General features: G+C 45.7%; 1 long non-coding RNA gene across 1 annotated transcript; it reads left to right on the forward strand.

Moving 5' to 3' along the window:
• The first annotated feature begins 25610 nt into the window (after positions 1-25610).
• Positions 25611-29191, forward strand: LOC146171498 (uncharacterized). Its single transcript, XR_014702862.1, has 3 exons — positions 25611-25655; positions 28155-28216; positions 28951-29191. It is a non-coding gene; the product is annotated as an uncharacterized LOC146171498 (long non-coding RNA).
• Positions 29192-72089: the final 42898 nt, after the last annotated feature.

Genomic DNA, 72089 nt, shown 5'->3' on the forward strand with positions numbered 1-72089 from the left:
GCTCTTTGCACTTTGTCTTCCTTTTCTCCTGCTGATCCTGTCGTCGTCCACACCGTAATGTCGTCGGCGTAGAGTGCGTGACGAATTCTAGGTATGCTTTGCAATTTCCTCGCTATCGGCACCATGGCCAGATTAAAGAGAAGGGGGAGATGATAGATCCCTGCGGGGTTGTTTTCCCGGCAGTTTCTCTTTCGTTGGTCCTGATACCGCCGACACTTATCGTTGCTGTCCGGATGCTGAGAAAGTCCCGGGCGTAATTGTACGTTCTCTCCCCGCACCCGGTTTCCGAATTGCTATCGATAATTGCTTTCTGGCTGATGTTGTCAAAGGCCCCTTTTAGGTCCACCGCGAGGAGGATACGTTCGTTTTTAGGCTGATATTACGTCCTGTGTTGACAGATGCTTCCTGAAGCCTATCATTGAGTTTGGCAGTAGTTTTTCGTCTTCCAGGTAATCGTGAGTCGGCTATTGATAATTTTTTCGAGCCATTTTCCTATGCAAGATGTAAGCGTGATAGGGTGTAAGTTGTCCAGGCCTAGCTTCTTCCAAGGTTTGGGAATAGTTATAATTTCCCCATATTTCCATCCTTTCGGTAAATATCCGCTAGACCAGATTTCTTTGAAGAACTTCGCTATTTCCTCCATTTTCTGCTCGCTAAGGTTTCTAATGACTGCGTTGGTAACTTGGTCTTTGCCCGGTGCAGTGTTTTTGACGAAGAATATAGCCGCCGCGTATACTTCCGTTACTGTAATGTCTGCGTCCAGCTTAAGGTTGGGTATTCCTGCGTATTTCTGATCGATGTTGACTGTTGCGTCTGGTTCCCCGATGTACCTATTCCAGATCTGATCCGTGATTTCAGAGTCTGTCGATTGGTTCAGGTGAAGCATTCTCTCTATTGCCTTGCCATTTTCATCCCTGCTTTGGCGTGAGTCAATTAGGTGTCTAATTAGTTTCCAGCTCTTAGCATTGCCTAGATTTCCGTTGAGTTCGCTGCAGATTTGGTTCCAGTTGTTGCTGGCCACCGTCTGCGTGTAGCTCTGAATTTTGTCGTTCAGCTTTGCGATCCGAATTTTGGGTTTTCTGTTATGTTTTTGGTTTTTCCATTGTTTGGTCAGCCCTCTTCTCGCGTCCCATAGGTTGAGTAGGTGTCGGTTTACTTCCAGTACGTAGTCGTGGGCTGAGATCGTTTTAGTGTGTTTTTATGTTTGGCTCTAAACTGATCTGTTCATTGGGTTAGGTTTTCTGCACTTTGTTCTTTGAGGTTTTTTCTGAACTCGTGTCAGTCCGTTACTTTAGATTTCCTTAGTGCATTTTCCAGCCTTCCTGCGTTCACCACTGTCTCGCATATGGTGTGGTCACTCCCGAAGTTGAGGTTCGTGTGTGTACACTCTGCTTCTATTTCTACGGTTACGTATGCGAGGTCTGGGCACGTATCTTTGTTTACGCTGTTGCCCTGTCGCGTCCGGGTGCCGCAGTCGGTTAGCAACTTCAGGTTGGCCCTTTCCGTTGCTTTTAGTAGGAGAGTTCCTTTCGCGGTATTTTGTCGGTATCCCCATGTCTGATGTGGCGCGTTGAAGTCACCCGCTATAACTAGCCTATTCTTTCCTGCAATTTTCCGAGTCTGTTCAATGATTGTTCCGAAGTCCGTTTTCCTATCCCTTGAAGGGCTGTATATATTGACTATAAATAGGCTTTTATCCTTTCTTTTTCAGGGAAGAACTTCTACTAATATGTGCTCTGTGTCTTGGGTTAACTTGTCGTGCTTGATCGCCGTGACTGTTTTTCTCGTGAGTGTGGCCACTCGTGTCTGGGTTCCCTTGACATGCGAGTCGTATCCTGGTATCTTTGGAGTAATTAAGGTTTCCTGTAGGAGTTTCACATGAGGCTTTTGGCTGCTGCCAAATATATGCAAGCTGAAGTCTTTCTTGTTCCTAAAACCTCTACAGTTCCACTGACAGATGCGGCACGTATCTTTCCTCCTGGTGGCTACGCTGTTTGCGGCGTGAGCCATGTTGGTCTTCAGTTTTCGTTGATCTGGCTTCGTTCTTATTGTTTGGTATGCTTTCTTGCGACCTTTCTCTTTTGGTTGCTGCGTTAGGTTGTAGCATTCGATCTTCTATCTTCGTCAAACGTTGCCCGAGGTTCCTCTTCCAAAGGTGACATAACCTGGGCCTTTCCTTTCCTGTAAATCACTTCATTGGCTCTAAGGTTCCGTGGACGCGAGGAAACGAAGACGCTTCCATCTGCTGTGCGATGTCAGTGCATGATAAAAATCATCAGGTAGTCGAAGTTGATACGGAGCCCTCCATTACGGCAAACATTTCACTATTTCTGCTCTCACTCCTATTTTCTTCCATTTCTTCACGGCGCAGTAAAGTTTCCACTGAAAAGGTATGACAGACAGAGCCTTTTTGTTTCTGTGAACCAATTAATAATGTTACTGGATCTATTTATTACCTAAATAAATTACATCAATCATTTTGTCCCTTGCACACATTTCATTGAAGCTCTATCTTATGGTCCATTTTTTTCCGATATACAGGTAGTTCCTCTTTTAAAGTGCCGCCAAGATCATGCCCAAGCGAAACCCGCCTCGGCTGTGTAGCTGGTTACAAGGGACAACGGCGGCGCCGTGAAACGCAGGAAAGGACACCAAAGAGCTGCGCTCCAAACTTCCGAGATAAGTGTGGAGTTCACACAGCCGAAATGCGAAAGCCTAAGCATTGCTGGAGCACTTGGTGTGTCACATTCGCTCTCGTTATCATTATAAACTAAATGTAGCATTATCACTGCTATTGTTAATATCATCGTTATTACTAACTGTAGAGTCATTATCATCGCTAGTACCATCCTTACGGTTGAAAAGGAGATTTATAACGTGCGTTTCACGATCTAGGGCGCAGCGCATTTGGTTAAAACAGTCGGCTGGGACTCCAAGAGATAGATGTTCAATTCCTGAGAGAGTCAGGATTTATTTATTTATTAAATTCCATATTTCCTTTTCATGAAGCTTGGTACGAAGCACAATGGCGACGCCGTGAAACGCAGGAACGAACGCAAAGGATTTTCGCACTAAAACTCGGCGTATTTTCAGAAATCAGCCGATAAGCGGGGAAATACATAATAATGCAGTTTTCCTATTCTAGTTCACTCGAATGGAGCTGCTGTCGTGTTTTTGCGAAGCAAAGTAAAATACCGTTTAGTGAGGCCGCCAGCGAGAAGGATGTTCAGTTATGAGCGAAATGAGATTTTCATAAAGGTACCTCTCTGTTACAAAATCTAATACCCGATTAGTTATAAATTAGGCCTGGATGCATCCGCTTGTACATCGGTTCAAAATGTCTATACCAAATATCTGAGGTGAAACCAGAGACCGAAGAGACAATCATTTTCATCAATGTGAACAATATTCATCCAAGTGTGCCTAGCGGAGAAGGCGTATACTAGTTTATACATGACTTAACTCTCTATTGACTGCTGCTATGCTGCTGTTCACAAAGGACATCGTGAGGTTACGGTGCCGCACAGGATTCATTACCGGGCCTGACCGTATCAAGCATTGCTTCTAAAATAGAGCCATGGTCTCTCTCATTGTCATTAGGAGGTCAATGCATGAAACAGTGTGAACGAAAGTTGTTGTCACCGTAGGAAGGAAAAAAATGAGCGGGCTTGCTACTGGCTTTATAGCTGAGCAGCCTCCGCTGCCTCGTGCCGACAGAGGAGAAAATAGAGGAGCAAGACTAGCTGTGGTTTAGCTTGGGGTTAAACTTACAGTTATGCCAGGGCTATCTGCATGGCTAGGCTTAGGTTTAGCTTGCAAGTCAAGACATTGCTTTTGCTCATAGTAATTTTCTCTACGGTTTCCGTTTTATTTATGTCATAGGGGACTCACTTTACAAAAGAGCACCCCTTGCCTGTCCTCTTTGACCATTGCCATTCCGGTGTAGAGGACTTCTAGTGGTATGACATCGTCTCTACAAGGAATTCTGGTACACACCGCCGTCACAACGCTCGAATGAACCTTCAGTCCTAACAACTCGCTGTTGTCGTTCGCCTGTACAAAATGCTGAGTTATTGTTGTTGTTGTTGTTGTTCTCCTCTAATGGGATGGCACATACCCATACAGGGGAATCGGCCAAGAATTGGGGTCCAGAGATATTAGATTTTGAGATGTATAACTACATCGGAAAAATAAAAACAAAAAAAAAAAAACAAAAAAAAAATCTTCCCCTTTTTCTTCTTCTTTTCCTTTTTGTGTCTTTTCTTTAGCTGTTTCTTCCTCTTCTTTTTCTTTTTTCTAACAGGACAGGCACGGATAGCCACGGTGAAATGGCGAGACTGTGGCCAATGTATCTCTCTCTACAAAAGAGGAATGAGTTAGAAAGAAGCGCGTCGCAACAGCCGTCGTGCGCCAACCAAGCAATGGCGGCTGCAATGACGGTATACAGTCAGTACAAATACCGGGGACAGGCTAGCCCTTTCCGCAAACTGCGGAGGCCTACCATTCCCAGCCCCTAGAGCCCGGACCAGCCACAAACCCACTCCTCTGGACGAAAGGAAGGCCGTACAAAAGTCGTTCTGATTTCGTGTGCATTTTTCCTTTCATCTAATAGCCAACCATCTAAGAAGAAAGTAACTCATCTTGTGGACGAAAAGGAAGCCGTACTCAAGTCTTTCTAATTTCTTATATGTTTGGCCATTTGAATAAAGGAAAGATGAAGTTTCGTTCAAGCTAATCTGCGCACACCTTAACTCTGCAGTGAGCAATGGGAGGAAGGTGGGGTGAAAGAGAAAAGAGATAGAGAGCTGTGTGGAAGGGTACATGAGAATATGTAATGTTTATGGTGCTCTAACACCGCATAGTACAAGGATGCCTTTGTCCTCCGCCGACATCGAACGCTGCAGCCGCAGACCAGTTCACACCCGGCTAATCCAGTAAATAGTGAAGTATCTTCGCCACTGAGCCACCAGAACAGGAACAGGCACGTCGATCTGACTACATGCATGTGGTGTCTGCCGGCACGCTGTTCCAAAGGTAGCCAGGCCGAAACGGGAAGTCAAACATTTTGGCTCGGCTCTGATGTCCGTGCCAGTGCATTCGAAATCATATGAGTTTAAAAGTTTATGGATGAATAAAAAAATAACGCATTTGAGAGGCGAGGAGTAAAATATTGGGGGGTGAAGGGAAAAAAAATACTGTAAATGTTACCGTCAGCCGCATTCTTGTATGACCTGATTTGTGAAGTCTTTGCAAGCGACCAGGAGCAGTGTGATTCTCCTTGCTCTTCAAAGCACCTGTCACGCCTCGCAAAGAAGTCGAGCATAACATAGAAGTCGGTTTAGCACAGGATTTACCAAAAACGAGGGTAAAAGAACTTAGGCATTTCGCCGTAAGAAAAATTATTTTGACAAGCATATTTGGGTGATAAATGCTTGAGCGGTTTTAACAAAGGGTAATAATAGCCATGCAAATCGTACTTCACGCCGTAATAAAAGGATAATATACCCTGTACCACTTTATTTGGTATTAGAACTGCACAACAAATAAGAAACGAAATATGGTGATAAATTATGCGTATACAAATATTTATTCCACAACTTCACAATATCTGAGGGCACAGATACTGACATATAATGGTTACACTGTGTGGTTTCAGTATATTGCATTTCGTAGGCGGTAATTGGTTATAATTTTATACTAGCCAGTTTTAACCTTAGTATTTGACAAAAATGCTGAACAACATTTCTTGCACTCTTGAGTAGTTTCATAAAACTTTCCATTGCAATTTCGGGTCGACGATGAAAAAAGCGTGCATTCCGACTTTCCGTTTACAGGAAAATAACGCTGAGACTTTCCAGAACCACGTTGATTGAAGCATGATGGTTTCTTGCATGATCCGCAGCAAGACTTGCAAGGTTCAGTTCGATGTAGCAGTGCTGGAAAATATGATGGAAAGCTGAGTTGCATCAGATCAAGTTTTCGAAATACAGTCTGCATTCAACTTGTTTTTTTAATACAGAGGTGTGTTCTAATTTTGAGTGTACCAGAAAATTATTTTGACTGTATAAAGGTCTCTCTTTTTGAAGGTCGTGGGGTCAAGTTGGGTCACCAATAGACTAAAAATCATGAACGCATAAACGAGAAGTTGCCCGGCTTCCTTGCTGGTCAGGATATATCATTTCATGTGCGTTTACTTTGTTATACATGATGGATTTTCAGACCAGCGTCATTTTATGTTTTATGCTGGGAAGGAATATGCAACCATTGTATGCGATAATGCTGGAAAATGACAAAAAACAACTAACCATTTAAAGAAGAAAAGACATGAGGCCACTGCCTGGACTACGGCTTCTAGATCTTGGGTTCTGTCTTTATGTAGCAGTTCGCGGTCGGAGGCTTCAAAATATTAACGTGTCTGAACCTTTTTGTTTCACATCTAATGCCCTGGTGTCGTTTCCTTCATGACGACCGCTGTTTTGCGCGTGAACACTTTACAATTTTTATCCGCATCATGTTGCTACCTGTCAGCATAAATGCCAAATAGTAGGCATTGCGCCATAATCTTTCATAGAAAGAGAATAATGAAGGTTATGCAGCCGTTCGAGTGGTAGTGCCATGCCAGGTGTTCCCTTTGGGCCATATGCCCCCAGCAAAACCGCTCCCACTGTCCTCGAACAGCCAACAAAAGTGGGACAAAGCGGTGGGGCCACTTTCTATTTCAGATAACATAATTTATAAACTAGCCGTAATAGCCTTGCTCTTATTTCCAGGCTTAATGTTGATTCGCGCAGACAATCGCAGTCACGTAGCTTTAGCATCACGAGGGTTTGTGAGTGCCAAAAGTATATTGTCAAAGGACTATTACCTTTCGACTAGAGAATGATGTAGCCAAAATATTCAGCGAATCGAATAGACAACGATTACGCAGGAGTTCATCACACAATATTGCGGAGCTGAGACGCGAAAGAATATGAAGCAGTAGAATGAAGAGCCATCGCCCAACTTCTGTGCAGAGACACTGGAGAATAAACCGCAGTTTATGGAATTCATTCGGAAGTGGATCGCCTCGCCGCCACCTGTAGTCTTCATTGTGAGAGTTGTCCGTACCACTTCTATGGCGAAGGCATCTGCTTGAATTTTTCCAGGCTTCAATCGTTTTATGTTCTATTTAAATGATTAAAATTTAAATATGGTAAATATTTTAAATCTTGTCATAAGCATAATGAATGATAAAACCGCGGTTACCATCCAAATAGCACGTCATAGAGTATTTGTTTATTTCAGAGCCTCCCTTGTGTTCGTATTTGTTCTTGCTTAGAGTTTACGAAAGGACGACAAACATATGCAAGGTACTCGTTATCTTTAATAAGAATTGAAGACAGATACAACAATGTTGTACTACTAAAAAAAAAAAGAAAGGAATTGGTATTTTAGAACGCATGTAGGCTCTTGAGCCGAAGGCAACAGGCCTAACTCTCTTTGCAGAACAATTCTTGGTTGATCCCTCTGTGTCTATGTACCTTTGGTTATGAGGCCAACAAGAACAGCATCCGACCTAGCCTTACTAGTTGCGTCAGTACAGACTTTAGCTGAGCGTGTTTACGGCTAGCGAAGTTGAGCGGATTGACGCATTCTGTTATGAAAACTAGGGTGTTATCAATGTTTTTGCTCCGTTAGAACAGGATGAAGATTGAATAAATTTCTCGCTGCTTGGTGTATCCACGACGGGGCCACTGCCACAGCTTGCGACGCAGTGCGGAGCGATGAAGACAGCGACCCCTCGGTAAGTACGGCGTAAGAACAGTACTTGGTGCGCGATGAAATAGTAGTGAATTCCTCAATTCCAATTACTTTATTTATTAATTGCATTTATTTAAACGAAGGCCGCTCTTCCTGACCGTTTGCGACCACATAAATAACTAAATCGTGCACGACACGGATATAAAATATTCCTATTACGCTTCCTTTAATTATTTTACATTTGCGTCCACCCTGTCTCTACCCAACTACAGAGCCCTTGCCACCGCGAGCCAAACTGACTCAAACAACTAATTGGCAGCGATGGTATGGTCCGCCTGATGCCCTGGCGCCGGAAGCGGTGAGTGTATCGCCTTCTTTGTTTTAAGGCGAAAGTCTATCTAGGCTCATGAAACGTATGCCCGCGCGTGATAGTAGTGCGCGAGATCTCTTATTCTGTAAGATTCCGCAAGATTAGTTCTTGTCTAGCGTTCCTGCGATCTGCCATCCAACATTCGAAGACGCATCAAGGAACGCTCCGCAACACAAGTGATAGTGTACCGCCCAAACTCGCACTTACCAGAGAAATTGTGACAGATACTGATAAAAAAATTTTATTCAAATCGACCAACAACCTTTTTCTTGTAGCTTTGCTCTTAGGTGTCTTGTCCTCGTTTCCTTATTTATTCGCACCAACTGGGCAGGCTCATGAGGGGTTTTATGGGGATTCCTTATAGAGGTTGCTGATAACTTCAATTTTCTCACTGTGCGCTTCCCCTCACAATATATGTATAGCCTGACTGACTGAAGACCTTTATTGCAGAGAGGAAACTTGAGGTGGTCGAGGCTGCCTGTCGCAATCACTAGGTGGGCTCCTCACAAGAGCCCACTGGCGGCAACCGCGGCTCGGGCTCGGTGGATCAGGGCCCTCTGGTTCGCTAGGTCGGAGCAGCCGAGCAGGGCGGGGTTGGATTTGGGGGTGGGGCTCGGGATTGATTGCCATGCCCATACTATGTGGAATATGTCCGAAGACTTCTCCGCACAGTGTGGGCATTTCCCTGTGCAGGTAGCATTAAAGTGCTTTAAACCTGCCGGGCACTGGGGTGTTTTGGTGTAAAGACGGAAGAGTGTGCATTCCTCCACCTTTGTAAGGTCCTACAAGGCTTGGGATAAATTGCATTGCCGAATTGGTAAAACTAGGAAATTTCTTGAAAAGTGAGGGCCGGAATGGGTTCGGGATCTGTATCGAAGGAATCTGAAGGCATTGACTAGAGAGTGAGTGCGCTGACGGCGGCGTCTGCCGTTTCATTGCCTTCGAGGCCAATGTGAGCTGGAGCCCATACAATTGTTCCATTCGCGGACGGCCCCCAGGTAGTCACTGTTTTGAAGGATCCGCTACGCACAGAGGAATGTAGCCCTGTTTAGTATTTCTGCCGGCCCCTCTCGAGTCGGTGACGATGACTCGCGGCCCCTGGTCTGCGGCGGCTAACGCGATGGAAACCTCTACCGTATGTGTTGTCTTGAGCTCGGAACGTTGGGACATTCACCACTACTTTTTGGTGGACGACTGGTGCCGTGTACCACCCTCCATACTGAGCACCAGAGGCGCCTACGTAGAATATTCCGCGTTTGTTTCCACAGTGACTGGCCAGTGCCTCCACCCGCGCAAGGCTCGCTCTCGCATTCTTCAAGATGACCTTAAACGCGTCATTTGCGACAAATGGTTAATGTCTTTAAGCACTAAAAAAACGTCATTACTATCTTTTCATCGGCGACAGCACTATCAAACCTCCAGGTATGTCATCTGTGGCTCCGAAATTTCATCCGTCCAATCATACAAATACCTTGGCATCACAATTTCTAACACACTTAATTGGTCTGCAAATGTAACGAACATTGCTAACAAAGCCAATCGCACTCTTGGGTACCTCCGTCGAAACTTGCGCCTCGCCCCTGCCTTGATTAAAGCACTGACGTACCTCACGTTCGTTAGATCTAAGCTAGAATATGCATGCTCAATCTGGGACCTTCATCAAACTAACCTTTGTAACATCCTCGAATCAGTTCAAAATCGCGCAGCAAGATTTATTTTTTCAAACTATTCTTATCACTCCAGCGTAACTGCTCTTATATCTAAGGCTCGCCTTTCTAATCTCAATTTGAGACGTTGCATTTTTAGGCTTTGCCTTTTTCATAAATTTTATCGTACACCACTTGATGTTTCAGTGATATTACCCGCTCATTGCTTCTCAAACCGCACCAGGCAACCCTAAGTTGTCTACCCTCCCCCAGCGCAGACTGCAGCTCATCTTCGCTCGTTATTCGTAAAAACTGCTCGAGACTGGAACAATCTGCCAGTCGACTTCGTGCACCACTCCAATCCATCTCAGTTCAAGGCAGCGATCGAATCTATTTTCAAATGAAATAGCAGCCCATCCCTTATATAATACCCCATTCCTGGGGCATTTGAGGTATTGATAATAAAAAAAAATAAAAAAGGCTCCTGCCAATGTCGTTGTCACGTGTCTGTTGGCCGGAAGAGCGCGTACGTGCACGGCGTATCTTCAGATTTCAGGAATGCGTACGCGCTCTTCCGTTTTGCTCTCGAGAATGCAGATGACCCAGGTTCTCACTGCGCCCTGTTTCCTACATCGTTGTATCAGCAGCTTTACCTGGGCTTTTTGGACTCCAGTGTTCTAAAGCGTGTTACGTACACACAGGGGTGCTTCCTGTCAAGATATTTCTACAGAGAAATACATACCCGAACCCAGTTCTAGTCAACCATATGTGGCCGGATAAACGAATGGACCTATGTTGAATATGTATGGAAAGGGGATCACTAGATCACATAATATGGCAATGTGCAAAGTCCCCAGGTAGGGCTAAAAATATAACTAAAGACACCTCGGACACCCTTCTGCCAAGCTCAGACCTAAAAGCCCAAAATTATTCCACTGGCCGAAGATGCCGCCGGCGTACAAGAACTACCGGCCTCCAACTAAAGCGACTGTCCCACTTTCCGGGTCTCACCCCCGTAGAGCGGGATAGTCACTCTGTTTTACGAATAAATGCTCTCCCTCTCTTCATGATGAGATGTTTGTGTCCTGGACGATGAATTTTCGCCTGTGTAACCTGCCTCAGATAAGTCATCATTGTTTTATTCTTTGCCGAGAAGCTATATTTTTAGGACATACTTGAATAAACTATTAACAAGGACATTGAAATAACACCATATATTATTAGATGTTTGGCTATGGACAAAATCTGTTCTGCCTTATGATCTATTTGTGTTCATGGGACTATTCCATTTTGGAAAAGCCGTATGATGGACAGAGATGCCGAGCCACCAAGATCGTCCAAACCCATGATTCAAGAGCAGTGTTCTTTGGTGAGGAGTGAATGTGCTGCACGCGAAGAACCTCCAAACTGGATGCCTCCCTGAATATCGATGTTTTGATAGTGCTGCATTGTCGAGTTAGGGACATGGCAGGCTCGTGTTAAGGAGACCGGTAACTTCAGACATGAACAGGTTTCATCAAGTGTTCTTTTTTTCAAGGAAGGTTATTCACGCAATGAAGAAAAAAATTCCGGTCATGGCGCTGATGGTTCAGGCGTTCAGTTGGGGATGCAAGAGATGGAGGTTAAATTCCCAGTGGAGACACGACTTTTATTTTCCTTATGACTTCATGACGTCATTTGACAGCTATAATGTGCCCGAACGCCGACAGTATGAGCCATTAAAGGCTTTCGCCATAAAATTTGCACCGCCATGTGGTTAGCAACGAGGTGCTTTACACGCACCGTGATCAAACCACGCGAGAATTGAGACCTCAACCTGTTCACGCCGCAGTGTGCTTTGCCTTACCGGTAAAGAACTGTCCCTCGCTCTGTTTTATTATTGCGCAAGCAATACTACGCCAGGTTTCATCCCGTCGCGTAAAACCGGCCGGTAGCCACGTTTGACTTTTATAGCGACCGCAGATGTGGCCCCTCGTCAAGCGGTCGGTTAAACCCGGTCGGTAGCAACGCCGCGCCGCAGAAAAAGAAGAAACATAAAGAGAAACTATGTCGGCTTTGCTTACGCAACCTACCGGGTTTAAATAAAGCTAAACCCCAGCTAAGCTTTATTGTGGTCCATTGTCGCGAGACTTGACAGCATGTTTCCAGCGCAGTGGCGCCCAATGTTGTTTCTTTTTATTGAATGCTTGTTCGTTTACCCGAAATAACCTGGTCCTTTCAAAATAAACTGGAAATGTCACTCGTCGTGTGTGATCATGGCTCGCGGACCCATTATCCAGAAGGCGAGGCCTTCGCAGTGGTAACAGTTCGCATCTATGCCAGTGCAAATTAACACGAACATTGTGTAAGCCTCATTAATACACTGGCATTGGTACATCGGCGCCTAGTCTTCCACAGAAAGTGGGTAACGCACACTTTTCAAGGGTATCTGTTGTAGTATTGAGCAGAAAAAAAAGTTTCCAAAATATGCCACCTTTTTCTAGCGCAATAAGATTTGGAGCACATTCCTATAGGTAAATCATCGTTAAGGGACATGTCAGGAATATCATGCTGTATGTGTACGCCGCGCTAGGCAATGAGTACGTCAATAAGCCTCTTGGATTCAGGAAAAATAGACATGGGCGCAGTAAAGATATTTGAAATTGTTGAATTCAAGTAACAAAAACAGTTCATTAGACGGTTCAGTTTGCAAGAACATAATGACGTTGATATCCCCTCCTTAAGACGTGTGAGCTTGTTATCATCAGCGTAGCATAAAATGTTTTCTTATATATTGGAAGAAGCCACCTTCGTTTCCATTTGGAGGACAATAAAGAACAAACAAGTTGTTTCCAAAACTCACCAACAGCGCTTCATAGCTCTTACAGGAAATACTAAAGACTGGTAATATACTAGTTGAAAAGGAACTCAGATCACTTCAGGCCTATATGCCTTTAGTCCGCCGAAGCTGTTCCAGCTTTGAACAAAAACTGTTGCTGTTGCATATTGTCAACAGTAACGATAACGGCTAATAGCAAAATCAGGCTGCGCTCAATACTTTTGTCTTGGCGACGCTATTTTTAGCCTTCAAATTGCTCTAACAAATGATTTCGCCCAGTTTCAGCGAAGGGCTTAATCAGTGCCAGCTGAACAGCCTCAGAGGACCGCGCTGGTAGTACGAAATTACCTAGGACTCCTCGTCCTTTACAAAATTTTGAACAAAAAAATTGTAGGGCGTGTTTTTGATCCTTAGAGTGCCGCTACCCTAATTCGCCTTTGTAGGTAACGTGAAATTTAGATTTTAGCATCGCGTTTACGTTTCAGTAGTTACATTAGCTTCCTTTTCTGATCCTCCTACCGTCGCTGTTCCTATTACAGATAAAGTCAGCGTGTTTGTTGATTATTTGAGGTTGTTATCTGCGATTTGCCTGAAATGCGTTTTATCTGTCCGCTTTATTGCGTTCATGACAGCCTGCTGACGAGAATCGGTATCCTTCCATATGCAATTTTGAAAAGGAAGTACAACTAACTCCGTGCTTCTTGCTACGAAGCGATGTTTTTTCTTTAGTGCGGAGTTTATACAGAGCGTTAAAGGTTTCCGCCTTGATAGGTGTATATTTATGAAGCCAGATTTGTCATCTGAACGATGCTGTAGGATTCTGCATTCGTCGAACGGCATGCCGCCCTCGATACGCCAAGAGGCACGCCATAGTGGCGAGGCTGGAGAAACGCGTTGACTATCTCACATAAAACATGATAAGTCTCTAGTTTGTATCATGATCCTGCGCTCGTAAATTGTAGAATTATTCACTACTGCACGGCGACATCCAATTACACGCACTAAAACGGCCAGCAAACTTTATGAATTAGAACGCTCACATCCGCGTCCAGGCGTCTGGAGGGAGACCCATTAAAAAACGCGGAATGTTTCTTCAACAAATCCTTAAACAACAAAGGTAAAACTTCTGCTTCCGTCTAATTCTCGCGTCCGTATGTTTTAAAAATCTTCTCACCGGAAAAAATGCATCCGCTCAATGTAACTGCGATGAGATTCATAATGTTGCTAGGGGAGCTGGGTTACCAGCTGTAAGAATATTATTTGGCTTGTTTCTGGTGCGCCACTCACGCCTTAAAGTGAAGCGAGCGTGCGTATTCCTCACAACAGGGCGTATTTATTGGCTTAAATTGTCTCGTGCACGTTTCTTGTTTAGTTTTATGATCTAGGGATTTGTAGAAAACAATTTATGTTCTGCTCTTTATGCAAGCGTAAAACAAATACTTACATAGGTGTCAAGTTGTCACAGGATATAAGGGAAATAAAAGTTAGCTGTAGTGCATTTCGACAAGCTGGAAGACGCTAGTTGTTTTCGCTCGTAATGGATAAGAATAATAACCCTTGGATAGTAGCCCTTCTGGGTTGAAGAACTGACTACCTTTGTTTATTCTTAACAATCAAGCGACATGGAAGGTGATACTTTGCCTTCTATGGGACATGTTGGAGAGCACTGCCATGATGCCAATGATCTATAGTGCAGTCACTTCCATATTTAACGGCTTTCCCGACTCGCAGAGTACGTGAAGCGTCGCGTTTCAATGACCGCCGGATTAAACTTCCTTCAATATTACAAATAAACTTTGCGCTGCGCTTATTCAGGCGTATAGTGTACGTTCGTTCGAAAAGCATGAGTGACAGAATATTTTCCTGTAACAAGGCCGTCTAAGTCAAAACTCAACACGGAAAAAACTGAAGAAAGTTAGTTACTAAGAGGCGATAATTTTACCACTTCACAACTAATCCTTACCATCGACCATATCGCTATAGGGAACAAGCGTGTAAGAAAGATGCAGCCACACGACTAAAGTGCTGTTTTTTGATTATTCATCCTATCTTCTGCACGAGCGAACTGCATCGCTCTAGTCTTCTTTATGGTCACTGCAAAGATAGCGCTATGGCTTATAGGAGTAATAAGTGTTGATTCTTGCTGGAATTTTAAAGGCCCACTGTCCACCCTCCGGTCGAAAATATTTTCTTCCCCGGTGACTGTGAGACTTCGCCCCTAGAACGCAAGGCCGCAAAATGTTTTTGAAAAGAGTAACTAATAACGCAGTTACAGCCACCGCAATCACCCGATTCTGTCATGCTTCTCTCCTTCCGTTCCCTCGCAAAGGTTTTTCACTCTCCTGCCCGAGGTCGTCTAGCCTCCGCAAGACAAATTCCCCTTCCTCCTCCGCGTTTGGCGGGAAGTGGGGCGTGGCACTCCGCGAGCGCGAAAAAAAAAAAAACGGCCGAGGGAGCGCGCGCCGCTGGATTCAGTCTGGCCGCGTGGCGAGGGAAAAGCGCGCAGCGAGCGGTAGACACCCATCCTTCTCCCGTCAGTCAGCGAGACGGACCAATGGACGTCGTTCGCGGTACGTACGTCATTATTGTGGCCCGTCGGGCCAGCGCAGGAAACGGGAAAGCTGGCTTCCCAAAGGAGAGAATGAGAGAGCTTTGAATTGTATTTTCGATGTTTTGCGGCGCGCGTGTCACTATAGCATTTTGCACAGACTATCTCCGGTACCTGATCGAAACACTGGGCTCCTTTGCTTAAAAGGGCCTTCCCTGGACAGTGGCCCTTTAAATATCGCTTTGATGGAAGCCTTTATTGCGTTAGAAATAGCGATCTTAGTCCCACAATAAGTAGATTTTGCATTTGAACCTAGTTAGACCCGTACATTAAAATAAAATGTACAGTCTTTGTTAAAAATATACGGCCAAAAGGGTTCACTGCTAAGCCTTGTACGAAGAAGCAATATTTGAATATATAGATAAGCTAGAGAAGACTGAAGACGACATTGATCACCCACGAGATTTCGAACGCTAGAGATGCAAAATGATTCGCGTTACGGGGCTTAGAAGCAAAACTCTTGGGCCGTATATTTTTGACAAACACTCTACATACATCAACCATTCGAATGTATGGCGGAACGAGCGAATCAGGTTCACTAGCTACGACGAGAGAGCACTAGGCCATCGCTCTAACCGAACGCCCACTGTGTTTAACTGCCACAATACAGCGTTGATCAATTTTATTAATGAATCTGATCAGCTTCCGTTCGTTGGCAATGAACCTACAACACACCGCTGTCCCATTGCCATAAAGATAGGTTTAGGAAACTGGACATTTTTAGCGGGTTACAACCAAAATCGCAATCAACGAAATTGCTTACCTTAAACTTTCTCGAAGCCTAAGCTTGCATCACTAGTTTCAAAATCAAAGCGGGATAAAATGCGACGTGCTGTTCTAGATGATAGCCTGTTTTTAGAACTAGGTAAACTCCAGCAACGTTTCCTTTGCGCGTAAGAAATATTTAATGGTAACAGATAGCTATCCTGCACTGATCATTGTACTACCGTTCTAGACTATTCGTACAAGTCTGTTTCATAATATTATGTGCTTCCTTCTCAAAACGGGGATAGAACAAATGGGCAGGAATACGGTACAAACTGTCGCGCTTGTAGTCACTTCCAGGGATCCAAACAGTGCCTTGTACGCCTTGATGGCACTAGATTGTATGTGGAGACGGTCCGCAGATATCATTTTTAGAAAACAAAAACAATGCTCTGGAAGGTGGAGTGGAAACCATGTTGCTGCTTCAAAAGTATATTATTCGTAATAATAATATTATGCTAAGAATATTAGGTTCGAGCACATACAGTTGTAGACATAAATGCAATTGGTCTGTAGATGGTAATTATTCGTTTATTGGGTGATTTGTGATTAGGAACAATATTACGGATCTTTCAAATTCGGGGCTCAGTTGTAGAGAAAAGTGATTTCAGAACTATTATTTTTCGATAACTTACACATCATTCTTAATACCTCTTCAAAAAAGTGAACATTCTATCCAGCAGGAGGTGATATTTTGGGCACTTATTATCGACTTCATCCATTTCTTTGTTTACTCATCATCACTCTTCATTTCATGGAATCTCATAATGATTTGTGAATCATTATTATCAACGTGCTGTGTGTTCGTTCCTCGGCGCCGTTTTGATTAATTTTCTATAACTGTATTTTACACGGATGCTAGTGGCCGCGGCATTGATGCCGTGCTACTACAATAACAAAGATTTATTCATCGAAAAGGTTTTTGCTTACGCCAGCCGCTCCCTAACTCCGCCTCAGCAGAAATACCCTATCACCGAACAAGAGTTTCTTGCAGTTGTATGGGGTGTTCAAAATTTTTTCCCTTACCTTTAAGGTCGGCATTTCATGGTAGTCCCATACCATCACGCTTTCTGCTGGCTTTCATCCCTGAAAAATTTAACAGGGCAGCTCGGGCGCTGGATTCTTCGACTTCGAGAATTTCAGTTCACAATAACTTGCAAAAACCAGCTAGAAGCACCTCGATTCTGATGCCCTCTCTCATTGCTCCCTTGTATCCCAATCATATGCCACTGCTCTGAATAATTCCTTTTCCAACGTACAAATTATTTGCCTGATCAGGTTATGCATACCGCGTCGATTGCTGCCTTGTACGGCATCTAGAAGATCTGGATTCCACTCAGCAAGCGGGCTCGTACTGCCACACGCTAATCGATCGGCTGAACGATACTTTGCTACCACTGAATTCTCGACTGCGCTGTAAACTTACCGAATTTAAAATACAGAGAGGACTGCTTTATAATAACTAACCCTTTCGGCCCGCCGTTGGTACCCGTTGTTCCCAGTTCTCTTCACCGTCAGACTTTGGACACCTTCCATGGTTATCTCACCACTGGTCACCTTGGCTACCATACGACCTACACAGCATCAGGAGCCGCTTTTTCTGGCCCGGTCTCTCGACGAGTATTGCCGAGTACGTTGCCTCTTGTGTGTCTTGTCAACGCCGTAAATGGTCGCCGTCATCACCAGTGGGCCTATTTCAACCCCTTCCCTGCCCTTTCACACATTTAGAAATTGTAGGCATTGACCTATACAGCCCTCTACCATTGACAGCGGCGGGAAATTGTTGGACAGTAACCGCTGTGGATCACCTCATGCCGAAACCGCAGCCATACCGTCTGGATCCGCTGTGGAGATAGCAAGTTTTTTCCGGCGAGACACTGCGACACCGAGCTCCTCGTGCTCTCCTGTTCGACCGAGGCAAATATTTCCTTAGTGCTATCATGGCCGAAGTTCTTCATGCCGCAAAAATTGTTCACAAACTAATATCCGCCTACCACCCGCAAACGAACGGTCTCACTGGACGTTTCCATCGCACTCTGTCCGATATTCTATCCACGTACATTGAATTTCACCACAGTAACTGGGACTCCTTGCTTCCATTTGCCACCTTCGCACACAACACTGGCGTTCAACGCACGACCCGCTATCTCCATTTTTCCTGGCCTATGGTCAGTCTCTGCATTCTGCCTGGAGGCATCCTTCTCTGAACCTATTTTTTCTGACACACACTCTTATGAACAGTTCCTTCACGCATTGGCCACTGTCGTGAACTTGCCATACTAAAACAGAAGACACCCAGACTGCGCGGAAAAGCAGCTACGACTCTTTTAACCGTGAGGTGTTATTCTTTTCTAGTGAACAAGTCTTGGTCTCGATGGATACACGCACACCAGGCTTTCTGAGGAACTTCTAAGCCGCTTCATCGGTCTGTACAAAATGCTCGAAAAAACTTCCCCGAAAAAAAAACTTCATCCACATCTGTGCTTACTCATTTTGGCCTTTCATTTCATGGTACGCCATCGTCATTTGTGAATCATAATCATCAACGTGCTTTGTGTTCGTTCCTCGACGCCATTGATGGCAGTGCCATTAAAGCTCGGTCTCCAAGCTCACAATATAGATGAGAGATTATGAAATAAAAAAAAGATTATTCCAATATTTTGGGAGCTCAGCTGTAAATGATTAGGTGCAAGGAAAGCATTGTTTTCATTATCACTGGAAAACACTAATATAAAGTACCTACTCTACGCATCTGAGATCGTCTCGGAATCAGAGCAAGACTCATGTTCAATAATAAAGGAATAAGTATTAGGATATGGCGGATAGGCTTCCTCTGATAGTTTTGTGCGATAAACTTTATTAAATATTGAAAAACTGTTGTATTTGAAGTCTGTATTTTGCCTCATGCATGTAATTTTTATGTTTTGCCTAAAAGGTCAACAGTAAATCATCCTTTCTTTTATGGTAACGGAATCGCCAACGAAGTCGAAATATGCCATACATTTTCTCTCTGTTATACCAAAGATATGGACGATTGTGTTTCATGCACTTGCTTAGTGCAAAATTTGATATGCACGCGGATACAATTATGTGATTGTATCCCAATAACAAGTGCAAGCCCAAGAAGGTTACTGGACACCGAAAGATTGTTCAAGCAATACATTCTATACAAAAATACTGTCGTTGTCTGCATTTGAAAAGTGTCAAAAACCTTGTATGCTGAATTTTAGCATACGGAAACATGAACGAAGGCTGTATTATGACAGCACAGATTTACAATTTAACAGAGAACGCTTACACGCATCACAGTTGATGTGACGAAGACAAGATACAGAATGGAGAACTGTAACATCGTGAGTAAAGTGTAAGGTAGTGAAGGCAATCGGTGCATCTCAAAGAGCCTTGTCCTGACCAACTGGTATGGAGCAGCTCCAGTTGATGTGCAGTGCATTGAAATTTCAACAGGCAATAAATTTACGTGCATGATCTTTATGTTGCAGAACATACTAACAGCAAAATTAGAATTGCAGTGGTCGGCGTACAGCCAATGGTGTCACTGATGACTAGAGCCTCCAGTGCGGTGGCGCGGATCAGTGCACCACACCTCCAGCGCCACACAACGCCTTCCATTGTCATGATTACTTGTTTCGACAGGGCTGTTGCTTCTGGGTGCACCAGAACCTGATGTAAGCAAAGGGAAATGTTGGTTTTAAGACCGCCGCGTAACAAACTCCTTGTCAAATTCCACAAACCATCGCACTAAACAAACATAATTACTATTTCTTTCTAAAAAACCCATCTGAAAAAGAAAGGCGTGTCGTAGTCGGTTTCGAACGAAAGGTGCAGTTTTGAAAGAATAAGCAGAGAAATTGGTTTTCGGAGATGTATTTCATTAAACCTAAGATGAAAAAAGGGGAAGGTAACACCACAACAATGGCAAACATTGAGCGTCTTGATATATTTACAGCCATAAAGTTTTTAAAAGTAAGAATGTATGCTGGCCAAGGTTTGCACAAATAGCTAAAAGCAGGTGAAGTTGCAGATGCCACCAAGATTACTGCTTGGTGGCTATGTGGGCAGTTTCGTATACGTCTGGCGGAGCAGAGCGAAATACATTCATGAGAATTAGCACATGTGTCGTCCTGTGGCTCGTATTCTATTCACTTATTTAACTAATTCTGCTCATGAACTATACAGGGGCATGAACATATCTGTCGCATATAAAGAGTAAAATCGCATATAAAGGTCCAATTAATGATCAGAAAGTGACTTGTGTACAAAAAGAGGGAACACACTGACTTCTCTTTCGCGCCCCCTCTTGTGAGCAGCTGTACCTTCTCAGGCTATCGAAAGGCGCTCTCGGAAATGCGCTGCTCTATTCATCTCCTTTTCGTTTGTTCGTCTCCTTGCGCCCTTTCATTGGGTAGGACAAAAACCGTACGACTTCCCGATTCGCGGATGCCGAATACAGCACTTCGGTCGAGTGACCATTGCATCGAATCAAACACAGCTTGTTGCTGCCTCTAAAAATGTAGCTCAATTATCGACCATTTGATGTTTCTACAGTGAATTGCTCCAGCCGAGCAGTACTAGGCTCGTGCACACAAGTAGGCGCCCTCACTAAGTTATTTTGTAGGTGTTTGTTTAATGTAGATTGTTCTTGAGCTAGCGCAACGGATCTATCTGCTCTGAAGCTGACAAGGACACAAATAACGCTTACTTAGATGTAAGAATTGATGGCGGTAACACTCAGTGAAGCCTGGATATTTGTCGTGCAAGCTACCACATGGATGGTTCACGAAGTCCAACTCGAACGTTCTCATCGCCGCTGGACTAAATGCAAACTGTACTGTGTGATTGGCGACAGGTGATTCTTGGTGGCGAATTCAGAATCTTCTTGCTCCATTTGTCCAGCGTCTTCTTCTTGTCCATCTTCTCTCAACCCTTCTTTCCTTCTGTGGCTCGGAATAGCTAGTTACCGGGGTTACGGCTCGTACTCAATAGTGACTAACCGACGCTTACCCGATATGGGCTGCTGGCTGCCTATAGTCGAGCTTTGGCTACAATAAATCGCACATTTGTAAGCGTGCATAGAATTTCTTTGGTTGTGCTCGTGTTACGTTCTGTCCGTACTGTCAGATTTTAGAAGGAGCAGATGGAAAGCAAGAAAATCTAGGACAGAATTAAAGAATAAAAGGTGGTAGGTATGACTTCTGGCGAGTGATTTCTGGTCTACAATTAAGTGCCAACATTGGGTGCAAATCACCAATATTAGATGGCCTGGGACAGTACTTCTACACTAGCAGAAGCAATTCCTCAGCATTTTCGTCAATTGTTACGCGAGTGAATCAATAAACGCTGTTAGGTTCCTAATCGCTCTCTCAGTGGTGACTTATGCATGCCACACACCTCCTTATGTGCGCTCAGTACGCGAGTGTGGCAAATCTGAGAACTAGTCACGCATATTGTGCCAGCGGTCGTCTCATATTTCTGGCTGTTTTGTAGCGTCTCTCCACGAACTGCAATGCGTGCCTTTCACGATCAGTGCATGAAATTAAGCCACGTATGTTAAGGCTGCAGTGCTGTTTGGCACCATGCCTCATGGTGTACTTGAGACAATAGGTGCGCGTTATGGGCGGAGCCCTCCCAGACGGCCACTGGCGTACGACGGACGATGGAACTCGGCCATAACTCGGCAGCTGAGTTCAGACGTCCGCCGAAGTTCCGCCGTACGAACAAAATCAGTTGGTCGAATCCGTAAGCCGAGCAGACAGGCGCCGTACGCCCGCCACTGGACTCGCTTTTTACACAGGTATGATATATTTTGCAGTCCTCGTGCTCGTCTGAACTGCGTATAAATGAGTAATGCATTCGAATCTGCATATGATGCCGGAGCGAATCGAAGCGATAGAAACCTTTCCATTAAACACTTTCTTTACTTTGCGCGTGTTTAATCGTTGAATTCTTTTCTCAAAATTTTTTGACGAAAAACGCCATGACCGTAAAATATTTTTATAATCGTGATGTTTCAGTGAAACTTCAATTGATTCCAAAAAAGGCAGTGCAAAAGATTGTACCAACTACCGCACCCGCGCTTATTTCGCATGCTAGCAAGGTGATGTTGAAAATCCTCCAAGGTAGGCTACAGCAGTATGTGGATCGGGAGCTTCCGGACGTGCAAGCTGGGTTTCGCAAGGGCGGAGGAACTAGAGACCAAATTGCCAACCTTCGTTGGATCATGGAAAAAGCAAGAGAGTTCCAGAAACCCATCTACTTCTGCTTTATTGATTATGCGAAAGCGTTTGACTGCGTAGATCACAGCAGATTGTGGCAAGCTCTCCAAGAGATGGGAGTTTCAATTCACCTCGTCTGTCTCCTCAGGAACCTGTATGAAGGACACGAGGCCACAGTCAGAACTGGGCATGATCTTACTGATTGGTTTCCGATTGAGAAAGGAGTGAGGCAAGGCTGCATACTGTCGCCCTGCCTATTTAACCTATATGCAGAGTGCATCATGAGGAAGGCCGGTCTGGACGAGTCTTCAGCTAGAGTGAAGATTGCTGGAAAACGTATCAACAACCTTAGATATGCGGATGATACCACTTTAATGGCAGAAAGTGAAGAGGAACACAAGATACTTCTGATGCGCGTACAAGAAGAGAGTAAGAAGTTTGGGCTTAAACTAAACATTAAAAAGACAAAGATCATGGCGTCTTGCCCTATCAAGTCGTGGAGCCTCAATGGACAAGAAGTGGAAGCTGTGACAGATTTTCTCTTCTTGGGCTCCAAGATTACCTCTGAAGGAGACTAGAGCCATGAAATTAGGAGACGCCTGCTTCTGGGAAAGAGAGCAATGGTTAGACTTGACCGCCTAGTAAAGAGCAGAGACATTAGTCTGCCAACCAAGATCCGTGTAACTCGTGCTATGGTCTTTCCAGTTTTGATGTATGGATGCGAGAGTTGGACTGTGAAAAAAGCTGACCGCCGAAGAATTGACGCATTTGAATTGTGGTGCTGGCGAAGACTCTTGAGAGTTCCTTGGACTGCCAGAAGATCAAATAAGTCGATATTGTCGACGATAAACCCTGACTGCTCATTGGAGGGTCAAATTCTAAAGTTAAAGCTCAGCTACTTTGGTCATCTGATGAGAAGAGAGGAGTCGCTGGACAAATATTTGATGTTGGGAAAGGTTGAGGGTCGCCGGAGAAGGGGTAGGCAGCGAACGCGATGGTTAGATGGCATCCTCGAGGCACTGCAGATAAAGTTATGTGATGTTAGAAAGATAGTGAGAGACCGGAAAGCGTGGCGTGATATGGTCCATAGGATCACGAAAAGTCGGACACGACTGAACGACTGAACTGAACTGAGAAGACGCAGCAACCAGCAAGCTCACAAGGAACGAAACTGAGTCTGCCCTCAAAAATCTGAAATGAGCCAATCTAACCCACCCGACAAATTTTGTCATGGAGGATCATGGAGGAAGGAAACAACTTAGGCGAGGCCCTTGCCATTCCCAAAGCACTGGAGAAAGTATGGCGGAAGTGACGTCAAAATTTATGGTTGGCCAAGTCGGACCATCAGCAACGGCGACGCTGCTGCTATGAAAACTCGGACCACTAGCAACAGCGTTGCTAAGGGCCCTAGGTATGTGAGCGTCGCGGAGAAATAAAATGCGGGGGTAAAGAAGGAGGAGAGACGTTGCAGCGTCAGGTCGCTGCGCGGCCGCGCCGGCTTCAAAAAAATAACGTCAGGGCCTCTGCTAAGGTCTTTCCTTCCTCCATGTGGAGGATGATATCAGGCATGGAGAAAGGAAAAAATTGAGGAGAGGCGGTGGTGTCACTTTTTGCGATGCCGGCCCGCGACCGGAAAATGCTGTGGCGCCACTTACGCACGTCGCAGCTTTTCCCCTCGCACTCCTCTCTGTGCCCTTCCCTGCCTGAGCGCTTCTCCGCGCCATTCGACGTCGACAACCATGCTGCTCCATAGCAACGCTGACGCTGTTGCTATATGCCCCATATCTAGGCTAAACAAAAACACGTTACTTCCGGCACGTTTTTCGCAATGCATCTAGGATATATGGGGCCTCTCAGTTTTTCCTTCCTCCATGCTACCAGGCTTCTGTGTTCTGCATTTTCTGGGCAGTTACAAATTAATGCGGCTGTTATGCACTCCTAGCATTGTTTTTGTTCTGGCTTATTGCGGCTGACACACTTAGTTCACTTAGTTCGAGAGGAACTTTTCGATGCACCGAAATTTTGTAGGCGGTGTTACTTAAACATGGGCATTCGGGTGAGGTGGCGGTAAGGAAACAGCTCTGTACAGAAGCCGAAGGATCGAATGTTTTAGGCGAGACTCAAAGGATAGCTCCGGCGCCGGCTAACTAAAGCGCACCGCCATGTCTACGGGCCAAGACATTGCTGGGCCCCGCGTCAATAAGCCGCGCAACTTCTCTGTCTCTGACAGAAGAGGGTCTGCCTGATCTTTAAATCGGGAGTTAATATCTAAACCATGCGCAACGCGCAGAGGTGTAAAAATTAAAGCACACAACGTTTGAACTGGCGCTTATTGTGCGACATGCCTACACTTATAGAAACGTCGCGAGGTTTCTTTTTTTTTTATGGGCAGCCGCTGATGTTGCTCTGTTGCGCTTTCCGAATACTAGTTTATATAAGGAATGGCTGTATGCACTGTGAAGCAGCTGCTAAAAAACTGCAGGTTTAGTGCTCTCCTTCAGCTTTGGCAAACCAAAACAGCACATTAGAAAAGTTGGTTATGCATGTGTGACCGAGCAGCGCCGAACAACCGGAAAAGAAGTAAATGAGAGACAAAAAAAACACGGCTTGTCTTTTCCTTGACCCGTTGTTCTGCGCTGTTCTGACACGCGTTTTTCATGCCGCCGCCGCGAAACAAGCTGTGAGCTATGGTGAGTGCAACGCCTTTTATTCAAAATCGGCATACTGGCAGGTCATGCAAGCCATAGGCTCCAAAAAAAAATTGTGCTAAGCAAAAGTAAGGTGAAAAAAAATTGTTATTGCTGTGTCTTTAGAGACATTCAGAGGCTCCTCAGAACTTCACTGTATTATTGAAAGTGAGATAATGCCAAAGCTAGTGTGCTGCAGCAACTTTAGTGCATGATACTTATGTTACGCACTCGTAGCTTTTATCATGCTCTTAGATTATAATATAGAAGTATTTTAAATCCATGCTTGTTAATACAGTGATAGCCATAAATTGAATCTATGGCATCATGCCCACATGCAAGGCTCCTGATAGCCGCTGGACACATGCTATGGGCTACAACAGGAAGCTTTACCTGGTCACCTTACAACCAATTGTGCAATTGATACTTCTGGGCTGTGAAATATTTTCAGTTTTGTTTCTATATGGCACAGCTGTTCTTATTGAAGGCTAACATTTGGCTTGCTACACTAAAAATCTGTACCTAGTCATCCTAAAAACAGCTGCGCTGTTGGTGATTTAGTGTGTTAGTGTTCTGCTTCTGTATGGCAACGCTCTTCTGATTGAAGACTAACATGTGGCTTCATTAAATTGTTTCAGTTGCCATGAGCAGTAGCCGATTTCGTAGGCCAACATGAAGCAGCACTTGGGGCAAGCGGGCAAAAGTTCCGGCGGCTAAACTGTCATTCAGGGTGAAAACAACAGCAATTGCAATCCCTTTGAATTCTGATTTCTTTGGTATGGCTAAAAGTGAGCATTGAATCCTTATCTGTATTATTATTATTGAATATTGTCATGCTTAAGCTTTTTGAGAATCATAAAATTAATAACACACGGACTTTCCTTGAACCGCAATGTTTCTAGCTTGCACACATGTAGGATGTAGCACTGCTTAAACAATCCTTATACAGCAAATTCTTTTCACATTGTCCACCATGTTACTTCTTGGCTTTGTCCCTTGAAGGTATTTTAAGTTTACATAGTCGCCCACTCTTAGCTTGAATGTGTGAATATATGTGGCATGCGTTTTGCGAAATGCCACTGCATCCGTCGCAGCCGTGCATCAATTCTAATTGTCCTGTCCTTAGAGGGACTGGCAGTTGCAGCTTCACGTCATCTGCCTTTTTGCTCCGGCGTGCAGGTGCGCATCGAGGCAAACTGCCTAATGCATAGAGGGGCCAGGGGCTGCTATGCCACGTCATTTGCCTCTTCGCTCCGATGTGCTGACGCACATCGAGGCAAAGTTGTTTATCCGTAGGAGAACCAGGAGCTGCTGTGTCACGTCTGTCTGTTTGTTACCGTGTGCAGGTGCGCATCAAGGGAAAATGGCTTATGTGTAGAGGGACAAGACGCTGCTGCTTAATAGCATTTGCCTTTTTACTGCGGTGCACAGCCGTGCATCGAGTCTAAGTGGCTTGTGCATGAAGGGCCCAGGAGCTGCAGCTTCACATTGTCTGCCTCTTCTCTCCGGTCCGCAGATGCGTGAAAAAGTGGCCTATGTGTAGAGGGACTAGGAGCTGCAGCTGTGTGACATCTGTATGTTTGCTATAGTGCGAAGCCGCATATTGAAGCACAATGGCTCATGTGTAAAGGTACCATGAGCTGCTGCTTCGTGTCGCCTGCCTCTTTACTACGGTGCGCCGACACGCATTGAGGCAAAGTGACTTGTATGTAAAGGGACCAGGAGTTGCTGCTTCAGGTCTGCTATGGTGCACAGCCGCATTTATAGAGAAAGTGGGTTATGCGCAGAGGGACTACAGGCTGCTACTTCACGCTGTCTGCCTCTTCGCTACGGTGTGCGGCTGCAATTGAGGTAGTGGCATCTCGAAACGAGCGTGCCACGTAGTCGCGTGTACAACATCAGAGCGGGCGACTGTGTACATGCTACAGTTCTCTTATTCATAGCATGAAGCTAGGACAAGTTTATAAATTATAGCGCACCTCGTGTGTGGCCAGCAAAAAAAAACCCACTCCAGAAAATTAGTTGCATTCAATGTCATATTTATCCTTATTCATATACATGCAACTGACAAGCCAGATTCTTTATGCTCATAATTGCCCAAACATAATCAAGGGTGCGTCCGTAATAGTCTAGCTTTCGCTTTCTCTTCAGACTTGAGTACGGTGTGTGTTCGATTACTGTAGGTGGTTCAGGCATAAACATTGAGATATTGATCTTGCAAAAAATATGGTTTTGTAGTTTAAAGAGAAAATGATACTTATAACCGAAACCTTATCCCATTATATTAGTGCTGCTAGTCACTGAATTATTAGTTTACTCTGCATTGTTTCTGTCTAGTTGATGTGCAGAGACGTCCACATACTTATGACTTGGTGGGGTAGACTGCACTTAGAAACATGGTAGCGTTATCTGATGTGTTGTTTTCATTCATGTAATGATTTTCATTTCTATTTAACCGTTTGTTATATGCATTTCTGAAGACGGTGAGCTCTTTCGTCTAATCCTGACACAAAGCAGCAAAGGAGTCCCAAATCTTCAACAAAACTGTGTGATACCTTTAATACTAACTGATGCTTGATAGCACAAAATCATGTAGTACTATTTGTTGAAATAGCTTTATTCCCCCGCCCCCTTTTTTCATTCTAATGAGGCCCAGCAGACACTATTTAATTTGTAATGCCCTAGGCCCTGATCAAAGGCACTACTCCAATGTCAATACCATATTTATAGCATGGCTATGGCACAGCACTCATGTCTTTTGTATACTTATTACCAATATCTTACCCAAGTGGTGGCTCATGCTATGGGGGCAAAAGTCTCCGGACTTCTGGAGATTTCGAACTAGAATCGCAACGTAAGCGAATTCTCACCTTTTTTCTCTAGCACACAGACAAAGAACTAATGTTCAACTTTCACATCGACAAGTAGGATCCGAGATTCCTGGTCAGTGCGAACGTTATACGCGTTGACTGCAGTCTGTGTGGTCCAAACATGTTTGTCCCTAATTTTACATAGGGGCAAATTATGGGCCATCCTTGGACAGGGACAGTTCGTTCGGCCCCCACTACTCTCTCCCTAAATCAGGTACAGCGTTTCTTGTGAACAGCTGGCAGCATATATGCAGACTATAATTTGTTTTTGTAATTCATGCTGCATACTGTCGGTAATACATCAGGAGCTTATTTTTGTCGGTGTTCTCTGTGTTTTGTGTAACTTTAAGCTTTTCTACTGTAATCTCAAATTAAGAAGTCAGGGTAAACAAGTAACTTTGCTTTTAATTCTTGTAGAGCAATAAAACTACACAATCCCTGCTGTTGGCCATGCTTCCACATTGGGATTCAGCCACATGGTAAATATCAATATTTATTCTGGTGCTGCAGCTTGCATATTATCTTTTACACTAACATAAGTAACCTCCTCACAGCTGCTTTAAGGAGACTTTCTAGAGGCTTTCGCTAGCCTACATGTTGATGTTGATATACTCCTGACACGGCCCGGGAATGTCTTCAGGAAGGGTACAAGGAAACCGACAAAACATTGTGCAGTTTACAGATTGAAAACGCGACAATTTTAAATGATGTTAATTTTATTCACTTTTTTTTCAAAGCTGGAACAATGAATTTAGATATTTGCCTGTTAAGGCACTTGAAATGCAGGTTTCTGCCAACAATGCATACTTGTGTAATAGTACAATGCTGTGGCTGTGCTTTATGTTAATATACAGCATTCTTTATGCTTAGTTCCTCTGCATGTGCACTCGTTTTGGGCATTGCTGAGTGCGCATAGCAGAAAACATTTATAACATGCTTTTTTTTGGTGGGACTGATATGTTGAAAGAGACATAAAAGATTAAAATGCTGAATGCCAGGTTCTGGAGAAACTATGTTTGTATCTTTTGGTATTGTGGAATGGGGTTTTGCCGCAGTTATGGCCTTTGTATATGGTTATGACCATTCTTAATGGCTAAGCACACGTACAGTGCCATCTGGAAAAAGTAATTGAGGGAAACTGGCAGTTATCCTTAGATATATCTAATCAAAATTGAGCAGAGATAACTTCAATTTCATTTTCATTTTTTTTCAGGAAGAGCCCAACCTGCTTTGTGCAACTTCGAGCTGCAAGAACAGCAACAGGTTATTGAGCGAGTGCGCATGATAGTAGCGGCTTCCGATATTCCGGGCTGAGGAGGCGACCAGCAGAGGATTCGATCATCGCCTAACCAGTTCCCAAATATTAGGTTTCAATATATACCTTTTTCTCCTCTACCTCCTCAAGGGACGAGCTGTCTCGGCCAAGAATATTTTTAAAAAATTATTCAAGAAGATTCTAATTATTCCACTTGGCCTGCATTTTACCATGCCATTCCATCTATTTTGCATGCAGCTTTAACATAGATATTTTTTAGTGTAAACTATGCAACTTTTGCAATAAAGCCCAACAAGAATCCAAAATGATGTTTTTACAACCACACATGCTGATATGCTTATGCACTTCGTGTAATCAGGGATGGTGCGTTTGTGTACAGCTCAGCGAGCATATGTGCCTCTAGGATGGAATTTTTATTTGCACACTGCTGTTTAGTACTTTGTTGTTTTAAATTAAAGCAGACAATAGGAAACTTGAACATTTGTTGCTTATTCTGTTGTCTGCGTTACTCTCACGAGAAAGCCACTGAGCACTAGTATGTGACTGAAATTTTCATGGCACATGCTTGCTGAGCTTTACACGAATGTTATTGCAAAGTTTTTGCATCGACAGCGGGCCCTGCGAGCAAGTTTTGAGAAACGTCCGAGTGTCGATCTCCGGCTGTCCGTCGAACGTCTGTGGGACGCGATCCACATTGACAAACGATAGTCCGACGGATGTACGCTGTAGTACGTCGAACATAACCGGATTTTCGTCGGACGTCTGTCGGTCGTTTGTCGGACGTTGTGGCCGTCTGGGCTGGCAATAGCTGCTCAACTGCCACGACATCAGACTCTTTTTGAACACTGCTAGCAGTTTCCAGAACATGTTAAAAAACTTATCGGGGGGCAAGTGTCTGCTTCAACGCAGTAATGCTAAAGCTTTGCGAGGTTCATCACGCTGATTGGTGAATTTGCCCGACCCTATGCTAGCGATCTTCGGCAAGACTCGGCCAAAAGGCTTATGTTTAAGGCGCATTTTTCTGGGTTAAATGAACGAAGGGCTCGGATGGAACTTGATGAAGCCTGCGATATTCACTGCACAGCACGAAGGAGGTTTGTCGTTTTCATCTAGGTATGATCGACTGACAGGATAGTGTAAATGCTCGTCTGTAGGTCATCCATGTGCAAGAATATATCAGTATTTAAATGTAACAGCATGACAAATAAAAAAAGGTGATTGTGTGGTGCTCTCGAGTCTGGGCTATCGAAGTTGACATATTTGTTTTGGAGCGGGTTGTGAACACAGTTTTGGCAATCTTTTTCTCGGTTGATTATTCATTAGAAAGCACTCTGCCTACAATCCTGTCCGTGCCACTAGATCATGAGTACAGAAATGATTTCGCAATAAAAACGAAAGGCACACTCACATGTCGCAAACAGAACGCCTCATCATGTGCAGATTGGGGCACTGGGTGCTTGCGTTATCAGGTAAGCACGGTCTTTTGATATGATTTTATCGGAAAAAACACCCTTCAGCCAAACAAGCCCGCAACCCGTTCAAGCGCTTTCAGTTATTTACGGGTTGCTATGGCTCCATATTTTGACAGATATACCCAGGTGAAGCTCTTTTACTTTACATTCACTACATTTTACCTCCGTCATCTTGATTTCGCCGTCATAGTGTATGTAACATCGTAAAGCCAGACCGGAACTTTCCGATGCCTTCTGATGTAACATCAAATTGTGTATTCAGCCCTGAAACAATAGTTTCTAGCTGGATTATGGTACTTGCTGACAGGCGTGATTTCATGACTAATGTTGTTGCCATTGTCATTTTAAAAATAGCCATTACTTGTTAAGAGAAAGGAGGTTGTGATTCACATTACGCACCACTGTACTGTCTTGCTGACGTTTTCCCTCAACTACAAATCCGAAAGCACTTCGATTTTGCTGAGATTCCTGGGTTTGTATTTTCTCTTTGTGTTTTTCGTTTTCTGCCATGAAATCCTAGTCATCAGATACTTCCTAGCCTTTGTCGCGATAAGCACCCCACGCGTTTACATATTCAGAAAGAATTACAGGTTGCCATTATGCCTCGGAAAATATACATACCCCAATAGCACAGCAGACAGACTCTGTTTCAGGGAGTTCCAGCGCCGCCCCGAAGTCGATGCCATTTTTCATAAAACTCCCTAAAGCACGATTATCAGTAGAGCGCGCGTCTTATACGCGAATAATCTATAGGTTGAATTCATTGTCAGAAATTGGCTCGTATTACTAACTATGAATAACAAATATCACAGACGGCTCACTTCATTAACAAAGAATTGAAATACCACACTTATCAAACTAATGGTTAGTGCGATCAAAACTTTTTTATTTTATTTCAATATATTTCAAGCATCTTTCTTGCTATTCCACTGACAGTCACTTAAACAAAAAAATTATGAATATTGCCCCTGTGAGCACCCCACATTAGCTATAAAAACAATATCAAACTTTAAGCGAGATTTGTTCATGTTCTTACTAAGTTCTGAAGAAATTTGTCCTAATATTGTTGCGGAGGAGGAAGAAAAAGCGGGAAGTAGCGTGGTTAAGAGCGCTCGCGATATGGCAGCCGACATACACTAAAATCTTTTCTTCATCATTGGTAACCATCTCTATGTCGTTGACTTGCTTCCAAATATCAATATTTTACCCACACAACGAACAAAGCGTAGAACAGTCGGCAGGGATGCACTCCAAGTATCCTATTAGTCTGCTAACTTGGCCCATGAAACTCGGCTGACTTAAATCAGCGAAAAAAGGCGCCTTGCTCATTTCAGTAGCGCATAGGGTGTGAGGCTGACAAGCCGTGTGATATTATGTTGTTCCTCCGAGACCGACTATCAAAATCATAATTTTTTTTCAACTAGCGCAATGCATAATATACTTAATATGTATAACAGATTATGAATGCAGCTTACGAGTATCGCTGAAGAAAGTATATAACAGAATTGCTTCTTCCGTGCTCATCTGTGGGGCTGAAACATGGAGGGTAATGAAGGGCGTTCTACTCAAGATCAGGAAAACGCAGGGAGGTACGGAACGGAACTAAGTACATGTAATGTTAAGATATTGGAAGCGTGCCGAGTGGGCCAAGGAAATAACTCTAGTTAATGACATTCCAGTGGATATCAAGATGAAGACATGGGTATGGGCAGGGCATGTAGGGAAACGGTGTGATGACCGGTGGTAGTTAAGGGTAGCAAAGTGGATTACAAGGGGTGGAAAGTGCAACATGCGTTGACAGGAAGTTAGGTAGGGGATGAGGTTAAGAAATTCGAGGGGACCCCGTCGTTCCACCTAGCACAGTAATGGGCTAATAATGTGGGAAGGCTATAAAAGATGCATTCGCCCTGCAGTGAGTATAGTCCGACTGATGTTGTTGTTGATGATGAAAATAATAATAATAATAATAATAATAATAATATTAATAATAATAATAATAATAATAATAATAATAATAAAATCAATATACTTTACTGCAGAAAAAGAATTGCCCACAATTACGTTATTCTCTAATGCGAAATTTGAGCGCAGCTCATCAGCTGTTTCACCTTTTCGATAAATTGAGGCAAAGATTTCGAGCAAGACACGTATGTACAATTAGAGACAACTTTGTTTTTAGTTTTTCACACGTATTCTTTCGAAAAACACTCCACTAACCGTTCTGCGCTGTCATGAAAGAAGCTTTGTGGTAGGAGAAATGAAGAGAGCAAGTGAGGTATGGGGAGGTTGCGGGAGGCAGCGCGTGGGTGCATAGGAACGTTGTGCGACGAACCGATAGCAGCGACCGACTGATGCCGCTGACGCCGCTACCGCTAGCGAGTGAAGCGAGTGAGAGCGGTATGCACGCACCGTGATCCGCTGATAGCGAGCCGTGGCATTTCGGCAACCGCAGAGCACCCTCGCCGCCACGCATGAAGAGGGGGGGGGGGGCGCTCCTCCTCTTTCTGCATGACGGCGGCGGTGTTTTACGCAGCATGTCGTCTTGACTCGCTAGTGGCGTCAGCGGCATCAGGTCGCTGCTAGCGCTGCCTCCGGCGATCCCCCCTCTCCCCCTCCTTTCCTCGTGTTCTCCGGTTGCTGCACGCGCTCCTGCCCCCATCGTTCGCCGCTGAGTGTACCCCCCCCCCTTCTTCCTGCGAGGCTCCGGTTGCCGAAGCACCTGCTCGAACTGAGAGGCTGAAAGGGGGCGGAACTGGTCACGAGGCCGACGACGCCGGCGCCGCCGCGAAACCCAGGAACGGGCGCCAAAGAGCTGCGGTCAAAAAGTTTTTAATTCTTCATAAGAAGAGTAACGTCTTCCGCGGCATCACAAGATGCCTCTAGTTTCCTCAAATGATCATCAGTGGAGGCCTGCTAGTAGTAAGGTCGGTGAGTTTTATTGCGTAAGCAATACTGCGCCAGGTTGCGAGCCGTCGCGTATCCCAGGCGGACGCCACGCTTGACCTTGAGCCGCAGCTGCGTCGACACCTGAACCGCGCCACAAGGGAACGGAGGAAGGGAGGAGTGTTAGCATTACAACGAAAGGTGCCGCACCGCTCACACCCGCCCTCACGCACATCGCATTTTTGGCGTTCCCCGGATCGCACTCTCTCGCCGCATGCGATGCGAGCAAGGCCCAATGTTGCATGCGCGCGTCGAAATCCAGGCACGTCTGCTATAGCGGTGGTCGGGATGCACCAATCAGGGTCCATGGGGCGGACGGCCGCCGCCCAGGGTAAGGAACTGCGCAGTAATAAAAAAAAAGACGATCGCTAAGAGGAGTGAAAGTGGAAAGAAAGAAATGGGAGTTCGCGTCGGGGTAAATCAGTTGCTATGCAGTTTTGCAAAGACAAGCATCGGCGATGCGCCGAAGACAGAAAACGCCAACGGGCTCAAGAGACTGCTGAACAACGTGAACAACGACTAGCAAAACGGCGAGCGTAAGACGCTGCTAGACAAAGAACATTAGCCATTCATTGTGCATCGTGTCTTTAATCGTGGCTAAACACGTCAAGCTACGCCCGCAGCTACACTACATGCCGAACCATAAGCGCAACCTTTGCAGTATTGCTTGCGCAACTTACCAGGTTTAACCACAGCTTAACTAGTGCCAATTTTTTTACTAATCCGGGTTGTACCAGGCAGTAATTTTCATAGCCGTTTCTCCTGCCTTAAATCTTCATCGAGGTCTGGGGAAGGTTTATGTTTGGCCCTCAATATCTTCACAGGGAAGCACCCAAATTGTACCAGGCAGTAATTTGCATAACGGTTTCTCCTGCCTTCATTATTCATCTAATTTTGGGGAAGGTTCATGTTTGGCCTCAATATCTTCACAGAGAAGCAGCCAAGTTTTTGCAATATATACTAGCCGATTACTGTCGTTTTTCAGCAAGTCCTACTAACCAAGTGTGGTCTGGTAACAGCTTTCGGTAGGATTTGCAGTTGCAAAATTTACGCACCCTAAAATGAAGCAGACATTTATTGGCTCTTATTGGTCATGCTGCCGCAGACAAATAAAAGCACTTCACGTAGGGCTGTGGCCTTTTATCACAGTGTTGGCGATATGTGTTGGTGTGGCCTGGGCTATACTGTGTAACTCACGTAATCGTACACCAGTCGACGAATGTTGTTCTTCACATGGCAACATGTTGCAGTAATCCAGTGATGGCAATAATTTGACGGCAGTACAGGTATCACCAATCATCGAGCACAGCGTAGTTGATGGCCGCTGAAACAAATATGTATGATTTTCATAGGACCGGTATTCGGGAAGGTCTGTAAAACTAAGCAGAAAAGCCTTAGACAGTTGGTTATGTTCTGCGAGATAACTAGAAAAATGTGATCGAGTCGAAACCTCTGTCTACTATTGGGCATTCTCTCGTGCTTGCTAACTAAGATTGCCGACACAAATGATGAGCTTCTACTGGGAAACGTTTAATTGAATGTGGACCCGAAACAAAGCTACCAGATGCAAGCATCGCACTTGCGTTACATGCTTAGTGACAGCTTACATCAAATATGTATACTCAATATGCTTAACACGGTAATAACCAAAGGTGACCTTGTCAGCCATTGTCCTTGGCGGTCACATTAAATGTATTTGTCAAGAGTGTTGTGTGTCCTGTATGGTGGAGACTATGCTTGTAGACCCAGATGCCGCACCACTGGTTCGAACCGAGCATATGGTTGTGGACAGCGACACACCACAGAACAGCCCAAATATAAACGATCTATTGTCCATTTGCAGTACAGTGGACCCTTCCTCGTATGCACGCACAGCCGGAAGCGTGCACATGGCTCGGGCAGTATGTCACCGGCGGCTCTCGCAGTCCTCTCTGGCTTCTGCTTCCGTTCTCCTGCGCTGCTCGGCTTCGACTGCGAACGCTGACACCGCGAAGTCGAGAGCTGGGCCGCCCGCGGGGCAACACGCGCGGTCCTGCCGTCGCCCTCTCCGCAGTACGCGTAATGAAGAGAAGGCCCACCGTCAATACCAGAAGGAAGGGAAGTGTGTGTGTGCGGCCAGAGGGGGGGGGGGGGGTCACCGCTCTTTGCGGTCACATGAACAAAGGCTTCCCCACAAATAGGTGGTCACAAGTTACAGAGGGATGTAATATAATGACCCAAGAGAGTTAAACAGCTGGTGTGGATTGTTTCCAGCAGAAACTTTCTGTACCAAACTGAGCTGTCTTCATAGCATAAATCAAAAGTGTTAGTTGATGTTCAGAGCGTTTTATAAAAGTGACATGTAGCGGCGGGTTGATACTGCTAGTTCTGCTGACATTGGCCTAAGTGGTAGTGGCCAGAATCCGCGGTGCGGTAAACACAAGGGCTAGGGATTCAATACTGTGCTGATTCTAAAGGATATCAATATGTTTGTCATGACGCTTGGCGGAGTGTTTACCGCCGTTTGAAGAACATTCTAAACCTCTGAGGGCGAATTAGGGTTAGAGCATAATACGAATGCACGATTTGAACTTGTGAACAAGTCGTGATCAAACTGTTCTGAATGAAATAAAAGAGCTTTAGATTAAGAAGGAATTTTTTAGTGCGACAAACATGCACACATAAGAAAACAAGGACCAAAGACAGCCCTACTACATCTATGTTTATTACTTTATTGCACACGAAAGGTCGACAGTATACCAATGAACACAAACTTGCACTCCGAAGCACAGAAGTTAACCCATCGCCCCCCCCCCCCCCTCCACAGCCCCAGATGTGTGACTAAAACCCACCCCATTTCTTGTATAATACGCTTCACGGACTTCGCGTTGCTACGGCTTCTGTTCAGAATCAGCATCTCGTTTAGCCGCGGCACACTCATCCGCTCCCCCGATCGCAGTCCACGGCAAGACGATCCTGTCTGTCGGCGCTCAGTGAGTGCAGGTGTTTGGGCCGTACACCGCTATTTTATTCCAACTCAAAGCGGCTTTAGTGAACGCTATTTCGGAAAAATTGAGTTCGCCCCCATCTTATACCCAAGAGACAAGGAGTGCCTTACGTTTTGGACTTGTACCTTTAGACGCCCCAAGCTAACGGCGGGACCATGACTTGATAGCGCCTTTTATAAAACTGTATTAAGTTTATATGCTGCCTCTTCCCCTCTTTACTTGATATTTCATCGTGTGAGGTGTATTTGAGTATGGAGTAGTATTAGTAAACATGCCGAAAATCCAGGGGCTTTTTTTAGGGTGAGCACAATTATTCCACTCACCATGTATCCGTACTGTACACTTGCATCGGCGAAGCCACCGTAGGCCACTTTCTGTCGTCGACTTTTCATTGACACTTTATTTCCTGCCTTTAAATGTTTTTCTGCAATAAAGTTAAAGAATATTTTCAGTAAATAATGCTACGGTTTCGTCTTTGCGACCGAAAACCTTCATGAGACCACTTGACATCGATGAGTTGCTTGGAATAGCAGAGTTAGAAGCGAGCTGGTCATTAGGGAACCCTAGTATCCCCATCCAGATACTCAAGTTCTCAGTCATGTAGGCATGCTCGTACAGCTTCCCGGAAGTAGGGCTTTGAATCTATGCCACGTAGTATTGCAGACTATGCGAGAGCTTACGGCTATATGACAATGATTGTGCATTCAACAATAAAACTGCAACATAACTGTGTAATGATTAAGCTCGCAGAGAAACGCATACAAGGGAATCCCAATACACAATTTCTCCTCTGTCTCATAGCTCTTTTAAAGCCGGTAGATAAGCGTTCGCACATTTTTTAACACGCATGGCTTTAGTACTATTGGACAAAGTACTAACTTTGCCATTGCGATTCCGGGCAATGTTTTTCCTAGAATTCGAAGCGAAGAAGCGAATGCAAACACCAATAAGGTAATCAGAAAAAAATAGCAAGAATTGAACATATAACCACCATATTGGTGCCTTCTCCAGAACATAGAGTGAAGATTACCCACTAGTGGTACTGAGACGTCATCATCAAAAAGAAATAAATACGTGTAAAACAACCAATACACATGCTCGAGCAGATGGCAAACGCTCCTAATTATTGCCAAGACCTCAACTGGAAAGAAGACAGAGTAGGGCAACACCGCCGTTTAGGTATGTTATGGGCCGAAAATAAACACTAACTCTCAGCAACGCCAACTGATGCAGGAGTTATCATACCTGTGTAAAAAGGCAGGTACATATTTATGAACGGACGGCAAGAACTACGAAATTCTTTCACTAACTCAACAGACCCCCCCCCCCCCCCCCCATTTCATTATAGGCCAAAAAGAAACAGATAAACTCTTCAATGGAAATGCATACCAGTGCGAGGACAATAATTTTCCTGATATGCTCATACCTCAAACTATTTTCCTTAAATTGCAACAACGTAACATCAAAAGTATTTGAAGACTACTTTTATTAGATTCACTACCAAATCATCGAACGTTCTTTGAAAGTGCTGTGTGTTGGGTTTTGTGGGATTGTTGAACCACCGTCATATAGGCATATTATCAGTCACGTTTGGATACCTCTTACAATTGAAACTACTTCTCGCTAGGAAAATTATTAACGGTTTTGTGTCAGGGTTGAGTTTGTTATTTTTAATCGTACTTTGAAGAGTTTGTTGTGATGTTTCGAAACGCTTGCATATGATCACGTTCCCTTGAAAATACATCCACCTAATTTTTTTTCCTTTCTGATATTTAGGTCATCACTATAGCACAGCAAAAAGCGCCCTAAATACAACGGCAGGCGTTGAAATTCGGTAGATAAGTATCATTTATTTCTTAAGGTAATACAAACAAACTTTTAAACTAGGAAGAGCAGACCGTCATCCTCTTCAGTGGGCAAGGAAGCAGCCATCGCAACAGCATGGCTAACCCGCTTCTGTTTTTCGCACCACAGGTGTGTAATCAGCTCTCTCTTTTCGCTAAAAAATACGACAATAGATTGCTTTTGTCGCTTCCTTGCCCAAGTGTAGTTTGTGTTGTTGCCCGTGAGTGCCTTGATTTTTCTCTTTTGTTGCTATGCTGCGGTGATGTCGAGTCAAACCCCGGTCCCAATACGCGGGCTGGCACTGGCTCCTCAGTGACGGAGCGTGAGCCCGAGCATATGAGCGAAGTGATTAAATTACTTAAAGGCATTGACAAAAAAACGACGGAACTCACGACTGGACAAGCGAAACTAAGCGCTGACGTCAATGCAACCAAGACAAACCAAGAAGTATTAGAAATTAAGTTGCTCGATGTATTCAACCGTCTGGAACAGGTTGAAAACACGTGAAAAACTGTGGAGGCCCTAGAACTTGATATCGCCTCAACTCAAGATACTGTCAGCCAGCGAACCTTGCAACAACATGAATTACAGGCCCGTATAGACGACCTTGAGGACCGCTCGCGCCGCAACAATTTAATCATGCGAGGTATATCCGACGAACGCGAAACCTGGGATGAAACGGAACGCAAGGTGTCTGCCGTCTTTTCAAATGCCTTTGACAATGAACTTCCCGATTCGTTCATAGAGCGTGCTCACCGCATAGGCTCATTTTCAGTGGACAAGTGTCGGCCCATAGTTGTCCGCTTCCGTTCGTTTAAAGTTCGTTCTTTGATACTGGCATCGCGATCCAAACTTAAATCTGACAACAATTCCGTGTCGGAAGATTTTTCGCCCGCCACCCGCAAAGCGCGCCAGCAGCTTACTGATTTCGCTAAAAGCCTGCCGCAATCACCTAAGTTCCAATTGCGTCACAACAAACTTTACGTTAACAACAAATGTTACATGTGTGACCACATCACCAACAACATCAAACTGATAAAGAACTTGCCAGTTGAATCATCACATGAACACACACCTCGGCGAGCCACAGTACATGCCGAACATTTCGATAACGTCCCGTAGCATCACGTTAGGGGACGCGGACAGCCATCTAAACCACGAATATCTATCCTACTAGCTAACGTGAGAAGCATTGTTAACAAGCGCGACATATTTCATTCTGTAGCTGACGCTTGTAACCCAGATGTTATTGCGCTCACCGAAACCTGGCTTCATTCTAATATACGTAACACAGAAATCTTTAACGACTCATCCCTCTACACGGTCTATCGCTGCGACCGCACATCACGTCAGGGTGGTGGCGTATTACTTGCTGTTTCTAAAATAATCCGGTCATACGCACTGAACATCATTACAAACCTCGAGATTGTCTGGGCATGCATAGAACTTGGACACTTAAAGCTCATTTTCGGTGTATGCTACCGCCCTCCCGGTCATTCTAATAACTTCATCGATGACTTACACGATGCAATAAATGCAGTTTCTACTCGTCACCCAACGGTGCCTATTTTCTTACTGGGTGACTTCAACTTTCCCAACATATCTTGGTCCTCTGAAGCCCCTGTTCAGAGTCCAATTTCAAGTCTAAGTACCGACTTCATAAACCTTTGTTCCACTTTTTAATTTTCCGAACTAGCATCTCAACCGACAAGAATTACCAACACTACCGCCAACACCCTTGATTTAATACTGACCACACATCCCGATATTGCCTCAAAAATTACGTACCTGCCTGGACTTAGTGACCACTTATCGCTCTAGTTTGACATTTGCGTACATACTTCACCCGCTCGCAAAATCACCAAACAGATCCGTGACTATAACAAGGCTAATTTTCCGGCTATTAACGCGGAACTCGCTGAATTCCTTGACTTTTTTCTGTGGGCTTTGATAACCGCTCTGTTGAAACTAACTGGAATCTCTTTCTTACTAAAATCAATGACTTGACAAATACTTATATTCCGTTACGGCCTATATCTTCCCACTCTAAAGCTCCGTGGTATAACTCATACATAAAACGGCTGTCAAATAGGAAAAAGCGCTACTAGCGAATTGCCAAAAGGTCCGCAGTCAAGAAAAATGGGAGGCGTATTACGGGGCTAACAATGCTTACGTATCTGCACTTAAAAACGCGAGGCATAATTTTCTTCATAATACGCTTCCCAACATTCTTACCACGTACCCAAAAAGGTTTTGGAGGGTGGTTAATCCAACCGATAATAACACCATTTCCGCCTTGAACTCCGCCTTCTGCAGTAATTTCGTTCAGTGTAACTACACCACATTTCCGCAAACTAAAAACTATAATTACCTAACTATGGATCCAATAATAATCGAACCGCGGAGTATTGAGAAGATAATCGACTCCCTTAAAATATGTTCTATCCCAGGCAGTGACTTCATCAATTCAAAATTTCTAAAGGGTGCTAAAACTTACTGTTCATTATTACTGTCTAAGATATTTCAGCAGTCCCTCCACACTGGCGCCCTACCTGCTGACTGGACGGTCGGGAAGGTGATCCCCATCTATAAATCAGGTAACAAGAATTCACCCCTGAATTACCGCCCCATCTCCTTAACAAGCATTCCATGTAAAGTTTTACAACACATATTATATTCAGGCATTGCAAACTTTGTGGATTCCAATTAATTTTTGCTAATACACAGCACGGTTTCCGTAAGCGGTTGTCTTGCGAAACACAGTTAGAATCTTTCACACATAAACTTCATTCCATCCTCGATCGCCGCTCATTAGCCGACTGCGTCTTTCTCGACTTCGCAAAGGCGTTTGAAAAAGTACCCAATAAACTACTACACCTCAAGCTAAGTAAACTTAACCTCGATCCAAATCTTTTTTCCCGGCTTGAATATTTTCTTTGTAACCGCTCTCAGTTCGTATCTACTAACAATATATCTTCCCTATTACGTCCCGCCGAATCTGGCTTACCCCAGGGTTCGGTTTTAGGCCCTCTCCTCTTTCTAATTTATATAACGACTTACCTAATTGTGTATCGTCTAACATTCACCTTTTTGCTGATGGCTGCGTTATTTTTCGGGAAATTAACGACATTAACGATTTCTGTGCTCTACAAGATGATCTCACTTCCATATCCGCGTGGTGTAAATTATGGCTAATGCAACTAAATTCTTCAAAATGCAAAGATTTACGTGTTTCCCGCACATCACCTGCTACTAATACATATCATCTGAATAACACTGCACTCGAGGCTGTCACATCATATCGATATCTTGGTGTCCATATTACTTCTTCTCCCACTTGGTCACTCCACAATACCACCGTAATTAACAACGCTAACAGCATGTTAGGCTACCTGCGCCGCAACTTCTCCGCCGCTCCTACTTCATTAAAACTAACGCTGTATAAAACGCTTGTCCGCACTAAACTCGAATACGCATCAGCAATTTGTGACCCAAGCTCCACTAACTTAACTAATTCACTCGAGCTAGTGCAAAACAACTCTGCCCGGTTCATCATTCTTAACTACAATCGTACAGCAAGTGTCACCTCCATGAAAAACATGCTAAATCTACCTACTTTAGCCTCCCATCAAAAAATCTCACGGTTATGCTTATTTCATAAACTTTTCTACAATTGCCCCATTCTACGAGATGAACTAATGTCTGTGCCATATTTCATCTCATCCCGGCTTGATCATGTACATAAAGTCGGCATCACATCATACAAAACGAAAGCTTGTTCGCCGTCGTTTATTCCCCGCACATCAGCAGATTGGAATCACCTTCCCGGATCGACAGCCAGCATTCGAGACAGCCTGCGATTCCGTGCCAACTTAGCTAGCATTGTATACTCAGGGCCTTAACAATTGTAGTCATTGCTGTTACAATCACCGATGTTATTTGTACCTTGCACTTACAACTATATTCTTACTATAGCAGCTAAAAATGTATAACCAGGAACATGACGCTTGTATTTTTCATTTTTGTTCTTTAACCTCTGTTTCATTATTTTTGTAACCACTCCCCTCTGAAATGCCCCTGGCCTTGAGGGTAATCATAAATAAATAAATAAATATTTTGCCACGCTAGGTAATCTGCTGGTCTTATAGGCCATTATTTTTAAATCAACCTATAATTTTGGGGATGTTGTGAAACTTTTTTTGCAAGCGGCAATTTTTTCGAATATTGTTAAACAGGATGAAAACAAAGCCACACATACTACTCAACCAAAATCTACTTCCATAGTGTCGCTGTTCCGCAAATCAGCCAGTGAAAACCTACCAACACAATTTCAACAACATAACTTTGTTCTATATTTTCATTAGCACTTGTATAACAATTTAATTCATCACTTGCACTTGCGGACCTGTGTATGGGTGGCAGGGCCCTCCTCAGGCAGAGAGTATCTGCTTTTTGCCCTGTCATTCAAAAGCAGTTGTCTGAAGGAATTCTACAAAAAATAAAAAATATGTGCCAACCTATTCCATGGCTACTTTGCGAAATGTGTAGATTCCTGACCTGTAAAACAGGTGCAGTTTCTAGCCCTTGCAAGCCCGGACGTATTCCTATATTCAGGCTTGTATCGACGCCGGGACCTATTTCCATATTAAGTGCTAAAATGTTTCGATTCTAAGGGGTACGCTTTCCTTTAAGACAGCTCGATTTGGTCATTCGTACTGTCACCCTTCAAATTTCATTGCCTCTCCTACGCGTCAGTTGTCACCCAATAACCTAGAAAAAGACCCATCAACTAACAGCCCTCACCTCGCAGCCCGCTGCCAACAAAATGAACCCTCATATCACCACGAGCAAACAAATGCAAATAGATTGAGGCTTACGAAAATAAGCGACCAGCTGCGACGCCGATTACATACCCTGCCTCCCCTATGCGCGGTTACTGCCACGTGGGCGCATATATGCGATGAGAAGGTTCCGCCTTTAAGAATCTGTTTTCTAGATTGAGTTATTGTCCCGTAATTACAAAGTACCTTTATAGCCGACCAATGTCTTCGCCCGGAGTGTCCTGTGTCATGTCCGGAATACGAAGGTTGATATTTATAGAAGCCGTGGCTCTGTGCAGTTGCAAAACGAAGAATACGCAACTGGTTGCAGCAGAGCTTACTAGAAATTTGTTAATAAAGAAAAATCATTATATTGTGCCTATTTGTACGGATAGCATAAAAGCTTTATCATCAACTTCGATGAATCAGCCATACGTTATTCATTTCTAGAGGCGTCTTCTATGATACACAGATCCTACAGGCTTTATTCCTCACTGAAAGAACTCTTGATTTAATAACAACGTTGTTTTTAATAATGCATAAAATTAGTAAAGTCCATCAATATGTGTCCTATTACTGTTATAGAATTGTACGAAGACAGCTCTCCCATAGAGCACTTTTATCTTACCTTGGTTTAAGGAGACTCCTAAATAGTTTTTTTACTTCGCACATAGCTTATCATCGAAGCTAAACAATTACGGCTGCAAAATACATCTAACTTTTGTTAACCAGCAAAAACTTTCTTAGCATATCGCGTCGCAAGCGAATAGTTTCCGTTTTCAGTGATATATGGCTGGCGCTACGAGAATAAAAAAGTATCTTTGTGGAAGACAAAACTAAGAAATTAGGATATTTCGTAGACCATAATGACACGTATAAGAAGAAAATGATTTTTTAGGCACAATTATATATATCAAACTAGCGCACCTGTGAGTAACGATAATTTCTACGAGGAACAATTATAAGATGCTCTATATTAGCCACAACGGGTTTTTCAAGTTCAGTTGCAGGCCGAGAACTTGCAGTAAAATGTTTCGCCCCCTGTGTGATTCTATTAGAAACACTACAACACGGTCTTTGAAAAAAACTTAGGAGGAAAGTTTGATGTCATTCATGAATCATCTTATTTCCTTTTACAATTTTGGCACGTTGCATATATTTCTTTAGGTTATAATAATCTCCATGCCATATGTATTACGGGCAGAATAAAGATATCGAAGTGCTCAGCAATTATCATTGGTGCTCTCGTCCCAGCTGTGTCAGCTTCGCACAACTTGAAACTTTCCGGAAAGAAATACAAAGCAACGGTTGTACTGCTAGGATGTAAAACAAACAGAGATAACATCCGATGTAAGACACCACCAAATATTCTTAGGAGCCTGTGGAAAGCTCTCCACGTGCAGGAAAATTTGAATAAAAGCCAACATAAACCGATTCATTACTGGGAGTGCCGCGTATGGCTATGAAAAAGCAGCACATTTGTCTATGCTGAAAAGACGCTTAAGAGAATAACCTGCTGGCGTTCGCGATTATGCGATATCCAAGATAAAGCCGTAAGCAAACCTTTGGGAACATTCCTGGCAGCGAAATGACTAACCTCTAAGCTCACAACTGTTCTCATTGTTGGAGGAGGAAATGAATAGAAGCGACTTTGACCTGTTCCAACAGAATGAGTGGAGCCTGAAATATTTTCCGATTCCTGCTGCAATTTTGTTTCTCACCTTTCTTAAAGTTCAGGTCGATGACATCGAGCAGACGCTGCCTTAAGCTGAATTTTTTGTATGCTCGCGAGTCTTTATTGGAGCTTGTCAAGAATGTTGCCACCTAGAATGCTGAGTTGAAAGAAACCGTGTACGGAAGCCACCTTTTTGAGATAAATGACACTCTCCCATATTGCATATTTGTACCACTCCCCTCATAAGCCGCAAACTGCTCGTACACAAAATCTGAATTTCCGAAATCTATTTCGCGTTTTCGCTTGGTGATGTACAGATTTAAATATGCTCTGGGCAAAACAGAAAGAAAACCTCTGAAGCACGGACACCACCCTGGAGCGACCAACATTACACTCGTTCACGACGCAAGCACCAGCTATTACATTCCCACAGGTCAGAGAAACGTATCAGAGCAAATGTGGCATACGCAAAAAAGGTGTAACTCGAGACAGGAATCGAGCACTTTCACTGTTGTAAATGATTATAAGAATCAGTTTCGACTGGACATCTAAGGAAGGATATACGTATAGAAGAATTGCAATAAATAAAAGAAAAACATTAGTGCCATTGATTAAAAGAAAAGCACAGGTGAGTCGAAAATTATGGGAAAGGCTTCATCTAAAACGGGGAAAAACGGAAGTGTTTTTTGATATATTAAAAGCTCAAAGAAAACAAGTTTTGCAACAAAGACACGGAGAAACACCCGCTGCACGCTCGTATCATTCTGATAACGTTGCCGCGTTTCCATGTAAAACAAATGTTTTCAAACATTCTCTCTTCATACTATTGCTGAGTGGAATCATCTACTCGCCGATGTTATCAATTGCGAATCAGGGAATTTAATTTTACAAGCTCGTAATGAAACATAGGGCTCACATGAATCCCTGTTAAGACTAAACTCGATGCCTTCATTCGTTGTCCAGTTCGATAGTGTTGTCAATTACCTGCCTTTGTTCTCTATATTGTATTGGGTTTTGTGTTCTGGTTCTGACTGTTCACATGATACTGTTGCGATGCACTTCTGGTTGTTGTGATGATCTCCGTGTCTCAATCCTTAATAACGCCTGTAACACAGGTCAGAACTATTTGCTAAATAAATAAGAAACTGGCTGTTTAATGCAGCGACAGCGGCCTAACGTGGCAATTCTGGTAGTTCAAATGGTTTCGGCAATTTCTCGTGTTTCCATGCTGAATCACACCAACAGACCTTATATTTAAATGCTTGCTGGGCTGTAACAAAAACTTAGAAACGCATTTCTTGTTGAGAACCCTCAGAAATATCACCATATACATAAACGACTAAACTATAGTGGTCCTGAAGCGTATGGAGGGCCACAAATTTGGCAGATACGTACATGGAAGATGGGGAGTTGTGGCAACGTAGTTGTGAATATTGTTAAAGCTGATCAGTGATGTAGTGTGTGCAGTGTGTTATACCTGAGACATTTTGTGGCAACATCTTTATGAGAGCACTATATTATAACGGGTATTGAGCCAAACGTTCTGGCAGCGCCCTGAGCCTAGAAGACTGCCGGAGTCCGAGAGCGGTCCGAGCAGCGGTCTGAGCGCGGTTCCAGGCAACCAACTTCGTCGTCTACGCCAACCAGCAACCACTTCATCGTCTACACCAACTAGCCACTGATTGTCTCCGCTTCGTCGTCGACTATAGCTTGTATCACCGCCCCCCCTCCTCTGTAGCATCGACTCGATGCGACGCGGTACTGCTAGGAAGGAGTTAGCGAAAGGGTGCACAAAAGTGTCACAAGGACCCAGCGGCGTTGACGAAAAGTTCAGTCATGCACGATCATAATAGGGCTTCAGCCGAACCACGTGCACGACTTCAGGACGCTGTGGCCTTCGGGATGGAGCTGAAGCTGCGGGAACAACGGCGTAGGTGACGCCACTGATACGGCGAACAATCTCGTAAGGGCCGAAGTATCGGCGTAGTAACTTTTCAGATAGGCCGCGATGAAGAACAGGCGTCCACACCCAGACGAAATCGCCCGGCTCATAAGTGACAATTCTTCGGCTGAGGTTATACCGAGCAGCGTCATTCGCCTGTTGTCGGTGGATTCTGAGGCATGCTAGTTGCCGCGCTTCCTCAGTAAGCTGAACAAAGATGTCGGCGTCACGTTCGGCGTCAGAGCCGCAAGAAGGACCAACAGGCATCATGGCATCCAACGGCGTGCTCACTTGGCGACCGAAGACAAGTTGGAACGGGGTCAGTCGCGTCGTTTCTTGAGTGGCGGTATTGTACGCGAAAGTTATATAGGGCAAAATTGCATCCCAGGTGCGATGTTCTGCATCCACATACATAGAAATCATGTCGGTGAGGGTGCGATTGAGGCGCTCCATCAGCCCGTTGGTCTGAGGGTGATACGCCGTCGCACGTCGATGACTAGTGTTAGTCAGAGTCATGACCAACCAAATTAGACGAGCCGTAAAAGCTGTTCCACGGTCAGTGATTACCACGGCGGGGGCACCATGACGTAGGACAATGTTATGAACGAAAAATTTAGCAACTTCGCCTGCAGTACCTTTAACAAGGGACGCTGTCTCTGCGCGCCGTGTTAAGTAGTCTGTCGCGACGACTACCCAACAGTTGCCAGACGAGGACTTCGGAAAAGGACCGAGAAGATCCATGCCCACTTGATGGAAAGGAGTCTTCGGCGGAGCAATCGGCTGAAGAAATCTAGCGGGTTTCAATGGCGGAGACTTCCGACGTTGGCAGTCATGACATGAGCGTACATAGGCCCTCACCGATGGGAGTAACCTGGGCCAATAATACTTTTGACGAATTCATGCAAGTGTACGACTCACCCCCAGGTGGCCGGCGGTGGGTTCATCATGACAGGCACTGAATATATCTCGGCGCAACTCGGAGGGCACAACAAGAAACGGCTCTTCACTGTTAGCAAAACTTCGCTTGTAGAGCACGTTACCACGCAGAGTGAACGTTTGAAGCCCACGATGAAAAACACGGGGAATACGGGCATCGACACCATGCAGATAGTCGACGAGTGACGCTAACTCTGGGTCCATTCTCTACAGGTGCGCTATTTGGGTTGTACTAATAGCCCCCAGAAAAGGAAAATCATCGGCCGTTTCTTCTGAACATATGGCGATGGGCGAGCGCGACAGACAGTCAGCATCCTGATGCTTCCGTTTTGATTTGTATACGACTGTTACGTCATACGCTTGTAAATAAGTCTCCATCTAGCCAATCGTCCTGAGGGGTCTCTGAGGCTCGCGAGCCAGCATAATGAATGGTGGTCGCTTATAACGCGGAAAGGTCGGCCGTAGAGGTATGGTCGGCACTTGGTGAGGGCCCATATTACAGCCAGACATTCTTTCTCAGTTGTTGAATAGTTGGTTTCGGAGAGGGTAAGTGTTCGGCTCGCGTAAGCGATGACCAGTTTTGCACCGTCTTGCCACTGAATTAGTACTGCACCAACCCCAACGTTGCTGGCATCAGTGTGAACGTCAGTTGCGGCGTTTTCGTCAAAATGGCCTAGTATCGGGGGATTCTGTAGGCGGCTGCGAAGCTCAAGGAAAGCGGCCTCTTGTTCACTTCCCCACAGGAATGGCGTGTCATCTCGAGTCAGTGTGGTTAGCGGTTCCGCGATGTGCGAAAAGTCTCGTACAAAGCGTCTGTAATAGGAGCATAAACCTAAGAACCATCGAACAGCTTTCTTGTCAGTAGGGTGCGGAAAACTAGAAACGGCAGCTGTCTTTTCAGGGTCCGGGCGAACACCTTTTGCGCTGACCACGTGATCAAGGAAGCGAAGTTCCTCAAAGCCGTAGTGACACTTTTTCGGTTTGATTGTCAGGGTGGCGTCTCGGAGAGCTTTTAACACATTCGTAACCTTTCTAGGTGTTGGTCGAAGGTGGTCGAAAATATGACGACATCGTCCAGGTAAACCAAACACGACTGCCACTTCAAACCGGACAGAACGGTGTCCATCATGCGTTGGAATGTGGCCAGTGCCGAACATAGGCCGAACGGTAGCACCTTAAACTCATACAAGCCATCGGGTGTCACGAAAGCCGTCTTCTCCCGGTGTCTCTCATCCACTTCTACTTGCCAGTACCCACTTTTTAGGTCTAGCGACGAGAAGTGTCGGGCATCTCGCAGTCGATCGAGTGCGTCGTCTATACGGGGAAGTGGGTAAACGTCCTTTTTAGTAATGAGTATAAGTTTTCTGTAATCGACACAGAACCGCAGAGTGTTGTCCTTCTTTCTGACGAGAACAACCAGCGAAGCCCACGGGCTTGTAGTCGGCTGAATGACATCGTCGGAAAGCATTGAAGTGCAGCTTCAGCTTTCTCGCGGCGGTCGGCGTTTGGGAAGGTGGTCAGAAGTTCACGGCAAAATGCTTGCCAGGTGGTAATGGCGCCCTCGTGGTTTTCGAACCACGTACGTGCAGACTCTTATAGGGCGAAGTAAACATTATTGAGCTTTCGCTCGTCACTCCAGCCGTTGTATCGAGCCACTCGCTCGAAGGTCACCAGCCAATCCTCAGCGTCTTCGAAGACGTCGCCGTGAAAAGATGGTGGTGTTCGCGGCGGGTGGCAAAGTATCGGATCTGAGAGCCTGGGATCAGTGGCCATGTTGAGGTGGCTCGAGAGTTGCGGCTGCGTGATCCTCGTAGGGGTGGAAAGGGGCCCAACCTCAGGCGACTGTCCGCGGAGGCGGCGACTGAGTCGCTGGTGGACCGGAGGCAGATCCGTCGTGAAGCGTGTAAAAGTGGGAAAGCGTACCCAGCACCTCCACCAGACTGTAACGCGGGTATTGAGCCAAACGTTCAGGCAGCGCCCTGAGCCTAGACGACTGCCGAAGTCCGAGAGTGGTCCGAGCAGCGGTCTGAGCGCGGTTCCAGGCAACCAACTTCGTCGTCTACGCCAACCAGCAACCACTTCATCGTCTACACCAACTAGCCACTGATTGTCTCCGCTTCGTCGTCGACTATAGCTTGTATCACCGCCCCCCTCCTCTGTAGCATCGACTCGATGCGACGCGGTACTGCTATGAAGGAGTTAGCGAAAGGGTGCACAAAAGTGTCACATGGACCCAGCGGCGTTGACGAAAAGTTCAGTCAGGCACGATCATGGTAGGGCTTCAGCCGAACCACGTGCACGACTTCAGGACGCGGTGGCCTTCGGGATGGAGCTGAAGCTGCGGGAACAACGGCGTAGGTGACGTCACTGATGCGGCGAACAATCTCGTAAGGGCCGAAGTATCGGCGTAGTAACTTTTCAGATAGGCCGCGATGAAGAACAGGCGTCCACACCCAGACGAAATCGCCCGGCTCATAAGTGACAATTCTTCGGCTGAGGTTATACCGAGCAGCGTCATTCGCCTGTTGTCGGTGGATTCTGAGGCGTGCTGGTTGCCGCGCTTCCTCAGCATGCTGAACAAAAATGTAGGCGTCACGTTCGGCGTCAGAGCCGCAAGAAGGACCAACAGGCATCATGGCATCCAACGGCGTGCTCACTTGGCGACCGAAGACAAGTTGGAACGGGGTCAGTCGCGTAGTCTCTTGAGTGGCGGTATTGTACGCGAAAGTTATATAGGGCAAAATTGCATCCCAGGTGCGATGTTCTGCATCCACATACATAGAAATCATGTCGGTGAGGGTGCGATTGAGGCACTCCACCAGCCGGTTGGTCTGAGGGTGATACGCCGTCGCACGTCGATGACTAGTGTGAGTCAGAGTGATGACCAACCGGATTAGGCGAGCCGTAAAAGCTGTTCCACGGTCAGTGATTACCACGGCGGGTGCGCCATGACGTAGGACAATGTTATGAACGAAAAATTTAGCAACTTCGGCTGCAGTACCTTTAACAAGGGACGCTGTCTCTGCGCACCGTGTTAGGTAGTCTGTCGTGACGACTACCCAACAGTTGCCAGACGAGGACTTCGGAAAAGGACCGAGAAGATCCATGCACACTTGATGGAAAGGGGTCTTCGGCGGAGCAATCGGCTGAAGAAATTCAGCGGGTTTCAATGGCGGAGACTTCCGACGTTGGCAGTCACGACATGAGCGTACACAGGCCCGCACCGATGGGAGTAACCTGGGCCAATAATACTTTCGACGAATTCGTGCAAGTGTGCGACTCACCCCCAGGTGGCCGGCGGTGGGTTCATCATGACAGGCACTCAATATATCTCGGCGCAACTCGGAGGGCACAACAAGGAGAAACGGCTCTTCACTGTTAGCAAAATTTCGCTTGTAGAGCACGTTACCACGCAGAGTGAACGTTTGAAGCCCACGATGAAAAACACGGGGAATACGGGCATCGACGCCCTGCAGATAGTCGACTAGTGACGCTAACTCTGGGTCCATTCTCTGCAGCTGCGCTATTTGGGTTGTACTAATAACCCCCAGAAAGGAAAAAACATCGGCCATTTCTTCTGAACATATGGCGATGGGCGAGCGCGACAGACAGTCAGCATCCTGATGCTTCCGTCCTGATTTGTATACGACTGTTACATCATACTCTTGTAATCTAAGTCTCCATCTAGCCAATCGTCCTGAGGGGCCTCTGAGGCTCGCGAGCCAGCATAATGAATGGTGGTCGCTTATAACGCGGAAAGGTCGGAAGTAGAGGTATGTTCGGAACTTGGTGAGGGCCCTTATTACAGCCAGACATTCTTTCTCAGTTGTTGAATAGTTGGTTTCGGAGCGGGTAAGTGTTCGGCTCGCGTAAGCGATGACCAGTTTTGCACCGTCTTGCCACTGAATTAGTACTGCACCAACCCCTACGTTGCTGGCATCAGTGTGAACGTCAGTTGCGGCGTTTTCGTCAAAATGGCCTAGTATCGGGGGATTCTGTAGGCGGCTGCGAAGCTCAAGGAAAGCGGCCTCTTGTTCACTTCCCCACAGGAATGGCGTGTCATCTCGAGTCAGTGTGGTTAGCGGTTCCGCGATGTGCGAAAAGTCTCGTACAAAGCGTCTGTAATAGGAGCATAAACCTAAGAACCATCGAACAGCTTTCTTGTCAGTAGGGAGCGGAAAACTAGAAACGGCAGCTGTCTTTTCAGGGTCCGGGCGAACACCTTTTTGCGCTGACCACGTGATCAAGGAAGCGAAGTTCCTCAAAGCCGAAGTGACACTTTTTCGGTTTGATTGTCAGGGTGGCGTCTCGGAGAGCTTTTAACACAAGGCGTAACCTTTCTAGGTGTTGGTCGAAGGTGGTCGAAAATATGACGACATCGTCCAGGTAAACCAAACACGACTGCCACTTCAAACCGGACAGAACGGTGTCCATCATGCGTTGGAATGTGGCCGGTGCCGAACATAGGCCGAACGGTAGCACCTTAAACTCATACAAGCCATCGGGTGTCACGAAAGCCGTCTTCTCCCGGTCTCTCTCATCCACTTCTATTTGCCAGTACCCACTTTTTAGGTCTAGCGACGAGAAGTATCGGGCATCTCGCAGTCGATCGAGTGCGTCGTCTATGCGGGGAAGTGGGTAAACGTCCTTTTTAGTAATGAGTATAAGTTTTCTGTAATCGACACAGAACCGCAGAGTGTTGTCCTTCTTTCTGACGAGAACAACCAGCGAAGCCCACGGGCTTGTAGTCGGCTGAATGACATCGTCGGAAAGCATTTCGGTGACTTGTCTCTGATTCGCTACTCGTTCCGTTGGGGAAACGCGGTATGGGCGCTGGCATACGGGGCGCGTGGTCTCGTCTGTTTTTATACGGTGCTTGGCGACCGGAGTTCGGCCCACTTTGGAAGACGTTGCGAAGAAGTCTGCAAAATCTGCCAAGACAGCCGAAAGCAGATCCTTCTGAGCCGGTGATAACTCAGTGTTTATTTTGACGGGTGGCAGAACATGGCGAGGTCCAGTGTCATCTTGAAGGGCTTCTTCCACGGTGCACAAATGTGGACACTCCGCGACGTCTTGGAGGAAGGAGATCATCGTGCCTTTGACGAGGTGCTGAAATTCGTTCGAAAAGTTGGTGAGCAGCCATCCCGTAGGTGGACGAGACCTCGGGCAACAATGAGACCCTTCTCCAGCAGCAGCGGAATATGACCCTCCGCCATGCCCTCAAAGTCATGAAATAGGTCATTCTGCACGCGCATTACGACACTGCACCGTGGTGGCACCGCGACATCATCCTCCACAATACGCAGAGCATGGCTACACGGATCGCGGGTGTCGAGGCGTGCCACTGCCCGTTTAGTCGAGAATGTGACTCGTGCCTCGTGTAAGTCGATCACAGCACCGTTTGCCTGCAGAAAGTCGAGCCCCAGAATCAAATCTCTGGAACATTCGCGCAAGACAAAGAATTCCCCGACGTAGACGAAACCGCGGATGCCAATTCGGGCTGTGCACCTTCCGGCCGGGCTAATGAGGTGACCTCAGGCTGTGCGAATGCTGGGGCCCAACCATGGCGTCACAACTTTGCTCAATTCCTCGGCGAGGGCGTGGCTCATCACTGAATAGTCTGCACCGGTGTCAAGTAGAGCAACCGCGTCAGTTCCGTCAAGTGGCACGCACAAATCGGAAGTAGCGCGTCGGATGCTGTCGCTACCCTGCCCCTGTGAAAAATCAGCGTTTCGGTGTATCGGCGGCGGACGACCTTCAATGATTCCGACAGCAGCGGCCCTGCCTCTGGAGACCACTGGAATTAGTTTTCCCGGTGAGGACTTAGAGAACGCCGCTCAGTATTGCTGGCGTCTCTGCGAGGGCTTGGGGAACGGTACCGCTGCGGAGGTGACGATCCTGAGTCATAGCGCCTGTATCTCCCATGCCTCTGACTGGCCGACAGATGAGCTTCTATTTCGAGCGGCCATTCGCCGTTCCGTGGACAGGGCGCATCGGGTGCGAAGCCGCGAAGTCCCACTCGGCGATACGGGCATGCACGGTAAAGGTGGCCGGCCTCCCCGCAGTGGTAGCAGATTGGCCGGCGGTCCCGCGTACGCCACACGTCCGACTTGCGAGGGCGTGTGACAGGCACCACAGCTTGAGCCGATGCGTCATACGGTCTGATGTGGCTAACCACCGGTGTCGGGTCAATAGGACCACAGGCAGCTGCTTGACGTGCAATGAACGCGTACGTTTGTTTGTCGTCTACCCGTGGAGGCATGGTAGCGACAGGATCGTAGGCAGCTGCCTGACGAACAACGGATGTGCGCGTGGGCATTTCATCGACGCGCTGCAGTACGTTGGTGACCGGGAATTCACGGGCAGCCTGGCGTACTTCATCTCTGACGACTTCGGTCAGTGATGTCACTGGCGCACTCTGAGGCAGACGGAAACGTTGGAGTTCCTCTCGAACAACCGACCGAATGAGGTCACGTAAGGCGTCCACACTGCCTCCATGGCACGACGAAAAAACTTCTGGGGCCAGGCTGCTGACATCACGGTTGTACTGCCGGGCCCGTTGTTGGAGCGTCGTTTCCATGGTCGTTGCTTGCGCGAGGAATTCAGCAACGGTACGGGGTGGACTGCGAACGAGGCCCGCAAACAGCTCCTGCTTAACGCCACGCATGAGGTGGCGAAGCTTCGTCTCCTCTCTCATATTGGGGTCTGCGCGCTGGAAAAGACGGGTCATGTCTTCACAGAACATGCGTACACTTTCATTTGGCCGCTGGTTTCTAGACTGAAGTGCAGCTTCAGCTTTCTCGCGGCGGTCGGCGTTTGGGAAGGTGGTCAGAAGTTCACTGCAAAATGCTTGCCAGGTGGTAAGGGCACCCTCGTGGTTTTCGAACCACGTACAAGCAGACTCTTATAGGGCGAAGTAAACATTATTGAGCTTTCGCTCGTCACTCCAGCCGTTGTATCGAGCCACTCGCTCGAAGGTCACCAGCCAATCCTCAGCGTCTTCGAAGACGTCGCCGTGAAAAGATGGTGGATTTCGCGGCGGGTGGCAAAGGATCGGATCTGAGAGCCTGGGATCAGTGGCCATGTTGAGGTGGCTCGAGAGTTGCGGCTGCGTGATCCTCGTAGGGGTGGAAAGGGGCCCAACCTCAGGCGACTGTCCGCGGAGGCGGCGACTGAGTCGCTGGTGGACCGGAGTCAGATCCGTCGTGAATCGTGTAAACGTGGGAAAGCGCACCCAGCACCTCCACCAGACTGTAACGGGTATTGAGCCAAATGTTCAGGCAGCGCCCTGAGCCTAGAAGACTGCCGAAGTCCGAGAGCGGTCCGAGCAGCGGTCTGAGCGCGGTTCCAGGCAACCAACTTCGTCGTCTATGCCAACCAGCAACCACTTCATCGTCTACACCAACTAGCCACTGACTGTCTCCGCTTCGTCGTCGACTATAGCTTGTATCAATAAATATATTGTTCGAGAAGTGCACAATACGAATTTTAGTCGATGTAAAAACTTTTTTGTGAACTCATTTTCGCTGTGCCACGACTCTACTAATGTCCGCATATTGTTGTTTGCCACACTTTTCGCCATGCAGCTTGAAGTGATTATGGTTTCAAAATAACCTATTCAATTTCAACGCCAAGCTTGTGTTCGGCCATGAAATTGCTTTTTACCGTATAGGGTTCGTAAGCAAGGACTTCATTTCATCCTATCATTCTCGAAATCCCTTGCATGGAAATAACGATTTTTTTTTTCATCGACTTTTTTTTCTTTCTATCCGCAGATTCCAGTGAACAGGAGTACCTTGTCCTACAGATAGATTGCCCTGCCTAACAAACAGAGTGTCTTCCAAACTTTTACCCCCCGCAGTGGTGCAGTTAGCGTGCTCGTCTGCTGTGCACCCAAGGATGCGGGATCGAATCGCTGCCTCGGCGACCACTTTTCGATGGAGGCGAAAAGCAAAGCTACCGTTCAGCTTGTCTTGTCAGAGCATGTTAAAAACCCCAAGTGGTCGAACGTTTCTGAATCCTCCTGTAAGGCGTCTTTTATATCCTCCTTAACTTTTGCAAGTTAAGCCCCATAACCAAACCACACCAAATTCGCGAGTCTTTTGGAAATGTACTGAAAGAAAGATCTTATTGAATTTCCAGTTAAACTAAAGAAGGCGATGTTGTAGCGAACAATGACAAAATATCCTTCTTTAGTCGGAGTCGAAAGTGATACTGCATTTTTTGAAACGTAGCGCGAAAAAATGAAGACGCAGAAGTAGACAGACACACGACACAAAGCATTCTTCAGTGTCCTCGTTCGTTCGCGGTTCGTTTCGAAAAATGCGCCCTCTTTAGCATCCTAAAGATCTTCGGTCGCGGATGACCACATTTGGAACAATTATCAACAACAGAAAGTGTATTGCGAGGAAAAATTACGATATTTAAGATATATGGGATACCCTTTCGAGTCGTGTTGCTGAAACCGGCTTCTACATTTTATGAAACTTAGCGCGAAAAGTTGAGGAGACAGAAGAAGGCAGAGACACCCCAACCGTTTCATGACGATCATCAGCAAAGAGGAGAGGTTCGTTTTTTAATCTGCTTTAGTCAAGACTACGATATACTCACACCAGACAAATGAATCTGATCTAATCTTTCAAAGGGAAAAGCAAGCTTCCATGGAGACCAAATTCAATTGTGAGCAACTGTGTAATGCTATTATATGCAGCCAAAATATTGAACAATATTTTTGCAAGCGTTCAATACACAGTAAAATAATTCATTTTAATCTTGTCCTTCACCCTCTTTCAGAAGTATAGCTGTTTAAAAAGCGGGGGAAGAATGTTTTTATGGTTGATAGGACGTATAATACCAGCCAATTTGAAATTTACGGGTGGATATCTCGGATAAATTGATTGTTAAAGTGTATGTATATATTGTATGAAACGCTGGCGTTCTTTCAAAATTCTATGAAAACACTCTTCTGCATTGAAAAAGAGACAGAACAAAGCTTCTTTACTGCGTGCACTATCAGCGGGCGTTCTAACTCGAGGGTTTGAACGCTCAGTGATATTATCAGGACACCACTTGATTGTCTGCAGATGCAGCAACGACCTCTGGAAAAGAAGCAGCTGGGTTTCCGAGTGCTGTGTCTGACGTACAATGCGTGTTTTGAAAGCTCTGTTGGTATGGAACGTTGATCTGCGCCGTTTCCCATTACGTATAAAAAGCTTGGGACTGCGACAAATACGTATTTCTGCGGCGAACAGAAGGACACGACCTAAGAACTCTGACATGACTAATTACTGTTTTGAAACGGTCACCTTTAGTACGTGGCCAGCAAAATATGCGTAGACTCCTGTACTCAGTGAAGGGAAAATGCAGGAGTGCCGGAAACATTTTCTTTATCAAAAGCTAATAGGCTGAAGGGCTCTATACGTGCGCGGACTTTCACCTACACAAAAAGGCAAGTTGAGCCGACCGCTAGAGCGAGGGTTTGATTTCCTTATGTACTTAACGCATCAAGATTGTCCAACTAAACAGCGCTGCGGCTGGCTACTAACGTGACACGATTTTGTAAATTCCATTAAAATAGGGTGATACATTTGTTCCAGCAGAGGCCTCAGGAACCGTCTCTATAGCATTTTAACAGGATGAGTATGTGCTGTGTACGTGTTGCACGCTTCGGCATGTTTGTGCGATTTATCATACAGCCAGAATTTCGTAACCGTGCATGAATTAACGCTCATAACTACTCGATCCCAAAGGCAAAGCACCGAAGAGGATTTGGAATAGTAGCCGGAAAAAACAATATCCGGCCTGCTATCTATGCAGTAACAACAGCGTTATAGAGCCAAAGGTATGATAAGCAAATAAAGGTTTATACCAAAGCTGGCTCCAAATTTTTAACATTATTAACCGTTTGTGGATAAAAAGCCTGTAGAAATCACCTTCCGTGGACAAAAAGGGGTCAATAAATATGAAATAAACTCACACGCAGAAATTACCTTTAGAGTTACGGGGTAATATCCGGCTAGCTTCTATTGCAGACACTTAGCGTTGTGCTGGTTCAAATAAGAGCTCTGAAGAAGCTGCCTTTGAGACTTGTAAAAACACTAAAGCCACCTGTAAATATGGCCATCCGTCATTTTTTTTTTGCTTCTCTAGTCTATACTTTGGAATCTGGAATATGTTTGAAATGCAAACTCATATTCACTGCAAGGCGTCGTTTTCATCGAAGGGTGTGCTTCAAAACTAGTAATTTTTTCATTTGTTCTCATTGCCGAATTGCGGAAGATATTTTCTAAATTTTTGAAGGTCAGCTTTCTCATATTTTCCTTGTTTGAATCACATTGACTCACTATCATGTAGTGTCTACATCAATTTTAATAAGTCTAAATATCGCTATTTTAATATAGGTAAGTTCCCATATTCGCAAATTTTGCTTCAATATTATACCAACCCAATACTGATATACTGCCTACGCAGCGTTTTATAGGGCACTAACAAAAGTACGAAATGATGTGTATGCATAAATGAAGCAGCCGATTGCTGTAAATGTGCAATCTCTCGCGTTCGGAGTGCCGGCGCTGTGAGTAGAAATTGCGGGCGCGGCTGTCACATGTTCCAGGACAGCAGAAGGAAAAACATGATTATACATTTGTGACAAAACAGAGCTTATCAATGTGAAAAACACAAGCGCTACGAAATTGTGTCTTGTCCCATTGTTACGCGCTGTCATAAATATTATGTGTGGCAGTTTAACTGTAGCTGCAGCTGGCATGGACGGACAGTGATTGGTGGTAGCGTCGTCCGACGGCGCGATGCCATTGCTGAATGGCAGGAGGTGCCACCTTTGGCTACTCCTTTCAGGTTCATGAGTTCAGGAAACCGAACCTGCAACTACCCTCGCAATCAGTCACACATCTTAATATCATGCAATGCATGTACGTCTGTTCCGCTGGCTTGGTAAAATGCAACATTATATCTAGGGCTAGTGGTTGTTCAGGTACCGAGGTAGCTTACGACTGTGTGCCAATGATTATGCTTCCCATAACTAAGGCAAAAAGCAGGGGATTACCATAGTTGCACAAAGTGGGATATGAGGTGGGGTCCCGTAAAGGGTCCACAGGGGCAGCCCATACGGGCTCCATGCAAGATTTGCCACTCATGCCGAGAGGAACCCCGCGTGGGCTGCCCCCCAATTCGCTACGATTTTGTACCCAATTGCGCCTGTGTCGGCAGCCAACATAGGGCTGCCCGTATTCGACCCAGATAGTCCAGTCTAGGCAGCATAATAAATCAGGAATGTGCACTATTGTTGGACAGGTGGGTATGGCCCGATTAATCACCGTTTTAATTCTCATGTCGGTTTAACCTCCAGTACTTGAATAGAACTGGCGCGGTCTTAACCGAGGCCAGCCCGATTTGGGCTGCTCTATGTGTTGCCGCCATGTGTTAAAGTTGGCATTTTCGGGGCTGCCCATGTTCCTGTTATTAAGTTCTAAACATTGAGCCCTATTTTTAGCTATTATGTGCTGGACCATATTGCACCTAAATAAAGGTCTGATAGAAGATTTTGACCGCCTGTGTTCAATAATAATGTCGCTGTGAAGATTCAGGGGTAGTTAATTGTATACTTGTAAAGTGGAACAATTACTGCCGCAGATTTGTTGGCAATACTGCATATTAATCATAATTTCTAGAGCAAAAAGTAGTCTTTAGGCATAAATATGCTTCGAACAGTTTGTAATACCTCCAGATGAGGCATTTAGCGGCGCATATATTATGAATTATTTCAACAACATTAACTCAGTAAAGATAGGGTGGAGAAGTTCGAAGTCTTTAGCCTGTTACGATCAATTCGGGGAATCTTTCGGCTCTCATTTGGCAGACTCAATTTGCTCATCGTGTTTTACGGCATAGATTTCGAATATATGTTAAATTTGGCCGCAGGTACCTCTAAAAAGGCCTGTCTGGGCCGTTTGAGGACACGCCCGCCTTTCAGCCCAACGATCTATTCAGCTTTTAAGTGGTCACCCTCATTAGGGTTAGCCCATTTTCTATTTTCTTAAGGCCAACAATTACTTCCCGTCTACCCTAAATTACCCCGCAAGAGACTGACGTGGACAGAAGCGGGTAGGACAAGTTTCTAGCCCCGCCACAGCCCATGATGAAGCTATTGGCCTCGATGGATGGATGGATGGATGGATGGATGGATGGATGGATGGATGGATGGATGGATGGATGGACGGACGGACGGACGGACGGACGGACGGATGGATGGATGGATGGATGGATGGATGGATGGATGGATGGATGGATGGGTGGGTAGGTAAGTGGGTGGGTGGGTGGGTGGGAGGATGGATGGATGGATGGTTTGGATTGGATGGATGGATGGATTGGATGGATGGATTGGATGGATGGATGGATGGATTGGATGGATGGATGGATTGGATGGATGGATGGATGGACGGACGGACGGACGGACGGATGGATCGATGGATGGATGGATGGACGGATAGATGGATGGATGGATGGACGGATGGATGGATGGATGGATGGATGGAAGGATGGATGGATGGATGGATGGATGGATGGACGGACGGACGGATGGGTGGATGGATGGATGGATGGATGGATGGATGGATGGATGGAGCATGCCTTTTGAAACGGGGTGATAGCAGCTGCTATCATACTCATTTTCCTCCCTATATTATAATTATTGGTTTAGATTGGTTGCCTATACCATCATTCTATTTATTGAATTTGTGTTTCTACCTTCCTTCCATTATGTTACTTTTCTGCTTTTAGGCCACGAATCTTTCAGTAGTTTTTTGCTAGCTTCCACCACAGGTTTATTCACCCGGCCACTGGTATCTCTAAACCCCAGAGCTTCTGGAAGAGTGACAGCGCCTGGATCGACTTCTGGATAGATACCATTACATTCCAGTATAATATGGTCAATTGTTTCAGTGGAGTTACCACATGCTGCACATGCGTCATCTTCATTGTTAAACTTCTTTTCGGATCTGCGTGTTCTAAGGCACCCCGTTCTAGATTCAAAAAGTAGGGCACAGCCTCTTGAGTTATCAAAGAAAGCTTCCTTCCTTATCTCCCTTTTCCACTTTCGGTATAATTCCACACTCTGCTTTTTTTCCATCAAATTTATTCAATTTCTGCTTTCTGTGTTTTTTACCTGTTGCTTAACGCTCTTTATTTCTTCGTCCTTGTGACCAGCATACTTACTGGTTAGTTTCCTACTTCTTTTCCTCCATTTTGAGTCAACGCGTTTTAGGTATAGGCATTTAAATACTTTAGCTGCCCATCTGCGACTGTTTAATTTCCTCAGGTGTTCCTCATATAATATTTTACTCTGATCTTCCCGTACTTCGAAAGATGCCCAGCCCATATCTCCGTGTACCGCCTTTTTTGTGGTTTTGCCGTGGGCATCTAGTGCTAATCGCCCGATGGCTCTCTGATTCCTCTGATTCTAGGCACAAAGCCGCATTTGCGAAAGTAAGCCCGGACACCATAATTTATTTCCAAATACCCCTCAATACCTCATACCTGTTGTACCCCCACAATTCGCTCTGTGCTTCATTATTGTATTACTTCGCCCTTTTGCCTTAAGTGATTCAATGTATGCCAATCCTTCGTTTACTCATACCCTGAGACATTTATGTTCTGCTACTCTGGGTATTTCATCTCCTTGTATTTTAAGACCCTGATCAGTTGAGCTGTTGAAAATCATCAGACCCGACTCAACTGCGCTAAAACTGAAGCTTAGAGCTTTTGCTACGCCTCCGCAATACTTACCTAGGTTTGTAATTCTTCCTGACTCAGAGTTAGCAGCACAATATCGTATGCATACATCCAACCTCGAGATCGAGCAGCGTCGCCACCTAGCGCCATAGTAGCGAACCCTACTCAGTGTAGAGGTGTGTTCGCGTCGGGTGCCAGCCCGCTTGTATTTATGTACGCCCGTGCGGCGTGTACAAGAGTGATTTCTGTTTGTTTCGCGGTTCCTATGCGCTATTGCTTACTTATCTGCCTTTTGCAAAATATTTATGAACAGACTATTACCCCAAGCTCCATTAGAAAAAAGTAATACTTGTTCACATCGAGTATATGTCACGCTGGAAAGGACAAATCATCAGTCGAGGTCTTCGGCACTTGAGATTCTTTGACAAACGGTGTTTCAAACAAAGTGCTGCTGTTGTTGGGCACCCGGTAAAAGCAAAACAGGTTGCTGCTGTAAATAAAACTTAATGCAAATGCTCAAAAATTGCATATTCCCATTCCTGTTTGGAATACCGCAAATGCTGAAACAGCGACCACAGACTGCTGTATAGCAGAATGCGGATTGAACAAGCCATTCTTTGCCTTCGGTATCCACGATAGAGTTGTTTGAGTACTTTATTTCATTTCATTTATTATTGTTTGCTGTTAAACCTCTTTCGCGGTGTCTCAGTGGTAGGGCGCTCGACTGCTGATTTCGTGAACGGAGGATTCGATCCCCACCGTTTCGAAAACTCGGCGTCGCACTTTACACCGATATATGCACTTATTCCTTTTTTTTTTTTGTTGAAGGATTCTGCGTAGCCTTAACAGTGGTAATGAGCACATTTCGCTTTATAGAAATGCTCGAACGTTTGAGAAAGAAAGCTTCGCAGCACCTGTTACACTATCACATAACACTCATTGATCAATGTACACTGGTAGCCCATTAGAATGATTACAACCCGTTTCGTCTGTGCTGCGTTTCGACCAAACTGGTGGTTTCTGACAAGGGAAGTAAAATAGCCTCCTACTTGCCATCGGTGTTTAGATCGGGAATTAATACATATTTATAGCCTCATAATAATATGAACTCGATTTTTTTCAATCCCGGCCTCGGCAGCCGCTTTTCGGTGGAGGCGAGAAGCAAAGGCGCCCGTGTGCTTTGCTATGTCAGTGCAGGTTCAAGAAATCCAGCTAGTCGCAATTTCCGGAGTCCTCCACTACGGCGTCTCTCATAGCCTGAGTTGTTTTGGGACGCTAAACCCAGCGAACCAAACCAAACCATATTTTTTTTTTTCAGGGTAGTTTTATATCCGCCACCTGTTTTTGAAGTAAACGACTGACCCCCCCCCCCCCCCCCCAATTCACTGCTCAAGAATAATTAAAATGACAAAGAAATCTTCCCTAAACATTTCTTGCCAGAACATAACAGTGACCACAGTTTTACGATGTCTTCGTCGCTACTGATTCGTAGCTTGCACTTTAACGTTGCTGAAAACATATCGCTGATAGTTCCAAATTTTGTCAGGTGTGTAAAAGTTCTTTCAGAAGGTGCGATTCATTGTGATTAAAAAATAATTACGCTACTAATTTACCATTCATATTCATCACACACATCAATCATTCCTTATACGTCCCTTAGTATCAGGGAATCATCTAGAGTCATTTCCCAGTGCAACATCAGATGATCAATGTCAGTCCTCTCACTGCTCTACACGTGAGCAGTCAGGTTGCCTGTGCGGCGAGGTTTCCTGTACAGTGTCGACGTAATTTTATTTTTGGTGCATACTTGTGCCTGGTTGTCTAGTCAGGCTTAATGTCCACTCGGTCTACGGCAACCCGCCGGGCAGTATGCTGTAAGTGCTGCATTTCACCTGCTTAATCCTCGCGTCAAGTACGATATAATGAAGCAAGCTGCCTCGATTCAATCTAAAGTACTGCAGGTACGATCACGAGCCTTGATCTTTGTGGCCTTGACAATAAATTTATCTGTCTCACGCGTATAAAACACGCGCCCGCTTTTGAAAAGACGATACGATATGTGTTGTTCAGACCCATGTATCACCTGTGAGCGCCGCAGAATGCCAAAAGGGTGCGAAGCGATGTCACTAAATCTAAAACACGGCTGGTGGCGTGCCTTGTTTTCCTAAAATCCGCGGATCTCTTTTTTGCTTGTTGCATTGGCGAAACCCACGGATTTCTTTCTGCTGTCTGCTGCAACAGTCTAAACACTATTGCATTCCATAGCACACGCTTTTATCGCCAACAAAATCACCGTGAACTCGGAAGCAGATATACGCCGCATGCGTTTCTGCGAGTGCCACTCGCTGCCTATCCCTACTATCACAGCGACGGCGGCGCCACCTCTAGGTCGATCTCGCGCTGAATCGAGTTTAGCGGGAGACCCCATTTGGGGGATCCGACGTGTTTTTTGCATGAAACCCACAGTTCTGCAGGACTTTCCCTCCAGTAATCCACAAGGGCCCAAGTAGAAAACTTGAGGGCACGCCCGTTTTTAGCCCTGCCACAGGGCATGCGTGACATATATTTTCAGGTAGGCTGACCAATTTAGGTTCTTTAAGGCGCTTTCTACATAAGATCCAAATTTTCTTTAAATCCACCCTAAAATTCCCCAAGAGAGACCCTGTGGTCCACATGTGGGAATATGTGCTCTGTTAGCCTTTGCCAATAATATATTTTGCCGAAATGGGAAAAGCAGGGGCAAGCCCAAGCGCTTACCCGCGTTGTTCCTAAAAGGGCCGTCATGAGTTTTAAGTGGCTGCACGAGCCCAACTTGCCCATACGTGCCCCAGGGGGCCCCGCATTGTGTGCTACTTGTGTACTGATCATGCGATCTGCAAAGTGAATGGACATGAACAATGACACGCCAATTCAGGCGCTGGCAGGAGACGTGAACGGTGTGGTGTCGTATACTAAAAGGCGCAGAATGTTTGACCTTGAAATAATTTTTGTCTAACATCCTACCAAAGTTCCTTTTCCACCGCGTCGTATGGAATGTGAGTTTACATTGATATCAAATAATTCTCACGGTATGTACATCTAAACGGGTGTTGCAGCAAGTACTGAATGCCTAATAGTTTTCCTGTGCCCTAGAGTAAAGACCTCGCAGCGCCCTCCCCGATACATACCCCATCACAGTCCATTTTATTTAAAGAAATACGAATCTATATGTACAGTCGCTGCATAATGCAAGTAGCAACAGTCAGATTTCCATACTCTAGCGCCCGGAATCTGCCTGCATTTCGTAGACGCAATCACGGCATGTACAGACCAAGGAATGTACGTGTCGCACTGCACCTGTACTCACGCTTTATTTGCCAAGCTAGACAGATACAGGTTCATACTTAACCAGCCAAAGGACGAGACCCAGGAAGGAAGAGGACAGGACAAGGCTGGACTAGCTACTGAATGTTTATTGATCAGAGGAAAACAACGGACTCCTTCCGAAAAGCACGCGCACAACCCAACCGGTGGAATAGCAGGAAATTGGGAAGAATCCAATTTCCTGCCATTCCACCGGTTGAGTTGTGCGCGTGCTTTTTTGTCGTACGCAAATGAGCTAGTGCGTGTTACAGATATCGCGCCTTTCCTTCCCTGCGAACTATTTAATAATAATGATAATAATAATAATAATAATAATAATAATAATAATAATAATAATAATAATAATAATATTAATATTAATAATAATAATAATAATAATAATAATAATAATAATAATAATATTATTATTATTATTATTATTATTATTATTATTATTATTATTATTATTATTATTATTATTATTATTATTATTATTATTATTATTATTATTATTATTATTATTATTTCATTTTCCCTCCCACCTTCCTCCCTTCCCTTACAGCGCGGGTCAGGTGTCCACAGAACAAGTGTGACAAATAAGGCGCCTTTCCTCTGAAGCAATTTCAGGACTACACGGGTTAGATCCCGACCGCCTGCGGTTTCCACGGACTGGATGTCGGTTCAACACCTACCGAATTGCTGTCCCATCTTAGGGTACGCACCCAAGGCGTGAAAATCCTTTATGCACGAATGCTTGGAAAATCTCAAGGCGCCGTCATAACATTCGAAGGCAAGATCGTTCCCCGCTACGTTTATTACTACGGCGATGAGACGCGTTGCTACCTCTACCGATCATCGCGCCAAGTTTGCTATATATGCTTCAAGCCTGGGCATAGGGCGGACGTATGCCCGACACCTGACGCCGTTATGTGCTCGAACTGCGGTGAACCAGTCATCGAGGACGGTCATTCGTGTGAGCCCAGGTGTGCGCTGTGCAAGGAAGCGCATCCCACAGGGGCAAAGGAGTGCAAGCAACGCCTAAGAAAACCGAGGAGTCCACGGACCAGAACGAAAGAGGAAACCGACAGCGCAGCAAAGGGCGATGGCGGCACGGGCGGACGCGGCCGGGCTCGGAAACGCTGGTTCAGCTCAGATGCTACTTCGCCATCCAGGTCCAGGTCGGCGTCGCGCTCGAGATCAAGGACCAGGGAGCCACCACAAACAAAAAAGGGGCAGCAGCAGAAGAAGATAAAAAGGGAGGAAGAGAGTAAGTTGAGCTGGGCAGCGCAGCTTTTCTCTACTTCTCGCACTGTTGAGAACACGAACGCGCAGGCACAATTTAGTGGACAACTTATCGAAGTGCAAGAACTAAGACAAACCATTCAGACACTCAGGGCGGAAAATGCTGAACTGAGACAGAAACTTAACGACCTTATAGAAGAGCTCAAAGCCCAGAGAACAGGGCAGACTGACACGAACGCGCGAACAGATGAAACTCAGCAAGCCACCATAGGGCGGCAAGAATTCGCAACTGCCATGGCAGCCATAAATAACTCACTAGCTAATCTTAGTAATCTCATTTCTAAAATCCAGGCAGAGGCGCAAAGAGATAGAGAACGCCTAGTACAATTCACGAGCATGAAATCCAGAGGCAAACCCTATGATAGGCCATTGACCGAGCATGGCGAGGCACCGTAAGAGCTCGGTCAAGTTGGAAACCCTTGAAATATGGCAATGGAACTGCCGCGGGATCAGCAAAAAGCGGGGTCTTCTTAAACAACATATCACAAATTGTACAGTACCGCCAGACATAATCGCCCTACAGGAAACCGGCTGCTCCCCTACTCTCCCGGGTTACTCAGCATATGAGGGGCAGGGGGAAAGCAAGGTCTCCACGCTGGTTGCCAAAACTATCACCGCAATCAGACACGACATCGACGGAACGGACATTGACCACGGTCTTATCGAAGTCATTACCCAAAAGAGAAGCCAAGAAATCATCTTCCTGCTTAACGTATACAGCCCGCCCAGCCAAAAGAACGCTAGCTTCAGCTACCTGCTGGGCAAGGCAGAACAAGCAGCAAGCAAGAGGGGCCTTCTCATCCTTGGGGACTTTAATGCCTGGTATAAAAGCTGGGGCTATGTCAGAGAAACTCCGAAAGGCAAGGATCTAGCCAGAGAAGCTGATCGCAGAAGCCTCAGCCTAATCACAGATCACACCCAACCAACGCGAGTGGGAAATAGCATCAACCGCGATTCGTGCCCAGACTTAGCGTTCGTCAAAGGAATAAGGCAGGCAAGATGGGAAAACGACGGGGAGACGCTAGGCAGTGACCACTGCATCTTGCGCATCCAGATAGAAACTCTTCCGATCAGGAAAAATTATGGCCAAGCTAGACTCACACAGTGGGAAGCCTATAGAAAGACCAGGGTGGAGTCCGAGGATACAGAGATCAAGGACATTAAGGATTGGGTAGAGGGTATCAAATCCGACTGGGAAAAAGTCACTAAGAAGGTCACTCTCACCAACAAAGCGCCCAACGTGGATAAACATCTCTTACACCTCTGAGATGCTAGACGGGGGTTGCTAAAGAGATGGAAAAGGCAGAAGCACAACAGAAAGCTCAAGCTAAAGATCGCCGAGGTTACAAAACAAGCCGAAGAATATGCGATGGAGCTCTCGAAACGGGACTGGGACCAGAAATGCAACGATCTACAGGGGACTCTAGGTTTGGCCAAGACTTGGGCATTGCTAAGGGCTCTCATAGACCCAACTAAGACCAAATGTGAAAACCATAAGACAATCCAAAGGATCGCGCACCAATTCCAAGGTACAGACCGGGAACTGCTAGAGAACATCAAGCAGCGATACATCGGTGACGAAACGGGCGCCGACTACAGCTCGCCATACACGGGAGAAGCAAATCCCACTCTTGACGAACCCATTACTATAGAAGAAGTCAGACACGCTGTTATGTCTGCCACAAAAAACACCACCCCAGGCAAGGATGGCATTACCAACGCCATGATTAGGAACTTGGACGAGAATTCAATCCACAGATTTACTGAATTCATCAACACACACTGGGAGCAGGGGACCATCCCGAAAGACTGGTCTCATGCGGAAATAGTAATGATTCCTAAATCCGGAAAAACTCCCAGCCTGGAAAATCTACGACCCATTTTATTGACGTCATGTTTGGGAAAGGTATACGAAAGAATTGTGTTTCAGAAGTTGCAGACCCACCTGGATGACAATGACCTCATGCCCCACACTATGTTCGGATTCCGAAAACATCTATCAACACAGGACATCCTCCTGCAGATCAAGGAGGAGGTGCTTAACACGGTCCCGAAATACGGAGAAAACATCTTGCTCGCGCTCGACCTCAAAGCGGCATTCGACAATGTCAGTCACAGGGCAGTGCTAGACGGGCTCTGCAACTTAGATTGCGGGCAGAGAATACACAGCTACGTGAAAGCCTTCTTGAGTAACAGAACCGCCACTATTGGAATAGGCGGCATCAGGACAGACACCTTCCCGACCCCCAAAAAGGGAACACCGCAAGGCTCAGTGATATCCCCTATGCTCTTTAACATTGTTATGATCGGCTTAGCAAAAAAACTCGAGGAAATTGAAGGAGCCAGACATGCTATCTATGCTGATGACATCACAATTTGGGTGACCAGGGGATCCTTAGGAGAAAAGCAAGACTGTCTGCAGAGAGCAGCTGACGCTGTCAACGCATACGCTCGACATTGCGGCCTTGAATGTTCTCTGGAGAAATCTGAGGTGCTCAGAGTCCACAGAAGAGGGTACGATCTGCACAACTTCATAGACATCTACATAGGGGAAAAGAAGATCCCGGAAGTATCGCAAATAAAAATCCTAGGCATGCGGATACAAAGCAATTGCCGTTTAGATCAAACAATCAGGCAGCTAGCAAGTACCACCGCGCAGATCACGCGAATGATAGCAAGAATCTCCAACAGAAGACGAGGCATGTCCGAGGAGGACACATGTAGGCTAGTACAGGCCCTCGTTGTAAGCCGAATTATATATGGCGTCCCCTACCAAATTCCGCTCGAACAGGAAAAAGAACAACTGGAGGCAATCCTGAGGAAAGCCTACAAATGCGTTCTTGGACTACCGGTCAACACCTCGACCGAAAAATTCAATAAACTGGGCATAAACAACACAGTGCAAGAGCACATCGAGGCCCACCTTCTCGCGCAGAAAATAAGACTCATGCAGACGCAAACGGGAAGGAACACGCTAAATATACTGGGCATGAGAGATGCTTCCAGAGAAATAAACAGCACAGGGAGCATACCGAAGGAAATAAGAGAGATAATTAAGGTCAACCCGATTCCGAAAAACATAAAAACATGCATCCGAAAATACACAAGGCCAGAAGAGAGGCAAGATCCGAGGCACACGAAAGAAGCCTCGCAGGAAAAAAAAACATATTGTACGTCGACGCGACCACATACAAAGAACAACCCGGAGCGGTAGCCAGTGTGGTTGATCACCAGCTTAAAGAAGTCAACTGCGCCTCGATCAAGAGCAGCAAAATAATCGAGGCTGAGGAAGTGGCAATCGCTCTCGCTACCACCCACCAGGGTGAGGAGGCTATCACAAAAATAATTACGGACTCGCAAGAAGCATGCAGAAGGTATAGCAGCGGACGCATATCCACTGTGGCCATCCGCATACTCAAGGCAAGAAAAATCACCTTTTCGAGATTCTTCATAACGTGGACACCAGGCCATGAGACTGTCAAAGGTAACCAACGTGCCGACGCCAATGCCCGAGCATACGCCAACCGGGGGGCGCACAACGACGGGGAACCGGACGCAGTCACTAGACGCTATGGAGCCATCCTTGAACATCAAAGAGCCTTAAGGAGGATCTATCCACCTCCCCACGAAGACCTCAATAGAGAGCAGTCGGTTGCCTGGAGACAGCTACAGACTAACACATACCCCAATCTGAGTCTACTCAGTAAAATCCACCCCACTACTTATGAAAATAAATCCCCACTATGCGGAGAACCCCCTACACTCTACCATGTTACATGGGCCTGTCAAAAAACACAGGTAGCACCAATAAACACCACACCAACACCGGAGCAGTGGGAGGCTGCGCTGTCCTGCTCGACGCCTGACGACCAGCTCAAGCTGATTGACAGAGCGCGCAAGACGGCAAAGGCCACTGGGGCCCTGGACTGAGGGCCCCACCAACGCCGGGAGAATTCCCTTTGTGTAAATAAAGTTTTTCATTCATTTATTCATTCGTTTCGCTGGAGGCGAAACGAAGAGGCTACCGTGTGCTTCGCGATGTCAATGCACGTTAAGGATCCCCGTGTGTTCGAAATTACTCCATAGCTCTCCACTACGGCAGCTCTTCCTCTCTATTCACTTTCACTCCCACCTTCCTTTCCCTTACGGCGCAATTCAGGTGTCCACTGAAACGAATTAGACGAATACTGCGCCTTTATTTTCCTGCGAACAAATTATTATAATCATTATTAATATTATTAATATTAAGGGCTCAGGCTCGGTCCCGATCGCTGGCGTCTACCTTTCGGGGGAGGCAGACGAAGAGGCGTCCGTGCGCTGTGCGATGTCAGTACACGTTAAAGATTCCCAAGTGGTTGAAATTACTGCGCAGCCCTCCACTACAGCAAATCTCCCCAGATGGTCAAAAATACTACGTAGTTCTTCAGTATTGCAACTCTTTCTCTCTTTCCACGTTCACTCCCAACTTCCTTCCATCCGTTGCCTGGACGGACAGCTATTGCGGAGGCTCGCCCGATGTGCCGAGTGCTCAGTTACCTAATACATTTGCGGGTGGGCCCCAAAGAAACTCTGTATACTGCACAATAGTGTATATGTTTCTCTTACTTTTACCTACCCTTTTCTTTCCCCCTATCGCTCACCTCAATGATGACCTCAACCTCTTCCTCTCTATCCTTTAATTTCCGCCGCCCAATTTAAAGTGCTTCAGATATCAGACAGCAGATACCAGGGTTGGCAAACATCTTTTCCTTCCTTCTGTATATACAATAAATCACCACCACCACAACCGTTACGGCGCATTTCAGGTGCCCTGGAACAAGTGTAACAGATACTGCACCTTCCCTTTCTGTGAGACATAAGAAAAATTATGAAAGCACCGAGGCTATCACTGCAACACTCAAAGCGTTCGCTCTGTTACTAAGTTCACGCTAAGGCAAAACCCCACAAGTTTTTTCTAATTTTTGTGCTCTCTTCCTCTTTCTATAGTCGCCTTCTCATAGGGGCGCTTCTCTCAAGTCACAGCACTTACCCAGTATACCGGGGGAGGAGGCGCAGATCAAGTCATAGTGACGACGACAACCTTACGCCGGCGCAACACTAGTTTGGAGGCTCGCCCGCTGTGCCGAGGGATCAATGTACTATGTTGTTGTTGTGGCTATAGGAACAAGGAAAAGAAAATGCACGGGCCTGCTACGGGCTCTGTAGCTGAGCCACCTCCACTGCCTGATTTTTTATAGGAAGGGAAAGGCGCGGTAACTGTCTTGTTTTTTGTGGACACCGCAACCGCGCAGTAAAGGAAGGGAAGAGGGTGGGAGTGAAAGTCAAAAGAGAGAAAGAGGAGCCGTAGTGGAGGCTACGGAGTAATTTCGACCACCTGGGGATCTTTAACGTGCGCTGACATCGCACAGCACACGGACGCCTCTTCGTTTCCCCGTAAAGGAAGGGAGGAGGGTGGGAGAGAAAGTGGAAAGAGAGAAACAGGAGCCGTAGTGGAGGGCTGCGGAGTAAATTCGACCACCTGGGGATCTTGAACGTGCGCTGATATCGCACAGCACACGGACACCTCCGCTGCCTCGTGCAGACAGAAGAGAAAATAGAGAAGAAAGAAAAGGAAGAGGGAGAGAAAGGCATGCGGCGCAACAACAGCCCTCGTCCAACACCGAAACGGTGGCGGGTGCAATGACGGCCTACAAAAGATAAAAATTCTATGGCAGGCTAGCCCCCGCCGCAAGCGGCGGTGACCCACCTGTCCCAGCCCCATAATGTACTAAGAAATTTCGGGCAGGCCACAAATATACTGCTGTGTTACGTGTATTATACGTATATGCCTTTTATTTTATTTAACTTATCCTTTCATTATTTTCCTGTCGCTCGCCTCTATATTTCTTTTTTTTGTGTTCCTCACATCTCTCTCTTTTTATCTCCCCTGCTTTTGTTGTTGTTGCTACTGTGAGAAGAAGGAAACGAAAATGCATGGGCCTTCTACTGGCTCTGTAGCTGAGCAAACTCCGCGACATCGTGCTGACAGAAAAGAAAATAGAGAAGAAAGAACGATAAAGGAGATGG

The sequence above is a fragment of the Amblyomma maculatum genome, unplaced genomic scaffold, assembly GCF_055883805.1.
Source record: "Amblyomma maculatum isolate TAMU_Amacu unplaced genomic scaffold, ASM5588380v1 scaffold_20, whole genome shotgun sequence".
In the NCBI taxonomy this organism is placed as follows: domain Eukaryota; kingdom Metazoa; phylum Arthropoda; class Arachnida; order Ixodida; family Ixodidae; genus Amblyomma; species Amblyomma maculatum.